Source organism: Capricornis sumatraensis, chromosome 6 (assembly GCF_032405125.1).
Source record: "Capricornis sumatraensis isolate serow.1 chromosome 6, serow.2, whole genome shotgun sequence".
Taxonomy (NCBI): domain Eukaryota; kingdom Metazoa; phylum Chordata; class Mammalia; order Artiodactyla; family Bovidae; genus Capricornis; species Capricornis sumatraensis.
The window spans coordinates 97,694,561-97,764,837 of NC_091074.1; the positions used below are offsets into that span (position 1 = coordinate 97,694,561).

Genomic DNA, 70,277 nt, shown 5'->3' on the forward strand with positions numbered 1-70,277 from the left:
GAGCGCAGAGTGCGTTATTTCTGACCTCCACCCTGAACTCCTTTCAGGACTTGTTGAAGGTCAGCAGCTTGCAGTGGTCATGATGCAATCTTTGTAGAGGCAGCTGGCAGGTGCCAGCTTCCAGTCAGCAGGGTCCCTTCATAGCCACATATTTGACCATGCTTTGGGGGCGTTTCATGGCTGTTATGTACCATGGTGCTGGGAAGGCTCATTCTCAGGTTTAACAAAGATTCCATTGACAGGTCACTCAGTGAGCTGTTAATTGGACCAGGCCTTGCGAGTAGCAGAAATCTCTGGACCATACCTGTCTTACTGGCCTCTTGGTCCAGGAAAATATTCCCTCTTGTTGCTTCTTCCTATTTCTAGAGTTACATTATTACCATTGATCTCATATGGAACTGCATATCAGCATTTTATCACAGGATCAGTCACACATTTGGTAACGTAAGAAACAATCTTCTGAAACAAGTGGCATAGAGAATAATACAGCTAGCGGTTATTAGTAAGGTCACAAGTAAGAATTATAAGTCAAGAACTTTCATTAGGTAGAGTCCAGTATACCCCAGGTCATCTGACTTTGTTTGTCAAATGACTGTAGGCTGGTGTTAATCTCCTGGTTGTACATCATGGAGCATCTGATCTTTATCCAAAGATTGGTTACTGAGATAAGCTTCAGAAACAAACTTAGAGTGTCCTTTTTAATAACTTAATTAAATTTTTTAGCAATATAACTTAACAAGGAACTATCTCAGAAGTGAGTCTTAGTAAACAATAGACCTTAGTTAACAATACTAGAAACTTAGTTTAAGAATTAACAAAACTTAATATTCATTGAAACACAATTTTTTCATTATGAGGGCATTAACCCTGTAGCCAGGGAAGGCTTTAACCCATAAAATAAAAATGAAGTTTGTCAGGGAGCCAGGAAAAGCCAACTGGCCGTTTTGGATTTCCCATAGCCCTGACTCTTTGATTTACAGCTATCATTCACCCATTTTTAATTCCCTGATTTAGGAGTAGACTGTTGCTATGTTTTAAGGACATCAGAATAGCAAAAATCTAACAGGGAGGGTTTATTTTTTTGTAGAATGAACTTTTATATGTACCATAATCTTAAGTAATACTTATTTACTTTTCCAAAGTAACAAAAGATTTTAAAAACAAATATAAATCTCTTATAGGCAAAGAAATTCATAATCTGTTATCGAAAGCTTCCTTCTAAGAAAACTTTATTCTCTTAACATAAAGTAGACTAAATTCCAGTCTGTTACCAGTGTACCAGATAATGAGCAAACAAAATTTGCTTATCACTTAATCTTAGAAAAGGCTTTTCTATAAATCTTGAAGTAGCAGTATTCTTGCAAAGGCATCAGAGTGAAACCATAGAAGGCATGTTTAAAATCTAATTAAACTGCAGTTGACAAAGTAACTTGGTCATTGTTATGACTTGTAACACTTTAACATGTCAACTAGAATTATAACTTACAAGATTTTACCAGGACATACCAGATTTTCATGAATTTCACATAATTTCTAGGATATCTATATTAGTAACATCAACCATACAGTATAACCTGAGAAGATTCATCACTCCTCTAAAAATACTTACCATGTAATTTAACATGTCAAATGAACTCAGAAAATAGTTTAATAGCTCATTGGGATATCTCAGGGGCAGTCTAGAGATTGGTGAGCATACATACCAGTGACAATTTCTAGAAAAAATTCTAAAGAACATCTCAGGATGGCGTCAAACATTATTCATTAGTAGTCCAAAATCTCTAGGTTCTCTGTAAGAGGAAGTTAGTGTTTAGTAATGAATGTTTCAGAATCTTACTTTATTTGGAAATGACCTAGCTATTCAATAAACTTCTGTCACTTAGCTTAGGACAACCCTAGAAATTCAGGTTACCAAAATCTAGAGAGACTGTTTCAGACAGTTCTAAAGTATAATTATTCTTAATAAAGTTTAAGATGATGCTGTGAAAGTGCTGCACTCAATATGCCAGCAGTGGCCACAGGACTGAAAAAGTTCTGTTTTCATTCCTATCCCAAAGAAAGGCAATGCCAAAGAATGCTCCAACTACTGCGCAATTGCAGTCATCTCACACTGTAGCAAAGTAATGCTCAAAATTCTCCAAGCCAGGCTGCAGGAGTATGTGAACCATGAACTTCCAGATGTTGAGGCTGGATTTAGGGAAGGCAGAGGAACCAGAGATTAAATTGCCAACATCTGTTGGATCATTGAAAAAACAAGAGAGTTCCAGAAAAACATCTACTCCTGCTTTATTGACTACTTTTCTTTAGGCCAGTTAAATTAGAACTCATTTACAACTTCAGGAGTATTATTTAAAAAACAAAAACAAGAAAAGACACACACTGAGACATACAAAAATCCATACAGACAGTTTTCCGCTTGAGATTTAAAATTTCTCTTTGACCCACCCCCCAACCCCACTTTTTTCTTCTTTTTTTTTTGAAGTTCTAATTTGCTCAAGGTTGAGGTCTCAGGCAAAGTGGGCTGTGTATTTCAGGGACATGGAAAGGGTTAACTCCAAGCTTTTTCCTAGGCAGGCTTTTTAACAAGCTAGTTGTTTTTTTATTGCATATGCGAAAGGAACCAGTTTTGCAGTTTCCAGTAAAAAAAATTCATTTTAACCACTTTTCTCTGGGGTCTAAAGAATATCAAGGCCAAATTGTGTCAAAAAGTCATCTTTCCTTTCTGTAGTCATAGTTTTATACCTAAATTATAGACCAAATAGTGCTCAAATTGACTCTGATATCAGGGGCAGATCAGCTGATAAAAATATTGGATCGTTCCTCTAGTGGGAAGTGAGATCTTTGTCCCATCAGAAGAATCTGAAGGGTGAAGGGAATGTGCAGGAGTAGGGGAAGCTTCACCTGAGAGAAAAGCGTAGTTAGAAGGGGATTCTTTAGAATGTTAGGAGAGTTTCTGATCCTTCAGCCTTTTGAATATAGGAGAAGGACCTGGACCAAAGGGACCCTCAGAATCCTTTCCTAGAGATCATGTGGTTATGAAAGGCTGATTAGGGTTCATCCAGGAAATCTGATGGAGAGAAACGGGGGGACAGGAGATAGGGAGGCAACAGAAAGACACACGCAGCGTGAGTCCCTCAAATCTGGATTCTGACTGAGGGCTGAATGTAAGGAAATACTGAGTCCTTTCCCTGCTTTTGACAAAGGCTAGTGTGCCATTCAGAGGCCCAGTTTGTATTGGGGCCAGGCCTTTTGCAGGGTCAACATTTTCCAGTTTCTGAGAATATAGCCAAGGGGTGAGTCTGAGAGAGGCTTCTGGGATGTATCAGAACCCACTCTTAGCCTACCTGCTGTAGAGTGGGGGTACTGAGAGTCACTGACTGATAGAAAGGTGTCCCTTTGGTCCCAGTGATCTCTCCGTGCTACTGATGGCATAAAAATGACCAACTGTCCCAACAGTCACATCTGACAGTGAGAGCTGACCTCTGAGAACCATGTGGCTAAGGCACCATGTGACCCAGGCAGAGAAAGAGATTCCTGGGAGCAACTGGGTGACTCACCATTTGGCGACTCCCTGAACTGTGGAAGGCTCTCTTGAAGGTTCAGGGCAACACCTAGGCTCCTGTAAATCAATCTGCACCGAAAGGGAAGAAGTGACAGTGACAGGGAAGAAGGCTGAGGAATCCGCCTTACAATCCTATCAGGGAGGCAGTGGCCAGGGGACAGTGGTCTCTGTTTTGCTTCAACCACTATGTGCCTGACAGGGTGCACGGAAGTTGTCTTGCTAGGGGCAGATGCGCTGGTGGCCTGATCCTTTCGGTGTCCCCCTTATCCTCACATGGGCGTCTTCATGGCACCCTAATGGCTTTTAAGTGCCTGACCTGTGCCCACACAATATTGGTTGGCCTAGTCCTCGGTTGGAAAGAAGACACAGGAGAGACCCTCACCTGTTTGGGAGGCAGCTACTGGGACACTGTAAGCAGTGGGGCCTTTGAAACACACCAGAGGGTAACCCTGGCCAGAGTTCCTCAGTTGCTTCCATAGCGCTTGCCTGTTCGCAGAGGGTCTCTATAAGAAAGGAGAAATGAGGAGGTGGGGAAAAGACCCCAAGTTCCCCGTACAGGCCACCAAAAATGTCATGGTCCGGGCGCAGGTTGGAAAAGAATTTCCAGACATGAGGCAGAAAGAGAGGAGAATATAGTTTATTAGAGTGGGAGACGCTGTTAGAACAGCGGGCCAGCTTAACGGGGAACTGACATTGAACAGGAGTCCTTAGTCCACTTTTATACCTAGGGTACAAGGAGTGAGATCAGGGTCTTGTGGGTCATTTGCTGATTGGATGAGGCTTGTATACTGGGTGGGGGAATAGCAGGGCAAATACGTTCTCCCTAGGGTAGGAGGGGAGACAGGTTATACTGTTCCATTAATAGTTACAACATGGGGGAGGGGAGGGCAATAAGGGTCTGGTTCTTCCATTCCTGCATTCCAAGACCCTCTCGGTTTTATCTGCTCTTTCGTCCTTGGGTCACCAGAGTAGGCTTGGGGCTTATGTATCATTTTAACAAAGGGCAGTCAATTTTAAAGTGACAAGACAAAAGAGAGGGGGGTTGGGCTCCTGGGGACAATGAATTGTGGGAAGATGACTAGGAAGCATATATAGGATGCTTAGTAAGGTTAATTGTGCAGACTCAGTGTCATCTCTGGTATACTTTTACAGAGAGAATTTATGTCCTGCTTTTAGGCAATTGGAGGAGGGCAGGGAACTCTTCTTGCATCTGCTGTTCTCAGTTGCCTTCAGCTCAGAAGAATCCTTATGCCCAGGTGGCCTCTTTGTCCTGTGCTCTTCACTGTCTTTACAGTAGAGGAATGAGCCTGGAGCCAGGGAAGGCAGGAGGCCTCTGGAAGCTGGAAAAGGCTTAACAGTTTTCCACTGAGCCTTCTGAAGGCATGCAGCCAGCTCTTCCATTTTAGCCCAATGAGTCCCATGTCAGATTTTTGATCAGCAGTTGCGATAACAAATTTATGCTGTTCTAAGCCACCAAGTTTTTCGTGAAACTTTACGGCAGCCATACAGAACCAATGTAGGTCCCTCAAGCAGCCATAGAAAACCCACGTAGGTCCCTTAAGACGTGGTTTTGTGCTCAAAGTATTGCAGAGAAGAAGCCAGTTCTGACTCCATGTTGGGACTGTTCGTTTGACTCGATTTTCGTTGCTTTTGTTATTACAGTCATACATAATGGCCTACCGCAGAGGACCCTGCCCCTCTGCCCGACTGTAAACTAAAGTGCCTTTGTTCAGCTCATAGATACTCTGACCATGCCCCCCTGTGAATAGCTACACCAAAAAGAAGAGATTAACACGCCCCTTCCAAAGGCTGGCCAGTCCCGTGGAGATGCTCTGAGAGACTGACGACCCTTTCACTTTGCTGCCCACTGCCTTGCCCTCTCTAGTCTGCCTTTTGACTTCACTTCCTTGTTGCTTCCTTCTCTCTGACTCTACTACAGAACCTGGTAATCCAGACCCAGACAAGATGGTTACCCTGAGACACTAGTCTGCCATCTCCGCAGCCAGCTGGCTTTCTGAATAAAGCTGTTTTCCTTGCTCCAGCACCTCGTCTCTCAGATTCACTGGCCTGTCGTGTGGTCAGCGAATGAGCTTGGACTCGGTAACGAGAGGAGTTTCGCCGTCACTTAGAGAGACAAGATAAATGAAACCGTTACCAAGCAGCAAAGAAAGTGTAAAATTTAGTGTGAAACTGCATCATGTCACCTGGCGGGCCTAAGCAGATATAGCTTGTGCAAACTCAGAGGGCCGTGGAGGGCTGAGAATGTGCCCACAGGACAGGACTCTGCTGGTACTCCTGCCGGCCTGGCATGGAACTTTGCATCACCTTCTAGACCACGGGTGCTACAGGGGTTTGGGAAGCTCAGAAGGGAGTGTCAGTCGCTGGCTTGCAAAGGATATGTGCGTGCATGCCAAGTCACTGTAGTCGTGTCCGACTCTTTGTGACGCCATGGACTGTAGCCTGCCAGGCTCCTCTGTCCATGGGATTTCCCAGACAAGAATACTGGATTGCCATGCTCTCCTCCAGATTTGGCAGGAGGGTTGCCATGCCCTCCTCCAGGGGATCTGCCTAATCCAGGGATGGAACCCACATGTCTTATGTCTCCTGCATTGGCAGGTGGGTTCTTAGCACTGAGCTACCAGGGAAGCCCTTTGCCGAGGATAGTAGGATTTAACGGAGCGAAGAGGAGGTGGTGTGTCTGGGGATTGGTAGGGTGGGAGTAGGAAGTGTGTTGGTGCTCTGCTGGACCTGAGCTGCACGGAGAGGGCAGGAGCAGTCATCTCCTGTGCCTTCCCAGGGACCTGACTAGGCGTGCGCTGTGCATGCGACACTCGTGCGTTCAGGGCCAGGTGAGCAGCCATGAGGCCTGGGCTCGTGATACACAGAGGACAGGGGACAGTGTGAAGGAGGAGTGGCTTCCCCATGCCTCGTTGCTGGCTGGGTGACTGCTGGTTTCAGGAGCCCCACAGCCTGGCTCTGGGCTAGCCACTCCCCCGACCCCGCACCCGCAAGCTCCTGGTCCCGGCCTTGCCTCTGGTGGGATTATGTCCTGTCACAGGTGTCCTGTGTGCCCTTGCCCTCAACACAGTTGAGCTTCTGCATGGCCAACTGACCTTTTAATTCAATGAACTGTCCCTCTTGGACTTTAGATCTGAGCCCCTTCTTTTGCTGTGGCTCAGGACTTGGAGCACAGCTGTTCCAGCTTATGTATTTCCACTGGGTTCAGCATCTTAGCCCCACAGTGGGGCCATGGGTTTTGAGAAGCATCTGTGCAGCTCTAGTTTAGCTTTGTGTAAGCAAGGCCAACAGATTCATTTCCTTTATGGATGTTTTTATCTTGTTCTATGACAGTTCCTGAAAGTTAGAGGCTCTGAGTGTTTCGCCAACTCCCCCTCCCTATCCTACCTATTCTTACTGGATTGGGTCTGCAGTATGTTGTACTCTGGACTTTGTGAACTTGGATTTTGGTAGAAGTGCCCTCTCTGGGTTGGAATTTGACTATCCTCTTAGCTGTTTGTATGAGAGAGGTGGGTTTAATGCAGGAACAAGCTTTTGGAAATGGTTATAATTTCCACCAGAGGTGCTGTTGACATTGTCCCTTTTCACATAAAAATTGCCTTAGAAACTTTTTCTAGACCTTGTTAGTTGCTCAGTTGTGTCCAACTCTTTGCAACCTCAGAGACTGTGTAGTCTGCCAGGTTCTTCTGTCAGTGGGATTTTCCAGGCAAAATTACTGGAGTGGGTTGCCCTTCCCTTCTCCAGAGGGTCTGCATTACCCAGGAATCGGACCCGGGGTCTCCTGCATTGTAGGCAGATCCTTTACTGTCTGAACCACCCAGCACCTTACCCTGAAGGAAATCTTTCCCAGCAAACCACGAGAACTGTGACCTCCACCTTTTAGCCAACAGTGTCTGTGTGTAATACAATTGCCAGCTCTGACCCTGGTCTCCAGGGTTCTCAGTCATCTCTTACTTTATTTCAGAACACACAGATGCACACCCCCACACCCCCACACACTACACATACCACCCACACAGACGTGTATTCCAGCTGACCGAGGGTCTCTGTCAACCTGGAGCGTGTGGCTGGGAGTTCTTGGTGGGGAGAGTGAGCCTCAGTCCACAAGGTGGCCAGAAGCTTCCTGCTGACATCCTCACTTCTTGAAATCTCCAGGAGCTTGACTGTCACCAGGACTGTGGTCCCCTGACCCTGCCTGGAACTCAGCTTCCCCAGCTGGTGGTGGGGATGGGGTAGCTATGGAGTGGGAACCAGTGGACATGGGACAGGCCTGGCCGGCTGTGCAGGCTATCAGAGCCCACTTTTCAGAAGTGTCGTTACGTCTCCTGGCCAAGGTCTGGCCCATCTTGGAGCTCAGACGGTTAGAGACGGCTCCCACGGTGATCATGCATGGCAGTGCTATGTGAGTTCTCCACCTGCAGATGTCTGTTCTGGTGGAGTGAGCCTGGAGGGAGGGCCGAGTCAGTGGGGGCAGAGGTTCTAGAAGGGCGGGGGCTCCTGGTGCTCCCGTGCTGTCTTGGGTGCTCCCAGATGCCCCCCCACCCTCACTTCTCTCCTCTTGCAGGGCCGCTGTTCTGCCTCTCCTGTCACTTTCCTGTCCTGGAGAGAAGAGGCATGGAATGATTGAGGGCTGAGTATCCCTAGATGCTGGTGTTTTCTCGTTAGTTCCAGCTCTGTACACCTTTGCGTGGCTCATGGCACCCCTGGGTGCAGTTGCAGTGCTGGGTGGTGATGGTGTCACTGGCTGGGCCACCTTGGAGGGGCGGCAGGTTGGGGGTGTCTGAGGCATATTCACTGAATATCCCTGCTGCGGAATATAATTGCACTGTATGTATGGGTATCTCACACTTGTTTCATCAGTAGATGTTTCGGGTGCTTCCCTCTTTTGGCTTGTGAATAATGCTGCCCTGAATGTGGGTGTGCAAAACCTGTTTGAGACCTCGCTTTCAGTACATTTGGGTGTATAAATGGAAGTAGAATTAAGAGATCATGGGCAATTCTGTATTTAATTTTTTGAGGACCCTCCATCCTGTTTCCTATAGCAGCTGTGCCATTTCACATTCCCACCAACAGGGCACTAGGGCTCCAGTTTCTCCACTTTCTCACCAATGCCTGTTTTCTGTTTGTTTTTGTTTTTATTGTAGCCACCCTAAGGAGTCTTTGCTTTAATTAAAGCCTCAACTTGGAAACTCACCTAATTTTCTCGTGGTTATTAAGTATCATTCTGCAACATCAAATCCAACTCTATTTTTCAGGCCCTACAAATCTCCAGAGGGCATCTCAGGGAGAGCCTTACGCAGAGGAGGGAGAGCCAGAGGCTCTTTTACTTTATTTCCTCACCACCACCCCCCACCCGCCCTTGTGTTCTATAAAAGAACCTGGCATCCAGACCCCATAAGATGGTTATCTTGAGACATTAGTCTGCCTTCTTGATCTGCCAACCTTCTGAATAAAGTCATATTCCTTGTCTCAACACCTCTCTTGGATTCACTGGCCTGTTGTGTGGTAAGCATGGCAAGCTTGGACTCGGTTAACATTCGGACCTGGCCATGGGCTGGCTGGGGACTGTGCTCCAGGACATGGTTGAAAAGGACACTCTGCTGACAGTTCTGGGAACCTTTCAGGTTGAGAAAATCAGGCTGACCTGTGTTCTGGAGCTTCACTCTTGGCAGGACCACTCCTCGCCCATGTGCTGCCTGCAGCAGCCCCGATGTGAGGCAGGAGGGTGGCACCCACAGGGGCTCTGCCCGCCTTGGCCTCCACTCTCACCCAGTTCCATGGTCTCTGTTGCATGTGGACAGGTATGATGTACTTGTGTGCACGTGTGTGTTTGGTCCTTTTGAATCTGTGTCGGTGGCCTCATGTTGCTCTTGGGGTCCCCTGTGGGTGGGCAGACAGCTTTGGCGGGAGCTCTGTGGAGGGTGTTTGCAAGCTCTTGCCTGGGAGGCTGTTCAGAGCCCCCTGGGGGTGGGTTGGGGGGACAGGCTCTGCAAGCTGCTGGAGATCTGGTAGAGATGGGACAGCACCCTGTTTCCTGAGGTTCTTCTCTCATCTGAGCAGGACTCAAGTTCCTCATCCTCACCCCAGCACCAGAGTTCCTGTGGGAATGAACTGTCCCTGGGAGACTAAGGACCTGCAGAGGTAAGGCCTGAGCTGTGAGCAGAGGCCACCTACTGTTCCTTGTAGCTGCTGGAGAATTCTCAGGGCAGGAAACAGCATGGGAGCCCTGAGGGGGCCACCCGGGTGTGCAGGGGCCTGGGCAGGGCTCCTAGGTGAAGGGGGCAGAGCTGGCTGGGGACGGGGCAGGACCTGAAGAGAGGAAGCTGGTAGCCATGGTCTCAGGGGTGACTTGGCGTGGTGTGTGTGCTCCAGGCTTCACACTTCTGCGCTTACCTGTCCTGGGGTGCACCGCTCAGTCCTCTTTCTCTTGGTTGCACATTCTTGTTACTGGAGAGGACACTGGAGGGTGTTCACTTACATATTTTAGTGTTCTACTCACTAAGGTGGTATGACTTCACCTCCTCAGGTCTGGGCTCCCAAGTGCCCCCATGGTCTCTGCCCGGCTCTCCAGGTGTGAGAAGCACTACCCAGAGCAGCATGGGGAGCTGCCTGGTTGGCACTGACCACACTCAGCTGGCCCTGCCCTCTGATTCTGTCTTGTTTGCACAGAGTCCATGGGTATCTGCATCTGGGTCCTTGGTTGACCGTTGATCAGGGCTTTCTTCCCCCTGGACCACAGTGTTACGGGAACGGGGCTGTGGGTTGGGTCTGCCTCACATGTTGGGGTGGAGGAACAGAGAACTGAGACGCTGGGGCAGCTGCGCGTGGCCTGTTCCTGGCTGTCGGGGATGGCTCTGTGCCAGCCCTTCTCCCATTATGGACTCTAACGGCTCTTCATCTCTTCAGGGGCTCTTAATGCAACCACTGAAGACCTTGGTGATCCAATGGAAGCCACCTTCAAGACTGGTGAGGGCTGTTTGATTTATAGTCTCTGAGAGCGTTGTCGCTGAGAGCTGCAGCTGACTCATCCCAGTGACTGAATGTTTTAGAGTTAAATCAGTGATTACTGAGCCACTGCAGGTGTCCAAGGCACCTGGCAGCTGCGGGCACTGCTCCCACTGTCCCTGCGTGGGCCTCACTCCCGTGCATGGGCAGAGCCAGAGGCTGCCTGTCCTTGCTTGGATTTCACAGGCTGGCTCTGGGCAACCCTAACTGCCCTCCTCCTCCTTTCCATGGATCTTCTCACTCTTTATGTTGGAATATGAATGTTTGGCTGCTGAAGGAGGCAACTGCTCACATCAGTAACACCTATCCCCAGATGTCCTTGGGTAAGCAGGTGCAACCTGGCAGGGTGACATCTTTTAGGACAGGATGTGAGAGTCACAGGCCGAGACCAGAGCAGGTCAGAGGTGTGTAGAAGTGGTGGGTTTCCTCAGACTTTAAGGACAAAACTCTTTCCCTCTCTGATCAGTTTCTTTGGGAAAAATTGTTGTAGAAAGAGCAAAATATGAAACTTGGCAAGAGTTGTTTTTCTTGCAGCTGTTGCCCCTGGCAGGATTAGGCAGCTTGACTGCAACGATCTCGTTAAAGGCTTAGTGAATGGCTCCAGGCATTCCGTGGTAAATTTTAATGTCATCTCTAATGTGAGTGGGTATCATCTATCATGCCGAGCGGTGTGACAGTAATCCACGTACTTTTAGGCCAGCTGCATCTGACAGCACAGACTCTGAGGGGCTGAGGGGTTAAGTGGCTGGCCTGGGGTCACACAGCTGGTAAGAGGACCAGAGCTCAAACCCAGGCAGCAGGGCCCAGCACCCAGACTGATTTATGTCCCTCCTGGTGGGTAAATGGATGGGGCCGACTTGATGGGGCAGCACAGGTGGGGCCTGGGGTGGTGGATGCGGTGTGACACCCAGAGATGGAGACATGAGTAACCAGGGCCAGACTGGGGACTTGAAAGTGCAGATTCTAGTCTGGCTGAGGATGGAAAGTGCTGGAAAGCCACCCCGCGGATGGCAGAACCGCACTCCTGGGGGTGCTTGGGGCCACCTTCTCCTTTGCTGTGAAGTGGCCTGGGGGCAAAAAGACTGAAAGAATCTGGAGAAACTGTTGTTGTTTGGAAATGGTATGATTGTTTTGTAAGAAAAGGACTGAAAAATGCCTTTCCTAATGCAAAAAAATTAGAAGATGCAGACTAGTCCAAAGAAGATAATAAAAGATGCCCCTGAACTGAGCACCGCCCATACCTGGCCCCCCTCCTCTGCCTACAACAGGCAGTCATGGCCAACATGCTAGGGGCCCACAATCAGGTGCTTGGCCCCAGCGAGCTCACCTGCGGAGACAGGTAATGCTGCCCTGTTGGGATCAAGGAGTGAACTCCAGCCTGTGCTTGGAGCCGTAGTGCTCACACCCTTTTGGGTGTGAGCCTTCCTGGCAATTTCTTTACGTGAATAAGCTTACATTTAAGTGCTGTTTTATTCTCTCTCTGGCATTTAATGATATATTGTGTTTATCTGTACTTGTCAACAAGCATTAACTTGATGGTTTGTGCTGCCTGCAGAGCGTGCTATAATATTTATTTATTTAGCCAGTTCCTGATGAGCGTACATTTAGATTCTGAGTTTTTACTTTCATTAAAGTGATGTGGAGATAAACACTCCTGGCCTGGCATCCTTTTGAACTTGTAGAATTGCTGAGTCCAAGGAAACCCGTGTGGCAGAGCTTGTCAGACTCCTCCAGAAAGCCAGGCCAAGCTCCGCCCTCACCAGTGAAGGATAGCTGTTGTGGATCCCCTGGCCTGGGATGATAATGATCCGTGGGCCTTGCTGCTGGCCAGGTGCCAGCTCTTGCCAGGGTTGGGATAGGGGGGTGTGGGGGAGGCTTTGCAGCCTGGCAATAGGAACCACCAGGGAAGCAGTAAATTGTTTCCCACTAGAGACTGAGGGGCTTCTAGTCCACTGACAGTGGGTTCCCTGCAGGCGTGAGGGGTGGAAGGGAAGGGGGGTTACCAAGTGTGGCTCTTCTTGGCTTTTAGAGATAGAAGAGAGATGCCCCAGGGACCTGGCAGGGTAGAGGGCTGGGAAGAAGGGGGTGGGCTGGACAAGCTGGAGCAGGTGCTTCAAGTTTCCAGCCTGCAAGTTGGGAGAGCCTTGTTACATGTGTCCTAGCCTCTGAGTAATCCCCAGCCCTGTGGCTGAAATGTTTCTAGAAACTTCTGTCACCTGTGGATGCTTTAGATGTGGTTGCCACCCAAGCCTGGAACCTGTCCTGGGCAGCCAGGCAAGACCATTTCCCCATGCAGAGCTACCCGCTGGGTGCTCCCTTCTGAGCATGGGGTGAAGCAGCAACTTTCCCAAGCTTTTGTAATGACGAAGTTTTTAATGAGGTTGTATCATCAGTTGAGTCTTCAGAATGTCCTGTCTGAGACAACTTGACATTGAACAGAAACCACATTCTTTTGAGAATAAAACTAGTGTCACTGTTCATTCACTCTGCAGACAGCAGTTTGTGTAAATTATTTCATTTCACTCTTATGCCTTTCTCTTAAGCTAGCAAGAGAAAATGGGTAGTGTGCACTCCTCCTTGGCCTAGTTAGCAGAGAGCATTTATTTGGAAAGGGCTTGCTTCCTTGACTTCCCTGGGGAAAGGCGTCACCCGGAGGCAGGAGCAAGTGAATGGCCTGGAGATACAGATGCAGGCATCCTCAGCCAAAACCATCTTTTCCAAAGTGTCTGCTGGACTCCTGACTTGGAACGAGTTGAGATTTTGATAAGAAACTAGATTTAAAAGAGCCCAGTTAGGCCCAGAGGTGTTTGCTAATGCCTTGGGGTCCACCTGGGTCAGGTGCTCCAACTTGGGGTGGGGAAATTTGCACTTTGCAGCCCTGAGGAGTGGTGAGGGGATGTGGGGAGCAGGCGTAGCATCAGACAGTGGGATTCGGACACTTGACCGCACCGGTCGACACTGATGTGGCTCCTTGGTGTTTTTATCTGCGAATATCTGATGGTGATTGCGGTTGCTGGAAAGAGGAATCCCTGTGAGATGTTGGTACATTCCTGGGGTCATAGGTGGCCTGACTCACTCCCTTATCGGCCCCACCCCCAGAAGGTTCAAGCAGTGATGATGGGGAAGTCAGTGCTTCGCTGTGCGTCTGCTTGGCTTCTCACAAGTGACGCGAGTGAGGCTGAGACTAGAGGTAACCAGAGGGGTAGGGGGTGGCTGCTGGTGGGGTGGGGGAGCTGCCTGCAGGCCTGCATCAAGTGGTCTGGTCCCTGGGAGCTGGGGCCACCCTGGCTATCGGTACCGTGGGAGGCACTGCTTACTGGGCCTACGATGGATGACTTCCACTCCCGGGTCCCTCCGTATCAATTTCCAGAGCCAGAACTTTGAGGGGCTAGAAGGGACCCTGAGGCTGAGAAGGATGCTGAGGGACTGATGGAAGGTAGGCAGGGCAGGGCCAAGCCCTTCCTAAGGGAAGCCTCATTGGCTGCTGACAGGGTCAAGGATCAGGACAAGAATTCTGCTTTTCTGGGCCCCCACAGGAAGCCCGTGGTTGGAGGTTTTCTGCTCTTCCGGGAGTACTTCCTCCCTGGGGATGGCCATCACCCCACACTTGGAGGCAGGGCTGGCATGAGTGCTGTCAGGGTCCCAGTGCAGGGGGAGCACAGTCCTGGTGGAGGGGGAGCCATCCCCGACTGAGAGCGGCCAGTGCCTCAGTTCCCGCCTGTCTGGAATGAAGGGCCAGAGTCTTGGAAACTCGGAGGACTCACAGGGTTGACATTTGCACAGCTCCGAGAGCCCTGCCTGGCATCTGGCCCAGGAGTCCCACCCTCTCCTCTGCTGCCCAGTGCCCACCTGGGCAGCTGCAGGTGTGGCTAACCCCCATAACTGTGCCCAGACTTGGCCCTCAGAAGGTGCTGACAAGCTAGCCTGAGCCCCTCGCTGTGTCCGGTGTGCAGTGACTCGGGTGTCCCCCGCAGGAACCTGATGGTGGCACTGAGTATAGAGCCCAGAGGGAAGCTGTGGCAGTGGGGGTGGCAGCGTCCTGAGCCTGTGATGGCTGGGTTCATAAGGAAGTGCCTCTGTGGGAAATGGCGCCCACACTGCCCACGGGCATCTGTCTAGACCATGTCCTCCTGTGTGGTCACAGGGAAAGCAGAAGTGCCTGGGTGAGGCTGGCCCACAGCCAGCCTTGCAGATGAGGGAAGAACCCGTTCCCAGGACCAGGGATCATGCCTCTTCTGTCTGAGGTCAGCCCACCAGACACACTCTCCCATCCCAGGGGGCAGCAGCCCACCCCAAGGGACCCAGTGGATCCGCCTGTCAGACCCTCCACGGTGAGCATTTGCCCCTTTAGAATTCCTGCTCCATGTCCTGCAGTGTGAGAAGAGTTAGGTGGACCTCCTTGGGGGCAAAGGTCATCAGGGATCCCCCCCACTGGACGAGAAAGGCCAGACCCTGCATCTCATGCTCATGAGGAGCCTAGCACCTTGACCAGGCCTTGGGTTGGTCTTAGCAGGGGGTGCCCGAGGAGGATGTTCTGTGGCGGATGGCATGGCCAGCTGGCCACATGCCAGGTCCAGTTCTGTAAGAAGCGAGGCCTCCAAGCTGTATCACCTTCCACAGAACGGGGATGTTTGATGTGTGCTCACATCCCTGCTTTCTATCAGCTGAGTAAGTCGGATGGTCAGAAAAGAGATTAGTGAAGCACGATTATTCACTTACTCAGCCCTTAAAACCACATGCATCTTACCCAAGGATTCTGAAATGTGAGAAAACTGAACCCTTTCCTCCGGCCAGCACTGTTCCAGACCCATATTTGGGGGCCCCTTCCTTCCATCCCTGCATCCTGTCTCCGCATCCTGTGTCTCTGGATGAGGATGCTCAGCCTGTGTGAGGTAGCGAGTGTGGGCAGTGCCCAGAGGCCATTCCCTGACCAGGGGCCTGGCGTAACCACAGCCTATGCTGAGGAAGGTGCCCTGCCTCTGAGCCCAGTCATTCTGGGCCAAGATGCCACCCTCCTCAGGGATGGGGTGGCAGGACCCTAGAGGGGGCGGAACTGGTGGCCTACTTTGTGTGGTTTAAGAATGTTCTAGAATATCTCTGGGGCTTCCCAGGTGGCTCAGAATCCACCAGCCAATGCAGGAGACAAGCAAATATGATCCCTGAATCAGGAAGATCCTCTTGAGGAGGAAAAGGCCTGGAGAATCCCATGGACAGAGGAGCCCGAGTGGGGTCCATGGGGTCGCAAGAGCGGACACAACTGAGCAACTAAACAACAAAATGTCTTTAAGATTTTTCAGTTAATTTTGGTTCGCATGGATTGGGAGGATAGACCTCCTGGCTAGAGACCCCTCTCTGGGCCTCTGTTCCTGCTTCATTCCTAACCTGGCCCCTAGCTGTGATCTTAGGGTGGAGGTGCCTCCTGGGGGCTGCAGGACAGAGTGAGGCAGATTAACCCCTCCACTGGAGTTTTCCACCTGGAAGGTGACAGCGTCATGGTGACACACCGGCTACCCCTCTTCCGCGTCTCACAAGTTCTGAATCATCTGGAACATGACTCAGGGCTCAGAAAGAGATGCCCCGCCCACTGTGGAATTCCATCTGCTGGAAAAACAGGGCCTTTGTGGGCCCTGGGGGCCGCTAGGCTGGGCTCTGGGCAGGTTGCAGGTTAATAGAATTGGGGTCCGGCCAGTAGTGGCTTGTGATGGTCTCTTCCCTATGTGGTGGCTGCACAGTGAAATCCTAACTGTGACTTGGACTCAACCTCACCCTGGGGATTCTAGCGGAGGTGACTCCCAGGCATCTTCCTGCCGTCTGGAGGGACACAGGCCTTTTCTAATCCGGCCATCTAGCTGGGCTCCATACCCTTCTGACCTTTCTGGTAGTTTCCAAAGCACCTCGGGGTCAGACAGACAGAGGCCCCTTGGTCCACCATTGCCTGGCTGTAGCCGGTGTGGTTTGAACGTGGTTCAAAGGCAGCAGAGTCTCAAAATAGCAAGCTTTGCCACAAGGTGCTCAGCTGAGTCCAGGGCTGAGTTGACGTTCCTGGAAGTCTCCTTGAAGGGGTGTGGAAGCTGGTGAATCAGACTCAGAGGTCTGTGCAGGCGGTGTGCGCACAAATTCCTGAGGGGAAATTGGACCTGAGATGATGGGGTGATGACTGTTCCTTTGTGTCCTGCCAGGGTGAAGTGACCTGGGCCTTCACGGAGCTTTTGCAGAAGCATGTGGGTTCCCTGACGGGTTTGCCAAGCCGGGAGGGACGGCCATGTCCAAGAAGGGGGCAGGGCTGAAAGGACAGGGCCTCGTGTTGGCTCCAGCCCTTGCCCATTCAAGTTGGATGACGGCCTATGGTCAAGCTGGCCTCACTTCATACTTCTGCTATATATTTTTAAGGAATCACTAGATATGAAGTAAAGAGAGTGGCATTTTGTGGTTTTGGACTTAAAAAAGAAATCCCCGTTTGGGCCCGGGCTTGGTGAGGCTCCCAAGCCAGTCCCTCCTGCCTTGGCAGAGACCTTCTTGTCCTCTGCAGCGGGGTTGGGTCTGGGGGCCCCGTGCAGGACAAGAGGAGTCCAGTCTCCTGGTGCAACCACAGGTGCTTCCTTCCATGTGGACACCTGGAGGGGGCCGTGACCACCTGGGGGTGTAGGATGTTGCCTTGGGCACCCCTGCATGCAGTCCTCCACCTACCCCAGATTCCAGATGAGTCTTTCTGGGAAGGTTCTGTGACATCTTCACCAAATGGTGAAGGGAAGGAACCAGTTTCTGAAGTGCTCGCTGTGGAGCTGGGATGACCCCTCGTCTCTGCCCTGAGTTCCTGGAGAAGGAAGGGTGGGAGCTGCTGGCTCCAGGGCAGAAGGGGCATCAGCTCCAGCTGGAGACACAGAGCTTCCCCAGAGCAGTTTCTGCCTTGCTGTGACACACCCGCCCCACCCCCAGTGCCGTGGACCCTCCCAGAGCCCAGGAGGTGCTGACAAGGCCTCTGGGTTCTTCAAAATTCTGGAGGGAGGGAGTCCCAGCTCTGATCGTGGCTCAGATCAGTTATTGCATTTTTTGTCTGTTTCTCCTCGGTAGCAGCAACACAAAACCTGTCTCCCCAGGGTTCGCTGGGGACTGGAGGTCACTGCCACTCCCAGAGACAGCAGGAGGCCACGTGCCTGGTGGTGTCCTGTGTCCAATGCCAAGTCTCTTGCCCCACAGGCCACTTCAGGTGGCCATTGTTTATGATCAGGCATGTGCACACTCCAGGGAGTTGCCCGTGGGGGATATGGTTCCCTGACTCACAGTGGTAAGGGTCTAATGCCCTGGGTTACTCACAGTGCACTCACAGCAAAGCGCAGTAGAAATCTTCACTGTGAGCAATGCTGGCGGAATCTGTCAGGAGTGCCTGACCACCATCTCACCTTCGCCTTTCGGTAGGATATTCATTATTCCTATTGCTTATAATTCTTCACAAGACCCAGTAATTGAATCTCAGCCAAATCCAGCCATCCATCTCTGAGGGCAGTTTTCAGGCTGCCCTGTCCCATGAGCCAAACTGTAGTGACAACTGGGATTTGGGGGGATAAGTGTGACAGAGATGCTTCCAGTGGGGTGCAGCTGGGATGTGTGGAGCAGAAAGGCAGGATCACCCTGGGGAAGGCAGGCAGTGTGGTGGCGTTTCTGCTGGTTCTCAGCCCCTGAAATCACACAGGGGGCTCCAGCCAGGATGTCTGGGGTGTGTGCTCTCTAAGCCCCGTGGGAGGGGTGTGGCCTGAGGGGGCCCTGGGTGGTGCCATGGCACATCTTGTAAACAGAGGGTAGAGGTCACTCTGGGGCAGCCAAGTCCGGTTCTGAAAGAAAGTGTGGAGCCCTTTCCAAGGTCACTGGACAAAATCTCTGAAACTGACCAAAGCCCATAGCAGCTGTTGCTCTGAGCCTCCCAGGTCCCTGACCCCTTATTAGGTAAAATACTGATGCTGTTGCCCGCCCTGGAGCATCCTAACCAATCATGTAATGCCGCCATTCCAGTAGGAATTTTCTCTGGAAAATTCCAGAGAATTTTGGGGTGGGGAGTGAGGCTATAAAAATTGGCTACTAACCTTCAAAAGGGGTTGGCTCTTCCTTGAGCCAGCCTGATGTTCTAACAGCTCTAATGAACTCTATTCTCTTCTCATTCTGCCTCATGTCTGGAAATTCTTTCCAGCCTGCGCATGGACCTCGGCAGAAAGGGCTTGATGGAGTTTGGAGTCAGAGGATGCATCCAGAGTTTAGAGCTTTTCAGGTTCATGGACCAGGGGTTGGTAGTAACAGCTGATGTCATGACAGTGTGTTTTAGAAAGAGAAGCTTTCAGTCTAGGCCGGCCAGATCACACAGTAGACCACCGTGGGGGTTGGTGTTGGCTTGAGAAACCCGCTCCCCCCCGCCCCCACACTTGTTTCTGCCACAGGGTGACTGTGTGTGGCTGGGAGGTTCTGGTGGATCTTTGCCAGCACTGAGGGGTGTCCCCACTGTATCACAACAGTGCAGTGTCCTTTTGTTTCTGTGTTAACATTGGTTCAGTGTAGCAGGCACTGTGTGTACTACAGTATGCTCCTGCAGTGTGCACGAGTGTCTCAAATCCCTCATTCATGCAGCTTCCTCAGCACAGTAGCTGAGGGCTTGGGGGTGGTTAAAGGAGTAGGTGAGGAGGTGGGGCGCTGAGGGAGTAGGGGGGTGGGGGAGTGAGGTGAGGTGCTGAGGGAGTGGGGGGGGGAGTGAGGTGGGGGGCTGAGGGAATAGTGTGGGGGTGGGGAGTGAGGTGGGGGGCTGAGGGAGTAGTGTGGGGGTGGGGAGTGAGGTGGGGGGCTGAGGGAATAGTGTGGGGGTGGGGAGTGAGGTGAGGGGCTGAGGGAGTAGGGGGGTGGGGAGTGAGGTGAGGGGCTGAGGGAGTAGGGGTTGGGGAGTGAGGTGGGGGGCTGAGGGAATAGTATAGGGGTGGGGAGTGAGGTGAGGGGCTGAGGGAGTAGGGGGGTGGGGAGTGAGGTGAGGGGCTGAGGGAGTAGGGGTTGGGGAGTGAGGTGGGGGGCTGAGGGAATAGTATAGGGGTGGGGAGTGAGGTGAGGGGCTGAGGGAGTAGGGGGGTGGGGAGTGAGGTGAGGCGCTGAGGGAGTAGGGGGGTGGGGGAGTGAGGTGGGGGGGCTGAGGGAGTAGGGGGTTGGGGAGTGAGGTGAGGGGCTGAGGGAGTAGGGGGGTGGGGAGTGAGGTGGGGGGGCTGAGGGAGTAGGGGGGTGGGGAGTGAGGTGAGGCGCTGAGGGAGTAGGGGGGTGGGGGAGTGAGGTGGGGGGGCTGAGGGAGTAGGGGGTTGGGGAGTGAGGTGAGGGGCTGAGGGAGTAGGGGGGTGGGGAGTGAGGTGGGGGGGCTGAGGGAGTAGGGGTTGGGGAGTGAGGTGGGGGGCTGAGGGAGTAGGGGGGTGGGGAGTGAGGTGAGGGGCTGAGGGAGTAGGGGGGTGGGGAGTGAGGTGAGGCGCTGAGGGAGTAGGGGGGTGGGGGAGTGAGGTGGGGGGGCTGAGGGAGTAGGGGGTTGGGGAGTGAGGTGAGGGGCTGAGGGAGTAGGGGGGTGGGGAGTGAGGTGGGGGGGCTGAGGGAGTAGGGGGGTGGGGAGTGAGGTGAGGCGCTGAGGGAGTAGGGGGGTGGGGGAGTGAGGTGGGGGGGCTGAGGGAGTAGGGGGTTGGGGAGTGAGGTGAGGGGCTGAGGGAGTAGGGGGGTGGGGAGTGAGGTGGGGGGGCTGAGGGAGTAGGGGTTGGGGAGTGAGGTGGGGGGCTGAGGGAGTAGGGGGGTGGGGAGTGAGGTGAGGGGCTGAGGGAGTAGGGGGTGGGGGAGTGAGGTGGGGGGCTGAGGGAGTAGGGGGGTGGGGAGTGAGGTGAGGGGCTGAGGGAGTAGGGGGTGGGGGAGTGAGGTGGGGGGCTGAGGGAGTAGGGGGGTGGGGAGTGAGGTGGGGGGGCTGAGGGAATAGTGTGGGGGTGGGGAGTGAGGTGAGGGGCTGAGGGAGTAGGGGGGTGGGGAGTGAGGTGGGGGGCTGAGGGAATAGTGTAGGGGTGGGGGAGTGAGGTGGGGGGGCTGAGGGAGTAGTGTAGGGGTGGGGAGTGAGGTGAGGGGCTGAGGGAATAGTGGGGGGGGAGTGAGGTGGGGGGCTGAGGGAATAGTGGGGGTGGGGCAGTGAGGTGGGGGGGCTGAGGGCTGAGGGGAGTGGAGAGGCTGAGGGAGCAGCTGAGGAGGGCGGTAGTGACTTGTTCGAGGTCACACAGCTGAGAAGTGGCAGCACCTAGACCTGAACCTGGGCAGGCTGGCCTCAGAGTCTACACTCTGGCCCCCACACTTTGCAGCCTTCCCCGTTAGGGGGAGAATAAACATGAGCTGAATTAAGGCATTTAGTTGCCTTGAAAGAAGTACAAAAAATGCTCTAGATGTTGTCTGTGTTTAATAGCATAGAAAATATGCCTTTTCAAAAATAGCTTAACTAATAGAAAACTGAGAAGTGAGTCAAGTGAATATGAGTCATGCAAATTATGTGCAGTATTTCCCAGTAGAAGGAAACAAATGTGGTGAATAAGTTCTGAGCTTGTTTTCTGCCCCACCCCCACCGGCCCCCTCTGCCATGTGTGTTAAGGGCAGAGCCTTAGGACCTTTTCCCGGTGTTCTCTCTGTGGCCCCTGACCTCTGCAGATAGACTCTGCATTCTAGAAAGAAAGCCTTCTTGCTCAAGTTTTGCTGGTTGTTAAAAATCAGTCTTTAAAAATTAAACAAAAAAATCAGTCTTTAAAAGTGCATTTTAAGTGGGAAATTGACAAACGATCTGAATATCCAGCATTATCATATTTAACTATGCAACATGCAACAGTGCTGGGGAACCCTGCCACACATAGGATGGGGCACAATTCCTGCTGGGCCTCTCCTCCTTCCTCTGCCCTCTCCTCCCACCTGGCAGCTCAACTGCCCACAGGTCCCTTGTTCTTTCTTGAGTTCCAGGTCTCTGTTCCTCTTGCTACATGACTGCCAGCCTGCCCCTCCCACTTCCCAGGGTACTTCAGCTGAGGCTGCGATCTGGGGCACTCACCTGCACCGAAATGCTTTCCTCTGTCTGAGTTTTCTTAGGATAAACAGTGCCAACAAAATGTCCAAAATGTCGGAGAGCCTGGAGATAATGTCAGGTCTGCTACTGTTCTTGAAAACTTCCATTTTGATGAAGTGGATTTAGTAAATTTCAAAAAGGGAATCATGTTTTCAATAGTTACAATAACTTGTGTTTTGAAATTGCCATAAATGTTTTCTCCAACTTTTTATTTTCCACTATCTCACATTTAATACATTTTACTTTTAATATCAGATTTAAAATATTTTAATTAGGAAAGCATGTGGTAAGAATTCAAATAGTACTGAAGAATACACATCATCAAAAATGAAATACAAAGGCAGAACTTTCCTGGTGGTCCAGTGGCTAAGACTCTGCACTCCCAGTGCAGGAGGCCTGGGTTCAACCCCTGGTCGGGGAACTAGATCCCACATGCTGCAGCTAAGACTGGGCTGCTGCTGCGAAGTTGCTTCAGTCATGTCCAACTTTGTGTGACCCCATAGACGGCAGCCCACCATCTATGGGATCCCAGGCTCCTCCGTCCTTGGGATTCTCCAGGCAGGACAAATAAATAAATATAAACCAAACAAATAAATAAAATATTTTAAAAAAATGAAATACACCCCTGCCTCAGACCAGAGTCGGTTTCTAGTCTCTCACTGCCAGCTGATCTTGATCAAATGCTGATCTAATCAAATAGTTTTGAGTAAATTATGTACACATGCACTTGGTCACGTACCTTGTGTCTCTACAAATAACATTCTATGACACTGTTGGGAACCTTAATTTTTACTGAACGAAGCATCTTGAACATCGTTTCATCTCTGTGACCTCTTTGTTTTTGAACAGCTGCACATCCAGTAGATGTGCCATAGCTCATACAGAAATCAGCTGACACACAGGTAGCACACGTGCATGTGCACGTTTATACGTACAAACACATATGCACACATGCACATAACCGATGGGCCATGGACTTCTGGGTAATTCCAGCGTTTTCCTGTCAGCAGTCTCATACTTGGGCATCTTGTACACGTGGGGGTGTGCCCAGCTGAATTCTTGGTAGAAAACTGCTGGGTCAGAGGGTCTGGACCTGGAATCTTGGCAGGGGTCACCCCGTGGCCCCGGTGCATGTGAATGTTACCCCTAGAGACGGCGTGTGAGTGGAGTGCCTAGGCGCCTCCAGGGTGGGCTTCTGGGCTGAAGTGAGGAAGTTCAGCAGATGAAGCTCGAGGCTCCTCCCCATCCACAACCAACAGAAGCTGGGGTCCTGCTCCCGGGAGAGTGTGGCTGTGGCCCCAAGCACTGAGCTCTGAATTTCCTGTGACAGGAGGAGGCTGTCAGAGCCCTGACTGAGGGGGTGTGGGGAATGTGCTTGCACATGCTGGGGGCTAAACCCTAATATTTATTGGGTTGTCCCAAAAGATCATTCAGATTTTTGCATAAAATGTTACAGAAAAAGCCAAATAAACTTTTTGGCTTACCCAGTATATCTCACAAGGTAGGTGATTGACAAGTTAGGTATAATTGGCTCTGCTTCACAGGCAGGGAGAGTCCTAGTTGACAGGTTCTCAGTGTTTCCTAGCCACTAGACACTGTGTTAAGCTCTTAATACAGGTTAGTCATGGATCTTTACAACAACCAAATGAGATAGGTACTATTATTAGGCCTACTTTCTGGATGAGGACACAGAAGCACAGAAAAGTCCAATAACCTCCCCAAGCACATACAGCTGGAAAATGGAGACGCCAGACCTCGAACGAGGCCGTTTTCACCGTAGAGTCTTATGCCTGGGATGTGCTTGTGTCTTCTCCATGCGCTAAAGAGAACACTGGGTTACTGCTGAGGCAAGGGGCCTTCAGAAGGTGAGGTCACGTTGGCAGAGTGTAGGTGAGATGCATGCCAGACAAAGACCCCCTTCACCGGGGCTCTGCGCTATTGTTATGAACAGTCATGAGACAGCTGCCTTCAGGGCATGGACACTGGGGCTCCCACACCCTCCTACAGGGTTGGAGGTGTGGTGGTGCGGGGGTGAAGGTCAAGTTTCTCCTGCCAGTGTGAGAGGGAAACACTTCTCTCCTGATTTATTTCATTCCTTTCTTCTGCAAATGGACTGTGTATTATGTGAATTAAAAGCACATATGCAGAGTCAGGGGGACTTCCTTGGTGGCTCAGCGGTAAAGAATACACCTGCAGTGCAGGAGACACAGAAGACACAGGGTCGATCCCTGGGTCGGGAAGGGGATGGCAACCCACTCCAGTATTCTTGCCCGGAGAGTCCCATGGACAGAGGAGTCTGGCCGACTGCTCCATGATGTCGCACAGTCAGACGCTGAAGTGACTGAGCAGGCACACACATGCATAGTCAGAGGAGATACATGATTAGAATGATAATAGTTAGAGAGAGAGATTCACAGACTTAGAAAATGAACTTATGGTTGCCAGGGGGAAGAGACAGGGAGTTTGGGAAGGTCATATACACGTTGCTGTATTTAAAATGGATAACCAACAAGGACCTACTGTATCATGCATGGAACCCTGCTTGGGATTATGTGACAGCCTGGATGAGAGGGAAGTTTGGGGGAGAGTGGATAAATGTGTGTGTATGGCTGAGTCCCTTTGCTGTTCACCTGAAACCACCGCAACATTGTTAATTGGCTAGACCCCAATACAAAGTAAAAAGTTTCAAGTTTGGGGAGAGAAGAAGAATGATATGGTTAGTAACTGCATATAGAGCATGTCTTTTGCCTTCTTCAGTGTGGTGATAATTAATTATAGCCTGTGGGTTTTATGTTGGGAGAGAAGAGAAAAATTGCTGTGGTAAAGGGTGCAGACAGTAGGGGCCCCACGGGGCCTCGCGGTTGACTGAGCCGTTAGTGTTTTCACTCAGGAACATGGGGGCTAAAAGCTGTTTGACAGGGGAGATAGGGAGCCTTGGCCTAAAGGCGGAAAATGAGGGTGCCCACGTCCAAGTGCATTGTGTGAGGTGATTAAGACACACACGCACAGACACACACCTACCCTCGCCTGCTTCCTTTCATCTGTTGCTCAATACTGTGAAATTAGAGTGAATATGATACGAGACTTGTCCTCCAACCACACAACAAGCAGCTCTGGGCTTCTGTTTATTGAAGTGACAAAGACTTACTGAATTTCCAAAAGAGAGTTTTTCGGTTTTATAATTCTTGGTATTGGTGTTGTTTACCTAAACCTCTTACTTATGGATGACTAACTTTCTTGTTCCCTGAAGTGTCTTCAGCGGTCCCCAGGTGGCCGCTGTGCCCCGCCTGCCCACATGATAGGAAAGCCCCGTGTGAACAGGTACATCCCACGGGTCATTGTGTTTGCCCACCGCCTGTCCATCAGTTGTGCCAGCCCCTCCCCCAGCATTTAAACAGGGGACATAGGTTCTGTGTCTTGGATGGATATAGCTTTGTCCAGGGACACTTCTGTGCTGGCTCATCTGAAGATATTTTTGCTTGTAAATCTGCCATCAGAAGCAGCTGCTGGTATAGGAAAGACCCAGACCCAGTCGTAGGCAGCACGGCACAGTGGGGTGGGGTAAATCCCAGCCATCTCTGTCTGTCACTTTGAGGTCTCATCTGCTGACATGAGCTGTTGAGCACCAGAGGGGGCCCTGGGTGGCCCTGGAAATCATGTGTCCTGAGTGGACATGTAAGAGAGGGGTACAAACTGATCTCTCTGCTGCAGACTTGATGGTCCCACTCGCCGGGGGCTGTGTGGGAGAGATGAGACAATAACCGTGTTTCCAGGGAGCATCTCCTACTTCTCAGCTGTCTTAAGAAAAATGGCAGGAATTGTATCAATCCTTAAAGCAAAAGAAAAAAATAATTCTGACCACACAAATTGCTAGGGTTTGATTCTGAGATTTAAAAAATATGTTGGATCATTTGCAATCATAGAAGGGTCAGCATCCATTTAACCAGCCTCTAAACCTTCTTTAATCCTACACGGTGACCTCTGGTTTTGAAACTCTGATTCTCTTTATCTGAATCAGTGATCTTACTGGATTTGAGAATTCCTATTTTGAGGGCTCCATCCTGCACTGGGAAGGGGTAATGTATAATATAGAGACTGGCTACACAGCTGTGGAAGTTCTGCTGTTTTGGCTTAAAAACAATGAAAACGAAAAAAAATGAATTAAATGGATCCTTTAGGAAATCATTTTCTTGTAAATATGTTCTCTGTATCTGTTTTTCCTTCATTGCCTGGTGCCTTTGGATTTCAATGAAGGTGAGTTCGAAAGAATACGTATCTGAAGTCAGTAGACAATAGATAATACTTTTTTGATTGATGGACTCTCAGCTGACAGTGACTCTGGCTATTTGAATGGCTTGTTCTGCAGGGAAGTGGTGGTGATCAGTGGCTGGGACCAGATCTGAACCTGGGTGGCTGAGAGGTTATACTTCCGTTGTTCATGGATGAGTGACTGCATACTCCCTCCCTCCTCCTGCTAGCACAGTGCACAAATGCCAAGCCGTCCTGAGTCAGAATTAGCTGTGGGGGTCCAGAAGTGAAGGCAGGAGTTTCTTTTTGGTGCCTTTCCAGAAGTAGTATTGAGTTTATGTGGATAGTTGAAGTGTTGAAATATTCTTGTTTCCCATTATTTTCAGAGCCAAGATTTCTGAAGACTTCTAGAAACGATTGGGAAGTTTCGAGAAGGCACAAGATACAGGTAAAGCCCCCTTTGTTTCTCAATCTATCTTGCAGTTTAGCCAAGTTGACACCTTATAGAAGCCCCAGTGGGAGCCAGCTGAAGGTTGGTCCTTGGTCCCTGTGAGATTTTAGGGGCAAAGACCTGGACTGGCCACTGCCCCTTGGGGCTGACTTAAGGGGAAGCCCACAGGGCAGTAGCGGCGCTGCCTCTATTTTCTTTCCTCCCCTGCCGCAGCTGTCTTTCCACCCTGTGCTCCTTCCCCTGCCCACTTTCTGAACTGCAGTCCTCTGGTCTAGGCATTGAACTGCCCCATCTTCCTTTTTGGGCGTAGAAGTGAGTCTTCCCTGGTATCTCAGTGGTAAAGAATCTGCCTGCCCTGCAGGAATGTGGGTTCCATCCCTGGGTCAAGAAGATCCCCTGGAGAAGGAAATGGCAACCACTCCAGTATTCTTGCCTAGAGAATTCCATGGACAGAGGAGCCTAGTGGGCTACAGTCCACGGGGTCGCAGAGTCAGACACAACTGAGCGCACACCCACGGGGTCATCATGGGGTCTGGAGTAAGAAGAGCACTGGCTGTGTCATCTGCCTTGAAATTGAGTCATTTTGTGATCGGTCTTAATTTTTGTTGATAAATACAGGGTCAGCCATGTACTTCTAGCTTTAGAGGACAGAGATATGCCAGTTTAATTGGTAAAAGCAAAAGGCAAGCCCTTGCCTCCCTTTCTTCCTGTTACACTACTCATGCATTGTGCATGAGCAAGTAGGGTTGTCATTTCCTCTGGCTTTTCGATACACCTGCTGCCAGGATGGTCCTTGGTATTTGCCATGCGTGGCAGTCGCAAGAACCAGTTGTGCCAGCATGGGGACCAGTTTTAATGAACACAGCTCCACTTCTAAGGACACTTTGCACTTTCTGTGTTTATTGGCTGGTTATGTACGTGTACATTTTAAATTATTTGCTCTCTTGGGCCAGAGCTCTGTAGTTTGTTAGAGCTTTTCTTTCTGTAGTTGTTAGGAATATGTGTTTGTGTTCAGTGTGTGCTCACTCATGTCTGACTTTTTGTGACCCCATCGACTGTAGCCCACCAGACTCCTCTGTTCATGGGATTTCCCAGGCAAGAATACAGGAGTGGGTTGCCATTTCCTCCTCTGGGGGATCTTCCCAACCCAGAGATCAAACCTGCATCTCCTGTGGCTCCTGCATTGTCAGGTGGGTTCTTTGCCACTGAGCTCTTTGGGAAGCCCAGTTACTAGGAATAATTGCACTTATTAGGAATTCTAGTCCCAGGCATTTATATTATAAATATTTTTTTTCCAAGTATTTTCCTATAGATTGTTGGTCTTTTGTTTGCTGAACACTTTATTTTAAAGAAAGATTTTGGGACACAGGAAAATTGAAAGTAAGAGTGGTTTCTTCTGTTCAGTACTGCATTGAGTTGTTAGAGAATTTCAATGTAAAGGCCTAAGTGGGTGGAGTCTCTTGTTACTTTTACCTTGTGGTCATAATAAGCATGAAGTATATGCAGGAAAGAGAAGTCACTTCTCATTTTTATGTAAATGCAAAGAGGTCAAAGAAATGGCAGGAATAGATTCCTGTTACTTTTACCTTGTGGTCATAAAAAACCTGCAAGAGATGAAGCCACTTCTCATTTTTATGTAAGTGCAAAAAGGGCAAAAAAAAAATGGCAAGGGTAGACACCAAGAAATGGGCTGGGTTGTGGAACATTACACACAGCTCCACAGGTTAATGTTCTGGATATAATATATTCTCACTGACTTGAATATAGTATAGAGGAGGCATAAACATTTAATATATTAAGTTTTTACAAAGCAATATAAAGTGTGGCAGAATTGCAGGCAGATTCTTTACCATCTGAGCCACGAGGGAAGCCCCACCAGCACCCCCTAACTGCAATCTTTTAGAGTAAAGTTCTCTCTGCCTCATAGGGGAATGTTTAGGTATTTTATTTAAGTTATATTTCTTTATTAGTGGAGTTAAGAACCCTTGGAGTTACTTTTGAAGGTAGGAAAGTCTTATATGATTAAGAGAAAATTAAGAATGCAAATAAATTCCATGTTAAGGCAGAACTTTTCAACAGTGTCGTTTATCTAAGTCTGCTCTCTCTGTAGGTCTAAGTGAGGACTGAAGCACCAGTGTTAGTGGCATTTCAAATATCTCCTGGTGCACATAGCATCCTTTGGTCCTTGGGGAAACAAGCCTAGGAGCATATCTTGTGCCGAGCTCCCCATGGTGTCAGCAACCCTGGAGGACACACATTCCTCCCCAGGGGCAGGCCGACCGGTAAAGTCAGGCCAGGGGAGGGGGGTTATCTTCTCTTTGCCAGTGCTAAGCTATCTGGGCTCAGAGACAGGGGCACATGCCTTGCTTGGGCTCCACACACCTTCCAAAGAGACAGTCCATGTGTGAAGTGTAGAATGGTGTTGCACAGGTGGTTGGTCCCTCCCTCCATTGGCCCCTCTGCTGTGGGATCCCTGCGGCCCTACACCCACCCTGCATATGCCCTTCTCAGCACTTGCCCATCACCACTGCTGATTGATTGCTGATTAATTGGTTGCTTTGTACATCTGTCACCCCGCCGCCGTGTCTCATTCCTGGCTCCCATGCAGCACATGTGTGGCACACACGTGCCTGGGTTGAGGTTGATGTAGGGACATCCTGACAAGCTTGTTTGCCCCTGGGAAGTGGCTGGAGGGGAAAGCCTGTGTCCTGGACACTCTTCCATTGGGGAAGGGGACTGGGGGGAGGGGGGTTCCAGCAAGACTCAGCTCCAAGACTGGGCATGGCCTCTGCAGCTAAAGTGCTGCTCCCGCAATCCATTCTAAGTTCTGGGGAAACAGAAGTTGAAACAATAAACTGTTTGTTGTGTGTGTGAACAGAGAGCTTCTGAAACCTGTTTCTGATTCCTGAAGGGGCAAGGTCATTTGGCAAGGGGGTGACATCAGCGACACAGCCAGGAGTGGGGAGGAGAGCATTGAGGGCGGGGAGGGGAGGAGGGGGCACAGCCTGGGGCTGGACTAGGGGCTGGGCTGAGGAAGGGAGCCCAGGGTAGGGGACAGCCTGATGATGAGGATGCTGGGCTCGGCACCAGCACTGGCAGGGCATGGTTTTGGGGTGGCTGTTGGGTTCTCTGCCCCTGGCTGGGGAGGGGAAGGTATGGTCAGGTGTTTGTCTTTCCGCTGTCCTGGCCACAGGGCCTGGAGAGTAAGTGGGACTTCACCTGCCCTGTTGGGCAAACCCCACAGACAAGAAGCCTGAGCAGGCTCCTCCGCAGTTGCCCACAGTGATCACCCAGACTCCCCTTCACGGGTTCCCTGGGGATGCCAGTGAGGGCACTTTGAACAGTGGTTTAGCATTCTGTAGCTGACGGAGCACTGACACTTCACATGTGGTGGCGAGTGGCGTCCTCTCTGTGACACTACAGATAGCTGATCCCAGGAAGGGAAGACAGCGTGCAGTGTGAGCAGGACAGACCTCAGACAGCACCCTTGGCCCACAGTTCCTGCCTAGTAGGACCCTAGCCTTCAGTTACTAGGCACATCTGGGAACACAGTGCTGGGACTTGTGTGCTGCACATACTGTGTAGGCGTGCGTGTATACACATGTACACACCGGCATGCACAAACAGACACATATGCACACACGTACTCATGTGCACACACCTAAAGATGTATAGATGCATGAATGAACATGAATAAATATAGGTACAAGTATGTACACAATACCCTGAGTGCAGACACGTACAGATGCACACACAGTGTGTACATGCGCATATATACTCTGATACACATGCATATGTATATGTGTGTGCACACACATACATGCACAGACATGTGTATGGTTTCCTGAAACAGCCCTTACCCTGTTTTTCTCTGTCCCAACCCCCTGACATGATTCACAGTCACTCAGGTGGAAGGCTGATGTGTGACAGGCACTGACAGGCCCCTGAGGGATGGGCTCAGAGACCCCTTGGGGTTCCATTCTCCTGACATTTAAAGTGGGGTCGTGCATTCTGCTTGAACCAGCACAATTACGTGTTAGGTAATGGGTGTGACATTGTGTTGACCTTGTCTTTCTAATGGGCTCCTGTCTCAGTGTGACACTTTGACGTGGGGGAGGCCAAATGTGCACTCCAGAGCCTCGGCTCCCAGCAGAAACACCCACGGAGGCCAGCAGGATGGGCGCTTTGTCCAGTTGTATCCATTGGAACATTAAGGCTTTGATTCTTAACGCAGCGTCCTGTCAGCAGTCTCAGGGTCAGTGTCCCTGGTTGAGTGCACCGAGGCTGCGTGTCTGTGTGCGTGTGCTCTGTGCTTTGCACTTTAAAATTATACAGAACAATGCACACTTGTTGAAAAAGAGCAAACATCAAGCCCTTTCAATATTATAAAGCAAAACATTCGGCCCCCACACTCCCTCCCCCAAGAGGAGTCAACTGTGTGTGACGTGGACCCTCCTGACCTTTGGCTGTTCGTGTGGGTTTTTTTAAAGGCCACGTGGGGACACGAGGCAGGTGGCCCTTGTTGTTCAGTCGCTCAGTCATCTCCAACTCTTTGCAACTCCACATATCCAGAAATGGCTGGGACCGAAAGGTAAAGGGAAAATGAAATGGCAGAGGCTGGATAGAAGGTCAGCCAAGTCCATGTGCTTGGGTTTAATCTAAAGGGAGAAACATTCCACATAGGGAAATGATATGCTCTGATTTACATTAAAAACATTATTCTGGCTGCTGCTTCTGTTTGGTAAATGTGTTACAAAGAGGTTGTGTCAGTTTGTAATTATATACAACTGCTGACAACAGATCTAGAAGAAAAAAACAGTAATTTAAAGAACTTAATAATTTATTATCAAGTCTAGAGGTAGGCAGGAGAAAGCAGATGTAAAGTCTTCAGTATGTTGTGCAGGTCCTCAGTTTTTCTGGATTTCTACTTGGCTGTTCTTAGCACGAGATTCTTATCTTCATGTACCTTCATGTTCACAAGGTGGCTGGCAGAGCTCCAGCCATCAAGTTTGAGTTTCAGGCAGCAAAAGGAGGAAAGGCTGAAGCCAAAAACAACAACAACAACAACAACAACAAAATAAAGCTGAGTCAGCCTCCTTTAAAAAGCTTTCCTGGAATTCCTACCTTCTCTAACTTCTGTTCACAGTTCTTTGTCCAGAACTGCCACCAGAGAAACTGGCCAAACTGCCATTCCTATGTAAAATCAAGATACTATTAGAATGAAGGGACATGGGTGCTGGGACAGGAAGCCAGCAGTCTCTACCCCAGGAAGCAACAACAGAAGCAAAAGTGAGGGGGTGGGAGGCCATGGAGAGTTCAGGGTGGGGGGATGAGCGTTGCTTTTATTGGACCAGTAGTGGTGGACACGGACCTGGGAATGAGCTCAGCGCGTGTCGAGCTGGTAGCATCATCCACGCTGACATCTGTCCCCTAGGGCCTGGGTGTCCTACAGCTGTGTAGGATTTCTGTGGGTGTATTTAGTGTTCACTGGACACTCTGGGATTCTTGAATGAGTCCCATTCGGAGCCTCTCACCTGCCCTGGGCTTCTGGACCCACCTCATACCTTACTTCCCTACTAAGGGCTGGAGAGTAGGGACCCCACCCTGGGCCCAGGCTGAGGGTGACGTGTGACCCACATGGTGGGCCCCTGTAAGACTTGGCTGCTTGTGAGGCAGCCCTCTCTGCTTCCCCTCCTAGCCTCCTCAGCCTCCTGATGTATCTGGTGTTGCGTTCAATGGGGGTTGCTCCCTTGTCACTGGGTGTCTGGGCTACATCCCTGTGGGCTTGGCCGGTAGCCCAGGGCCCATCCTGTGATAGTTGTGTTGGCACAAAGCCATGCCATCCATTCATGCATCAGCTGTGGCTGCTTTCGAGCCACTATGCCAGGCTCGAAGACCTGGGACAGAGTCTCCGGGAATCAAAAAACTGAAAATAATGCTCATCCAAGCTGCTTGTTGACAAGAGGTGCCCGCCTCCACTTAGGATGGGCCAGTCCCTGGAGGAAACAGACTCGGTGTACTCCTTGATTAATAGGTACGTTGGAATGGAGAACAGATGCTGGGTGGAGGCAGAGAGCCTGGCCAGGCAGCCTTCAGGCTGGAGGAGGAGGTGCCAGTGGTGCCTGAGCAGGGAAGCTGGGCGGGCAGATGTGGCTTGGCCCCTAGTGTATGGCCCTTGCCCAGCATCTCCCCCTGTGGCAAGTGCTCACCGTGAAGTCCCCTGTGATTCCTTCCTTGGTGAAGTGGAGCTGGGGTGGTAGTGCCCCTTGTTACACATTAAAAGTAAATGCAGTTAATAAAAGACCCCGCCTCCCCCAAAGCACTGTGGAGGGTGAGCTGTGCTCCCTGCTAGGCTTTGGGAGCCAGACAAGCACACCAGGAGTATGAGAGAGAACTACCCAGGCAAAATGAGGAAGGAGCCAGGAGCACTTCCTGGAGGCGGTGACTTAACCAGGTCAACAGGAAGCCAGAACGTCTCCCCAGACCCTCTTAAGTGGTTTGGTCTGGTCTAATATGTCCGAGGGCAGCAGGGCAGGCACTGACCTGGGGCAAGTTGAGGGAGGTCTGGGGAGGCTGAGCCAGGAGAGGACCGCTGGAGAGGGAGTGAGGGGCTGGCTGTCCCTCAGACATCCTGAAGAGTGGTCAGGAGGCTGACAGTGATTGTAGGGGCAAGGGCAAAGTTCTAGAAAGGGGGGGCCTTGGGGTGTCAGTTGGACCGGTAGATGTGGAAGTGGGCTGGCTTGGTGGGGGTGGAAGGAAGAGGAGGAGGTGAGGGTGACTGACTCATTGGGGAGGGGAGAGACAGCGGCTCCCCTGTTTTGCAGAAGGGGGTGCTCAGCATGAGGAGGGGACTGAGTGCCTGTGGACTGTGCTGGGGGTCCCTGGGGGTAGCCTGTAGAGAAGGCAGGGGTTCCACTGCACTCTGTTCCCCACGTGAGGTTGGCAAGGGTCCTGCCTCTGCTCAGGCCAGGGTTTTGCTTTAAACCTTTCCTGAGAAGCCAGGAATGAGTCCATCCTAGAGGTTCTCTGGGTTCCTGGTGGGGCCTTGGGTCAGAGGCAGACCCCGGTGTTATCGATAATTGCTCCAATTCACTGATGTCCGCAGGTTCACCTGTGGGCATATTCACCATATTCACCTCGCATATGGTGCACGGTCTGAGCAGGCAGCAGCTGGACTCAGGCAGTCACGGGGCAGGGACAGAGGGTGGGCTCCAGGAGACCTGGGGACCCCCAGCCCCAAGTTTCTCTGTTAAGCACAGGCCTGTTCTTTCCATGAGGTGGCATCAGGGTGGCCCTGTCCCTTGCAGGAGGTCAGCTGTTCCTGCACGACCTGGCCCCACGTGTGTGTATGTGGTGTGTGTGTACATGTCTGTACTTATGCACATGTGTACTTGCACAGGTGTGTGTGCTTACATGTTTCAGCCTCCACCCAGCTCTCTGGTCTTAGCTCTGGGCATCGTCCTTGATGAGTATTACAGGAACTGGGAAGCCAGTCTCCACGGGAAACTGAAACCCCGGTTCCGTTCCCTTCCTTCCCATCACTTTACCAGATGCACACGGTGCCCACACAGGGAAGAAGCTGGGCAGCCAGGCATGTGTTTGCCCTGCTGGTCGGGTCCCTGTGTCTGTCCTGCATTCCAGGCCAGTCTGAGGAGCAGAAAGCCCTGACTGTAGTGCCTTCTGGGGTGCAGTGTCTGTGTGGGGCTGTCCCCCTCCGGAGGCCCCTTACGTCTCACCACCCTGTTCCTCCGTAGAAGAGTCCGTGGCTGAGGCTGTGGCGAAAGCAGAGCCATGGGCGGGGGGTAGGGGCGGGGGCGGTGATGTTGAGAGAACAGAAAGCAGGCGTTGTTGCCACACATCCTGACTTGCATCCTTTCCTTTGCACTTTCTTCCAGAATTTCTTCAGAAGGCCGTAGAGCAGCACGCTGTTTAAGAACCTGGTGGCCTTTCACGTTTGCACTGACCTCACCCAGAGTGAGTGCTGAGAAATGCGGGGCCTCCGGGTTCGTGCCACCCACCAGCTCCGGGCTGTGCTGCAGCTCTGAGTGGCCACCACCACGACCCCTGCTGTGGGCTCCGCTGCCCGCCAGCATTTGCTGCTGAAGCCCCTGCTGAAGCCCTGACCGATGAGGATGTGTGCCCCTCCTGGGGGGCTGCTCACCGCCCTCGCCGTGGTGTTTGGGACGGCTGTGGCATTTGCTCCTGTACCTAGGATCACTTGGGAGCACAGAGGTGAGGGCAGAACGGTGGCAGGTGCTAGCAGTACCTGATGGGGATGGGCGCCTTGCTCCCTGCTCTGGTGTGGGGAAGCATGGGTGCCATTGGCTGCTGGGTCCGTATTCTTGGCCCTGTGTGTGGACAGAGGGCCGGCACTGCCACTTTGGGGAGATGCTCTGACACCTGGAGACATTCGCAGGGCTTCTTCTTGGCCCCCTGATTTGGTTTCTAAGTCAGGGGGCGCGCCTGAAGGAAGTTTATCTTCTTGGTGCCTGACGACCTTTGGTGCACACTGCCCAGGCACAAACCACACCGAATAGTGTTTGTAGTAGGCAGTATGTGAAGCTGAGCTTCAGGCGAATTGTTTCCGTTTGCTGTTTATTGGTTTCTCTGTAATTTTCTGTCCCAAGGCAGGAACTCTGCCTTGGGACCCCCCAGTCTTTCTGACTCCGTAGTCCTGAGCGAGCTGTGCTTGCAGGACTCAGCTGTCTTGTGCAGAATTCCAGGCACTGTGTGCTGGGAGAGACTCTACCCCATGCACATCTTTCTTCAACAGGGGAGAATTAGAAGAGGAGAAAGCGAGAACACCTAATCCTTCAATAAAAGCAGAACTTGGTGATACGTGGGAAGCCAAGTTTAAAATTGATGCTGGGGTGGTCAAAAAGAAGAAATAGCTCCCTAGGAAAGAGTGTCAGTACATTTACATTACTTCTGCGTAGCTAGTCCTTAAATTCCTCATATTCATAAATAGCTATTGATGCAATTACCTAATAAGTGAAAAAGTCACCTGTTACTCTGCTTTGTTAAGTTTGTGGTGGTTATCCTTAGAAAATGCTGGGTTAAATCACTGCAATAGATTTTTTTTTATAAGACTTTGAGATAAATGATTTTTTTTCTGAATAAGAAAATGCTAAATAGCTATATTCTTTATAAACCTCATCTGTGGGTGATTACATACACATAGATAAGAGTTTGATGGGAGGCAGAGGGAACCGCAGTTGTCAGCAGTTTAAGGTGTCTAGTCTGAGTTCTCCTGGGACATCTCAAGGTCATGTTCCTAGAAGGTCACACTCCTGGGAAGTCACGATCCTGGGAAGTCACACTGCCGGGTTTGGAATTCAGCTGGGCTGGAGGGAGCAAGAAGGGAAGTCATGCCACAACACTGGTCAAATGCAACAGCTACGTGGTGGCCTCACATTTGGTGGTGGCCTCGGTGGGTCTGTTGCACCCAAAAGTGCTTGAGTTCTGGCCTTGGCCCGAGCCTGGCCACCGTGGCAGCAGACCCCAGGCATGGCCCTGGTGGGTCGGCAGTGCGCTGGAGGGACTAGGTGCTCTGGATGTGTCCAGGCTCAGAAATACCTAATACGCTCTCCTCTTGCCCTGCCCTCCCCAGAGGTACAGCTGGTGCAGTTTCACGAGCCAGGCATCTTCAACTACTCGGCCCTGCTGCTGAGTGAGGACGAGGACACCTTGTTTGTGGGTGCCCGGGAAGCTGTGTTTGCCTTAAACGCTCACAACATCTCCAAGAAGCAGCATGAGGTATGGTGTGGGCTCCCTGTGCCCCTGCTGCCTTTTTCTTTCCGGCATTTTCTCCTCAAGTCCATACACTGGGCTCTTCCTGGGGTTGCAGTCCCTTTCTTGGCCATCCAGCCTCACCCCAGTGGCCGGTCCCGTGGACCGTCCTGCACGGCCAGCGAGCAGCCTCTCTGCCCACCAGGGCCAAGGGCACTGTTATCCAGAAGCTCCCCTCCTGCCCTGTGTCCACGAGCCCCATCTCAGGGTGTTTCCCCTAGCAGCCTCCATCCTCCCCAGGCTGGCAGCTAACCCGGGGATCACCTCCTTTTATCTTAGATTATTGAATGTTTTACTACAGAAAATCTCAGGCACGCGCTGGAGCAGAGGGAGTGATATGATGACCCCTGTACTCCCTCGAGGCTCCTGCAGGACAAGGGTCCACCCCCATCCTCTCATCCCTGTTCTTGTCCTCTGCTCCCTGTGGGAGCAAGTCCCAACCACATGTTCTTCATCCCCAAAAGTTTCCCAGAGCATCTCCTAAAGGGAGGGACTCCTTTTTTCCAGAATGTCATTACTGCCTTCTAATAATTAATGTCATCAAATAGTGTTCAAATTTCATGGACTCTCACATTAATGATGTTTAACTATTCAGTTTGCTTGGGTTAAAATCAGACGGTTTATGTGGCTGGGCACTCTGCCATTGAATCTCCATTTCTAGAAGCTACCCTCGGTCCACTTGCTGGGAAAGCTGCTTTCAGTCCTGTCAGGGCCCCAGTGTTGGGCTGGCTCCTGTGAGAGGCAGGACCCTCCTCCCAGGTGGGCATTCTCCTTGCTCTTGACCACTGTAGTCTAGAGCACATCAAGAATGGCAGAATGGAACATTTCGCCTCTACCTTCTCCATCTGTGTACTGGAATATTGTCTGTGAAGGGGAACTGCCCATTGCCAGCTATTCACATCTCCCAAGGCTAGTTCCCATGGAAATGGCAGGATCAGAGCTTAAAATCTTTGCCTTTCTTTACTAGTTTTCAAAATAATGAGTAAGCTCACTCCAAAGGGAGACAGTAGGTTTGGAGACTGTTTTTAGTATGACCGTGACTTGTGGATTTAAACGTTTGAAGTGTCTCAAGCCATTGCATCCAGAGCCTCACTCAGTACTCAGACTGTCCCCTTCTAACCTCTGGCAGTCTCTCCTAGGCTCCTGAGTCCTTAAACACCATGCAAATGGTTGGTGTAATTTTCTTGTTTTCTGAAATCAAGCTGGCCTACACTCATCTTAGGCATTTTCTGCCCTGACCTCTCTTATTTTCTTGTGTTTGTCTTCATCTCCAGAGGCAAGCATAGGGCTTAGTTTCTGTTTCACATAAATGAGATTGCAGCCATTATGCTGTGAAAATAAAGTGTTTAAAATTGTAAGGTGCTTAGAGCACAGGGGTGCTCACGGTCTGATTTCCTCTCAGCCCCTACCTCCCAGTGTTGGTCAAACCCCACTCTCCTCAACAACTCGGGTCAACACTGCCTTTCTGAATCTCATGCTCAGAGCACCCTGGTTCCACTAGGCACATAGATGCTCAGTCAGAGCCTTCGTTTCTCTGTTAATGCCCTGACTGTGGCCCCTCAGACTGACCGAGAAGCTTGGGCCCTGTTGACGTGAAAGAGAAGAAAAAGTGAAAGGACCCCAGGCCAAGCTTCAGTGAAACCCCCAAGAACGTGGTTAAGGGCCTATCAGAGTTCATGTTCCTGTATCCTCAGGCATTGCTTGTGGATGACAAAATTGTGTACATTTTAATTGCAAAAGAAAGTTACTGTTTGGAATGGGACTTTGTTCTGCTTTCACGCGTCCTGGTCCTGATGAGGGCCCCCATTTCTCTGAAGACATGTCACTGAGGGGTTCACGTCACTGCTGTGGAGAAGCTCCTGCTGCTGCTTCCTGACCCCCGAGTGCCTGAAGCCAGCTTCGGTTCTCTGGGGGGGAATGTATTTTGGTATCAGAGATGGACTATCACATGGGCAGATATGGCGTCTAGGGACGGTGAGGCAGGAGTGTGGGAGCCTTCGGTGAGGCAAGACTGTTGCTTCCCTGGGGGGTGAGGGGCCAAGGCACCTGCCAGCCTGACTGCCCGTCCACCTGGTGTGGAAGGAGCGGGAACCCAGGTCTCAGTGGAAAGACGTTCAACTTGAGGAAGCTGCTTGGCTCCATCTCCTTCACCTGCTGCCATCACATAAAATTTAAAGCATCGTAACCCTGCTGTTCCGCTGAGCAAGTAATATCAAGACTTTTTACTGGACTCAAAAATCACTTTTGAATGGTTGAAAACACCCACTTGATGTTTGAAAGTGCCTGCAGTTTATTTAGGGACTTCCCAACTGTCCCATGCGCTTCCGTTGCAGGGGGCAGGGGTTCCATCCCTGGTCGCTGAACTGAGATCCTACATGCTGTTGGTGTGCACCCTGCTCCCCCAGAAAAGAGAGAGAAGGCCTGCAGTTTAGGTTTTTGATGACTAATTCTCCCCACTTCCGGTCGTTTTGTTTCTGCAGTTGTTTTGCAGTGAGTAATGGTCATCTGGGAACTGCCTTCCAGGCCCCCTTTCAGGCTGCAGGGTGAGGATCACAGAACACTCTTGAAGCCCCTGTTGCTCACATGCAGCAGTGTCTGCTCTGAGCCTCGCTTTGTAATCTGAGATGTTAATGCCTCGGGGAATACCTGTGTTTCAAATACCAATGTGTGCTTTGTAAACTGTGTATTTATATACCAGTCTGTCCTTTTTATTAAAGGGGGAACATGCACTGAAATGGACTCTTTCGTTCTTCCTCACAGGCTTATTGGAAGGTTTCAGAAGATAAAAAAGCAAGATGTGCAGAGAAGGGGAAATCAAAACAGGTAATTTCTTTTGCAAGCTTCAAAGACCACCGGGGGAATGGCTTACTTGTTTTACTCTCCCCAGTGCCCCAACTCGTGCGGAGCAGCCCCCAGAGTGTTCATCGTTGCTTATCCTGCAGGTCGCCTCTCTGTTCCCAAGTGGTGAGCTTGGGGCTCTCACTGCCAGTGCCAACCATACCAGGCTTTTGAAAATTACTTTAAAGTTGATCTGAGTTTAACTGGTCCAAATGGCCTGAAACTTTGACTATAGAAAATGATGTCTGATGCTTGCTGGCTAAAGGTGTAGAATGCAGGGAAGGCTTGTGCCTCCCTTGAACAGCAGTGGTCTGGAGGGGTTGCTGTAGGATTTTTGGCAACATCTATCCATTCCTGGAGATTTGGCTCCTTCTCTAGGAGATAATAGGCACCTCAGCATGAGGCTTCCCCCATGGCTCAGTGGGTAAAGAATCTGCCTGCAGTGCAGGAGACTCTGAAGATGCAGGTTCAATCCCTTGGTTGGGAAGATTCCCCTGGAGGAGGGCATGGCAACCCACTCCTGTATTCTTGCCTGAAGAATCACATCGACAGAGGAGCTTGGTGGGCTATAGTCCATGGGGTCACAAAGAGTTGGACACATTTGAGCAACTAAGCACAGCCTGGTCCATCTGGGGAACACTGGGCTGAATGTCCATCTCCCTCCAGAATTCTGTGTGACCCCCACCTGCTGGGCCCATGTCAGAGTCTCAAAGTATAAGAGCCCTATCTTCCTTGGTCATTGGTTAAGACAGCTCAGTTATGGTCAGTTTCAGTAGTTGGTGGCTAATTTCAAAACAATTAAAGTTTAAACAAAAACAGAAATTTTGGCTAAACTTTTTTTTAGCAAAATACTAAGCCCTGTCACGAAAGTTACTAAATTGGAAATGAGGAAAAATGCAGGCATTGCAATGTAATAACAGATGTCGCAGGGAGTTATCTTAGACCTAAGTTACAGCAGGCACTTGGGTTGGGCCTACGTGGAGGTCGTACAGCGGACAAGGGTCCCTCCCAGTTCTTTCATGGAGTATGAATTACTTCCAACCAGTTTAAAAACAATCATGGCAAAAAAAGCCTTTCCTGAATGGAGATAATTTCAGATGCTACCACATATAATCCCAGTACATTTCAGCCTAAAATAGCCAGCGGGTTCCTCAGTGGCATCTGGTTTTCCTGATGGGCCTCTCTGATGTGCAGCCAGGCTGGGAGCCCCTCCTTAGTCCTGCCTCTCCCCTGAGCTGGGCGGGCTGGGCACACCCATCTCCTGAGCAGCACTGTTTCCAGTTGCATGCATTAGGGTGTCGAGGGTAGGGCCTCCCAGAGAAAAGGAAGGCAGAGGGAATTCTGCACAGCACACCCGTGCATGGGTCTGCCAACATAGCGAATGGTTTGTGTGTTCTCTGAGAGCAAATGCATTTTTTCCTGTGCTGGGTATCCACTGAGATTCAGGGTCAGCTCTCCTTGCTTCCTGGCCGGCACGTCTTTGCTGTGTGTAGATCAGTGACTGAGGCAAAGTCCATTTGGCACCTGACGGTGGCCCATGAACCCTGCAGAAATTGAAGCACACAGGCCAGCTGCACATGTAGGATTGCCCAGGTCTGGGGTCAGATCTCCGGGAGCCTGCCCCCACTGTGCCAGGCAGAGCAGGGCTGGCCTGTGGAGATAGAAAGCGTCTGAGGCCCGCGGTCGTCAGCGAGCTGTGAGGAGGTGCTGTCAGGCATGTGCTCAGGACTGGTCCCTGCTCTGGGGCGAGCAGGGTGAGCCGTTGGGATCGTGGAGGGCGTCCAGGGGAACCCGCACAGTGCTTGACCCGTGCGATTCTCTTCCCTGTAGACAGAATGCCTCAACTACATCCGTGTGCTGCAGCCACTCAGCTCCAGCGCCCTTTACGTGTGCGGGACCAACGCATTCCAGCCAGCCTGTGACCACCTGGTAAGGCATGCAGGCGCCCTGGTCAGTGGCTGAAGTGGAGTGGGGCTCGAAGCAGCGCTGAGTGGGCTCTACTCCGCAATCGAGGAGGGTTTCTCTCCTGCCACCCATGTGGGAATTGGGGCAGCTGTGGCTCCCCACGAGGCCTCCACCCCCTCAGCAGCCCCCTCTAAGCCTTCCTATCTATAGACCACTGTGACTGAGGGTCTGGATGGGGCAGGACTCATGGGGCTGCTGGCAGTAGTGTGGGGCTGGCAGTGGGGTGACCTTCTGGGGAGGCCAGTGTTGACGAGGAGAAGCACCATCATGCCCTGATCCAGCATGTTGCCTGTTTCTCCATGCCATGTTTTGCATTTTGTGAGGAAGCATGTACGACAGGGGCCCTGCTCAGGTGGAACAGTCAGGACTTTTGCTCCTGTGTGCTAGGTTCATGTGCTATAGGCTGAATGTTTGTGTCTCCCCATATCCAAATGTCAGAGCCCTAATTCTCTGATTGTGATGGTATTTGGAGATGCAGCTAGTGAGGAGGTAGTTAAGGTTAAATCATGTCATGAGGATGGGGTCCTAATCCGATGGGATGATGGCCTTTTAAGAAGAGGAAGAGGCACCAGAATCTCTCTTTCTCCCACCACACGAGGAACGGTGAGAAGGTCTGCAAGCCAGGAAGAGGTTCCTCACCAGGAACCCTCCTTGCCAGCAACACTCAGACTTGCAGCCTGAGAACCACGAGGCACGAATGTGTGTGGTTGCAGCCCCACCCCTAGTCTGAGGTCTTCATGGAGGCCCGGGCTCACTAGGACAGCACGTCTGCCACTCTGGTCTTGGGGTACCACCATCCAGTGTCGGCTGTTGGGGTGCAAGTTGTTCCCTGATCCTCTTTTCTGGAATCTGCCCCTCCAGGGAGTGACAACATGATGCCAGTGGGGTGAGCAGTTTTAGAAGCAAGACCCATCTCTCCCTCCCCCATTTCCTTCCTTGCCTCCCCCTGAGCCTCGTCAGTCACCTTCTGCTGTGGTAGGGTCCTTGGGAGAGGGACCCCTACTCTCCCGCTGCCCTCCCACCACTCCTTATCCCCTTGCTGACAACTAACTGGAAGGAGAGAGCGGACTGGGCAGCAGCGACTCACAAGAGACACTCTTTTTACTCAGATAATCTGATGAGTCATTTGGAACCACCACAGAGAGGGGAGAGGAGTGTTTTAAATGCACTTCAGATTCAAAAAGGAAGCGTGTTTTCTAGTGTTTTTCCCTGATTTAGTGAGTACCTGCCAAGTGTAAAGTATGGTAGAGTAGAAAACTTAGTTTGCTAGAACCCTAAATTCATGAAGGATTTCATGGCTAAATTCTGCTAGTCAGATGCTCAAAGTATGGAATTTAAGCTTAAATTCCACAAACATGTCAGTTGTGGAGGTGAGGGAATCATGTATTTCATTTAAACCTAGACCTGGAGACTTCAGTGGTGGTCTAGTGGATAAGAATTCGGCTTGCAATGCTGGACACTTGGGTTCAATCCCTGATTGGGGAACTAAGATCCCACATGCCTCAGAGCAACTAAGCCTGTGCTCTGCAACTGCTGAAAGCCCTGTACTCTGTAGCCTGCATGTTGCTTTGTGAAGCAATGAAGATCCCTTGTGCTGCAGCTAAGACCCAACTCAGCCAAATAAATAAATAATAAGTAAACTAAAAAAAAAACAACAACAACAACCTAGACCTATTTTTCCCCAGTGTTTTAAAAAAATTTTCAAGCCAATGGAAAAGTTGATCATGCATGTGTCCTAACTACCTAGACGGTACAGTTGGGAGCATCCATGTACGTGCACACGTGTGGATATGCTGAACTGTGACCCGTGATCCCTGAATGCTGTCACCCGAACATGATCTAACCTCCAGTCCCCATTCAGATTTGCCAGCCGTCATGCTGAAATGCAGTCAGTGAATCACACTGTCTCCCAGTTCACAGCTGCTGACCTGGGAGGTGGCAAACCTGAATATTGCTTCCACCAGCCTGCTCGAAATGTAACTACAGTTTTTCCCATGTCCCGAGCCCTTTCTTCTCTGTGACTGTGATTGTTTCCCTGGCTCTGACAGACATCGAGGCCACTAACCACCCATCACAGTCGGGATGTCCATCTTCTTAATCTCCAGGCTGTCAGGTGGAAGATGGTACCCTACTTTCATTGCTGTGTGCTTCCTAGGTTGCTGGTGGTACACACCCCCTTTCTGGTCTGCATTGCCATTGGGTTTTTTCTTCTCCAGCTTGCTACGTTTGACCATTTTCCTCCTGAGATGCTTTCTTACTCATCTGTACTAACTTCTCACATATTCAGGGATGGACATGCCTTGTCTGTCATTTTGCTCTCGTGTCCCCCACTTTGTCACTGTTGATCTGTGTCATTCTTTCAGTGGACAGACACTATCAGTCCTCTCTGTGCTGGATCTATTTTTCCCCTTTCTTGGCTCTGAGCTCTCTCGCCAGGTGCAGAGAGATGGTCCCAAGATTGAAATGCTCACCCATACTTCACTAGTGCAGCATGGTTCCATCTTTAACACTGTAGTCACCAATCCATCTGGAGTGTATCTCAGTGGGTGGGATGTGGCGGAGGTTCTGCTCTTTTTTCTGTTATCTGTTCATTGGATAGCCTGCTCCCCTGCTGCTTGAAGGCATCTTTACTGATGTTAAAAGTCTGCATGTGGCCTTCCAGTTCCTTCCAGAGCATACCCTGTGTTTGGTTTGCCCTGGCTGTTTTGCGACCCTAGAGACATCAGCATTGACCGTCTCAGTCTTACAGGGGAGTCAACTGAGGCTCCAGGACCTCGAGGTGCTCTCGAGGGTGTCAAAGGGTGCCAGGGTGATAGAAGCTGCCAAGGTGCTGGCCTCTAGACCTGGGACAGCTGGTAATAGCATATGTGCTGTCCCCTCCATCTCCCCAGAAGAGCAAGTCTGAAAATTCAGTGGTTCAACAAAGAAGCATGGTCAGGATGACTGCAGGACTTCAGACGTTTTATGATACTCTTCCTTTCTGCTCAATTATAGAACTTAACATCCTTCAAATTTCTGGGGAAGAATGAAGATGGCAAAGGAAGGTGTCCCTTTGACCCAGCACAGAGCTACACGTCAGTCATGGTCGGTGAGTCCTGCTCTTGGTGTCCGTTCCTGGCTTGGCCCCACTGGACCCAGGCAGCCCCGTTCCTCCTCCTCGGCAGTGACCCCCTCTGCTTGTGCCCATATTCGCCATCCACACAGAAGGTCCAGGAGTCTCTCTATAGAGCTCTTGGATTCGTTGTTCAGTGGGATAAATGGCCACCTGCAGTCTTCAAGCTAGATTTGGGGACAGATTATTTTGTATCTGTCGCCTGTGCAAATCACCTGGATGAGTCGGTCAGGTTGAGGGAATGCTTTTGTTCAAGGGATGTTTGTGACTGAGCTGTGGCCTGCCTTGAAATGCTCTTGCACACCCAAGGCAAGCAGGCCAGGAGCCCCCTGGGCACCCACGGTTGTGTTTGTCATTTTACGGGATGCAGGGATTGCTTGTGTTGCTTGCTGCCCCAAGCAGCTTAGCATGGAGCACAAAATCCCCCACATCCAGAAATAAAGCAGAAGACTCAGGAGACAGAAACATCACCCAGAAGCAGGGCTGCGGCGTGTCTGTTTCTTGGGCGGGCCTGTGTCAGTTTGGAAGGAGAAGTGGTGCTGGGGCATCGGTGTGTCACCAACACTAGTATTGATCCCTTTTCCTCTTTCCTCCTGGGTCACTGAAGATGGAGAGCTTTATTCCGGGACGTCATACAACTTTTTGGGAAGTGAACCTATCATCTCCCGAAATTCTACCCACAGTCCTCTGAGGACAGAGTATGCAATTCCTTGGCTTAATGGTAAGAAGCGGGCCGCAAGGTGGAAGGTGTGTTTGTGCTTGGTGTGGCGCCCTCTCCACCAGAACCCCCGCTCTGGTTCGCCCTCTGCCTCATGGGAGGGTGTCCGCGGCTCACCTTTCTGTGTCGTGGGGTTCATGTCAGGCCCAGTGAGGTGGGGGTTCTTCTGGAACCACTCGGAGCTCCATCGCCAGCATCTGGGGGCTTGTTTTCTTCTCTGCTAAGTAAGCGGGTTGTGTGCTAAGTCACATCTGGCTCTTTTCAACCCCATGGACTATAGCCCGCCAGGCTCCTCTGTCCATAGGATTCTCCAGGCCAGAATACGGGAGTAGATTGCCATGCCCTCCTCCAGGAGATCTTCCCGACCCAGGAGATCAAACCCGCATCTCTTACGTCTCCTGCATTGGTAGGCGGGTTCTTTACCACTAGTGCCACCTGTGAGCTGGTTTAACCTTGCCTTTACCCCTCCTTGAAAATGGATATGGGAGGCTCAGATTGACGACTTGGGCTTGTTAGATCAGCACGTGACCTTATACCGTTATCTCTGGAAGTCACATGTCCACATTGGATTCACAATCAGATGGCTCACAGCTACTCACAGCAGACTTTTCTCCTGGGCACTGGCCAGCCTGCCAGAGCCTTGGGGCACCTGGATCTGGTGGTCAGGAGTTTGTCTCTTATAGGGATGGGCTGTTTAAACCAGCGAATGCATATTTCCCAGTGAGTTTCTAGGGATGTTGGGGTCTGTCTCCCTGTTGCCTCCAGGCTGCCTGCCAGTTTAGAGATCCAGCCCTCAGTTCTTGGGCTGGACTGGGAGGCTGTATGTCAGAACCCCCACCTCCGGCATCTCCTTAGCCTGAGGAGGGCTAGATGGGCCCCATCATCATCCCTAGGCCCTGGAGTCTGTGTGGGGGGTGCCCGGGCCCTCAGTGTGCACGGGGCTAATCAGAGCGTCCGTCCCTGCAGAGCCCAGCTTCGTGTTTGCTGACGTGGTGCGAGAGATCCCGGAGGGCGAGGACCTTGGGGACGACAGGGTGTACTTCTTCTTCACGGAGGTGTCTGTGGAGTACGAGTTTGTCTTTAAGCTGATGATCCCCCGGATAGCGAGGGTCTGCAAGGTGAGCCCACCCCTGCTTTTCTCTTTGGTCCCTGCACTTAGGGAGCACACATCACCTGGGCTCCACACTTCCTCTGAGATGCCTGTCCCCTACTGCTTATTCATCCACACCACAGATAGCGGTATGGATGGGCTCGGCTTTGTCCTCCCTACAGGTCGCCTTGGGGACCACAGAGCACCGGCCTGTGTGTGACAGTGACTGGCTTTCTGTCCTCAGGGCTCTGTTTTTAACACATTCCTTAAATCTCTCCCAGTTTATAGGAAGTTAGTTTTCCTGCACTGTATTAACCAGAATCTACCACTGGTGGCTCAGACGGTAGAGAATCCACCTGCAGTGCGGGAGACCCAGGTTCAGTCCCTGGGTCAGGAAGATCCCCTGGAGAAGGGAATGGCAGCCACTCCGGGATTCTTGCCTGGAGAATTCCACGGACAGAGGTGTCTGACAGGCTACAGTCCCTTGGATCACAAAGAGTTGGATGTGACTGAGCGACTAACACTTCGACTTTCACGTTGTAATTAGGGGTTTTTCCATTCCAACATAAAGGTTGGGGAGTGCGTTTTCACTGTGTCCAGAATGAGTATGGACACTTCAGTTTCATGATCTTCTGTGTCTGGTTGTCAGAGTTTCAGTACTTCTGTCCAGACCCAGTCATGTTAGGAGTGTTCCATGATTGTTGCTTGTTCACTAAAAAGTGCTTTGGAGAACCTGACAGGTCCAGAGCATCTCAGCAGATAGCTCAAGAGCTGGAAGGAAGTGAAAATCTGATCTCCTTGAGGAATGCCTTTTAGGGGAGACCTCATCTACGCACACTGGCCAGAGACAGACTGGGGAGCCTGCGTGTCCACCAGCCCCTGGCTCTGCCGGTCACTCACAGATGGGTCTTGAGTCTGGAGGTGCATGTGAGCCAAAGGGCTAAAGCAGTGACCGTGCAGGAGGACAGCGGGGCGTCTGCTTCGTGACGCCGAGGGCGGGCAGAATCCAACAGTTGTTCTGTCTGCCGTTGGGTGACTGCTCGTTGAGGTGTTGTTGTGGGCTGGGTTTTGTGCTTTAATCCATGACCTGAGCTGGCACGGAAGGGGTTGCTGGAGTCACTGGTGGTCTGCAGTCGGCTTTCCTTTTTGGCCTCAGCTTCCTTTCACTGAGGCAGAGCTGCTCAGGGCTGGAGTACATCCCTCATCACCGGCTCTTGTTTGGGGGGAGCCTCCCCTCCTCTCACTGCACACGTCTTTGGGGTTCTAGGGGGACCAGGGGGGCCTGAGGACCTTACAGAAGAAGTGGACCTCCTTCCTGAAGGCCAGGCTCATCTGCTCCCGGCCAGACAGCAACCTTGTCTTCAACGTGCTGCGGGATGTCTTCGTCCTCAGGTCTCCGGACCTGAAGGAACCCGTGTTCTACGGGGTCTTCACCCCACAGCTGTGAGTGCTCCAGGCGGGCGGGGGTGGGGTGTTTTCACCTCACTCTCCTTCCCCCCGACCCACGCCCTGCCCCTCGCCTCAGGGCGGTTGTATCACCCCCTCCTCCCCAGGAACAACGTGGGGCTGTCGGCCGTGTGTGCCTACAACCTGTCCACGGCCGAGGCGGTCTTCTCCCGTGGGAAGTACATGCAGAGCGCCACAGTGGAGCAGTCCCACACCAAGTGGGTGCGCTACAACGGGGCTGTGCCCACGCCGCGGCCCGGGGCGGTGAGTGGGCGCGGGCTTCCCCCTGGGAGCGGGGAGGGCCGGGGGCACTCTCTCTGCTTCCTGGGTCCTTCTCATCAGCGTGCTGTGTCACAGTTGTTGCTGTAAACTGCCCGAACGAGAAGGTGTTCTGGCTGGCACCGGATGTTTTGTGTGATTAACATTGCACAATAGAATTAGATCTGTTTCGTTTTCTGTGTCTTGCACAGAAACATGATTTCTTGGCAGAGAGATGAGCACCATTCGTTAATATGAGTCACATGCCCTAAGAGTAGTAAATTTTATGTAGAAATCGGTGTGGGTATCTAGGCTGATGTGGCAGCATTCATGTATGATGGGCCTGGTGAGCCGGGCTGTGTACATGGTCCACGGGTGGGACCGTGATCTGGGAGAGTGGCCTGAGGCTTGGAGCTCCCTCCCAGGACCGTCCCCTTCTGTGGGTGCACCTTTGCTGACGGGTCAGTTCTTTTCCTACATGTCATTAAACAAAAGGCATTCACCTGTGGTCATGAATTTTGGTGTACACACATTAGAAGCTAGGACAGAAAAAAGAACCTTCATGCTCTCGACCTTTATGCTATTTATATTTATAACTGAACTGTTTTTAGCCATTTTTCCAGGCTTCTCTTCTGGGAGAGCTATCAAAAGAGAAATGTGTGGTTTTCAGTTTCAGACGTCTGACACAATTTTTTTCATTCATGAGTTGATGAAAATGACTTCATTGACTATGTATCATGAGACACCATAGTGTCCAGTGGAGAAAAAGACAATTGCATTTCCTACCTCCTTTATAACTGTGTCTTTAGATTCCTGGGGAAAAGTCAGCTCAGTGTTTCCGTCTTGGCAAGAAATCCACAGTGTACCCCCAAGTTCTGCACCTCGGGGAAGCCTCGGCTCTTGTGTGAGCGCGTGCTGCGTGCCTGAGTGCCCACGGTAATGGCTGATCTGTTTCCTGCAGTGCATCAACCGGGAGGCACGGGCGGCCAACTTTTCTAGCTCGCTCAACCTGCCGGACAAGACCCTGCAGTTCGTCAAAGACCACCCTCTGATGGACGACTCCGTGACCCCAATAGACAGTAGGCCCCGGCTGATCAAAGGCGACGTGAACTACACGCAGATTGTGGTGGACAGGGCCCGGGCCCTGGACGGGACCATCCACGACGTCATGTTTGTCAGCACAGGTGGGTCCCTGGGTAAGAACATGGGTACGTCCAACCAGGGCTGGCTTGGTGGCTCAGTGCTAAAAAATCCACCTGCCAACGCAGGAGACACAGGTTCGATGCCTGGGTCAGGAAGATCCCTTGGAGAAGGGAAGGGCAACCTGCTCCAGCGTTCTTGTCAGGAGACTCCCATGGACAGAGGAGCCTGGTGGGCTACAGTTTATAGGACTGCAAAGAGTCAGACACGACTTGAGCAACCAAACAACAATAAAGTCCAGCTAATCCCTGCCACACGGAGCCAGCATCTCGCCCAGGTGCCCGAGTGGTAGGAGGATTTGTTAGTGTGTGGGAGGATTTCTGAGAAGTCCCCACACCTGGGTGGCTTCAGATCTCTGTGACCATCAGAACACCTGGAGCACCAGTTAAAAACGCAGGTCCTGACCCAGATCTAGAAATTCAGGTCTGATGGGTCTGGAGTGGTGCAGAGGGAGGCCAGGTGGTGCCATGGCGGCGAGGTGTGAGCTGCAGACAGGCACGTCCTGCCTCCCTGAGTGAGCAGCTGGCTCGAGACCTGTCCTGACCTGCCGCGGGCGGCACACCTCTCCCAGTGGCCCGCAGACGCCAACACAAGTTTCCTGGAATGGAGATGGGGACCAGGCAAGGGGGCAGTAGCAGCGGGCAGGCTCTGTGGTCAGTCCTGGGTGCTGCCCAGCCGCTGGCTTCCCCTGCCTGGGGCTCCTGGTGGGCTGGCACCCCCCGAGGCCTGTGGTGCCTAAGAACCACGTCACATTTATTTGGATGACACAGTGTTGACCATTCTGATGGAGAGTATTAGACTTAACAAAGAGCTGTTTATTTTTTCAGAAAAAGCTGGGGATGACCCATGCCAGCTGGGTGTCCAGTTGTTTATTTTGCCTGTGACTCTTCCCTTTGTGGGTCTAATGCAAAAACATCATCTGTTTCTAAGCCTCCTGTTGGGGAAAGGAGTAGGAGGAGGAAGGGTGACTTTGCTGCTGTGGCCAACAGCGCCAGCACCGTCCCCTTCTCCTGGGGACTGACATGCAGCTTTGACCTTGCAGACCGGGGCGCCCTGCACAAAGCCATCAGCCTCGAGAATGACATCCACATCATTGAGGAGACTCAGCTCTTCCAGGACTTCGAGCCTATCCAGAGCCTACTGCTGTCTTCCAAGAAGGTAAGTCCCTGGGGGGCTGGCAGGGCGGCCCCACATTTCAGTGACCAGAGGGCGGGCTGGGCCAGGCAGGTCCTGTCGTCCATCTGGCCCAGATGAACCTAGCTTCAGGCTCTTACAGAAAGTTCTTCCGTGAGCTGTGGGGTACAAGGAAGGCAAAGAAAGTGAAAGTGTTAGTCACTCAGTAGGGTACAACTGTTTGCGACCCCATGGACTGTAGCCCACCAGGCTCCTCTGTCCATGGGGATTCTCCAAGCAAGAACACTAGAGTGGGTTGCCATGCCCTTCTCCAGGGGATCTGCCCGACCCAGGGGTTGAACCTGAGTCTACCACATTACAGGCAGATTCTTTGCCATCTGAGCCACTAGAGAAGGCAAACTGTGTCCTAAAAGTTGTAGAACCTCCCTGAGTTGCTGGGACTGATGTACGATGCTGTCAGGGGCTCCTTGGGCTGTGGAAACACATCCTCATGTGGGAACTTAGTGAGGTTGAGACCTCATCCTTGGTGCCATCCATGCAGCTCCCTCGTTTGCACAGAAAACAGTGCTCTGAATGATGATACGCTGTGTCTGTAAAGCCCCCTTAGACAGGGTGCTGTCTCCTCACCAGGGGCAGCACGGTTCTTCCATTAAGGGTGAGAGTGATGCTGAAGGCTTTGAAGGCCATGCCGTTATAGCTCGAGAGCAGCCGTGGACAGTCCGGAAGCAAGTGAATCCTGTTAGGCCCTAGCAAAGCCTTATGTACAGGCCCCGAGCTTTGCAGTTCACCTTTCCTTTCTTTTCTGCTTTTGCATTCTCGATTATCTGGCTGCACCAGACCTGAGTTGTGGCAGGCAGGGTGTTTGCTGTGTTATGCGTGATCTTTCGTTATGGTGCACAGGCTCCAGTTGCAGCACACGGGATCGGTAGTGGGGACATGTGGGCTTAGTTGCCCCATGGCTTGTGGGACCTGAGTTCCCTGACCAGGGATCGAACCTGCGTCCCCTGCATTGCCAGGCAGATTCTTAACCACTGGACCACAAGGAAGTGCCCGAAATTTTCATATATCACAAAATGTTAGTCTTTTGATTCTTCTTCAACCATTTGAATATGTGAAAATTGTTCTTAGTACGTGGGCTGCCTGGATGCAGCATGCGGGCTGGATCTGCCCTGCAGTTCACAGGCTGTCCTCAGCTGTGCATCCCAGTGGCCTTTGGGAAACGTGCCTCCTGGTTTACAGCTGGGGTGGACAGTGAGGAGCAGAGCGCAGGCCCGGCTTCATGTGGCCTTGTCCACATCCTGCTCCAGGTGCGTGACTGTGAGCCTGGGTGGGCCAGTCCTGTCTCTGTTTCTTCCTCTGTGCAGTGAAGTTTGGCAGCCCCTGGGAGGGTCCCGGCCCTGCCCTGTGACGCCCCCCATGCTGTGGCCTCTGGGCTGATAGACTCCGGTCAGCACCAGAAATTGGCCACCTGGCCACACGTCACATTCCCCTCTGCTGCAGGGTCCCCCATCACTCAGCCTCTCCCACCTGTACCCCATTTGTAAAGCCTGGCTTAGGGGCACCAGGCTGGCCTGTCCCTGCTTCATATGGCATCGCCCTGTTGTTGAGATTTTCCCTCTGGACCCACAGCACTCCTGAGCTTTCCTCCCTTCATGCTGGAAAGAGGTTGTTCCTCTGGCCTCCCAGAACATCCTCCCTGCCCTGGGTCCTGGTGGGAGCTACACATGGCTTGGAGGGCCCAAGCTCAGTCCTTCCTCAGCCCTGGAGCTGTGGGCAGCAGGACTGGGCCCCTGATAGGCAGGTGAGAAAGAAAAGAAGGCGACGTCTTGGTCAGGCTTGCCTTGCAAATGCTGCACGTGGGCTTTCATCCTCTCCCCTTCATCATGGGCTTGAGGAGCTGCGTCTGGTTTTCAGTCTCCTGTTGCAGAGTCCCCTCCCCTCTCGGCCCCTGCAGTGTGTGTCTTCTCCCTCCAATTCTAAAAGGGAAGGAAGACGGAATAGCCTGGTGGAGTTAGGCTCGCAGACGTAGATCTGAGCCTCTCAAGCTGGTGCTTTTGGCCACCCTTTGCCAAGCCGTCCTGTACAGTGTTTTGAAATAAGGAAACCCAGGGACCCTTCTGGGCTCTGCCATGTGGTTCAGGTGCTTCAGCCAAGCATGCTTAAAGCCTCCAAATGCTCAAATACTCATCAGAACCAAGGCCGGGCCCCCAGTGTGGACATGTGTTGAGAACAGGGCTCAGCTCTGCTCCACGAGACATCATTCCTGGACCCAGCTGGCCCTGCCATCCTGACCCAGGTCTTCAAGGTCACTGATCCCACAGGAAGGATGGGGGCAGGATCGACCACGGGAACATCTCACAGGTCAGTCCTTTGCTCACTCCCTGCGGTCAGGAATGGTCAAGTGGCCAGGGAGGGAGCCTGGCACCCTGGGGAGGGAATTGCCTTTCCCCACAGGAGCCCTCACTGCGCTGGGGCCTGGCTCATTTGCCTAGAACAGATGAAAATGCATCGTGCAATCATGGAATCCCACACCTCCTGGGCTGGTGGGCTCAGGGTGGCTTTGGAATGCTGGCTATGCTGCCGTGGCATCAGGAAGCGGCTGTTTGGGGTGAAAAGACACCTGTTCCTCCCTCCCCACTCCCCACCGGCAGGCTCTCCTGGGTCCTCATTGCAGAAAGCTAATAAGCAGGCACCGCAGGGCCGGGGGAGCGGAGGATGGCCTGGCACACAGCCTCCACCGGGGGAGGAGTTCCTTGTCACTCCCTCCTGTCCTCTCATGACCGGTACATTGTGGTAAATGCACTTCATAAATTACACCTTAGAAGCATTAAATACATTCACATTATGAAACCCTCCTCCCCATCCATCCCCAGAACTTCTTGTCTTCCAACACTAAAGCCCCATACCCGTTAACCACTAAGTCCCCTTCCTCCCATTCCCCCAGCCCCTAGCACCCACCCCCCTGCATTCCACCTCTGTGTCTTTGACTACTCTAAGAAGAACCTCGTGTCAGTGGAATCCAACAACATTCGTCCTTTTGAGGTCCTTCGCATCATGTCCTAAAGTTTCATCCGTGTTGTAGCAGCTGACAGGATCTCCTTCCTGTTTGGGGCTGAGTAGCATTCCATCCTGTGCATACCCCACATCTGCTTTGTTCACCCCCTGGTAGACACTGGGGTTGTCTCTCCCCTGCTGCATGAACAGGTCTGGTCTCGTCTCTGGTGCGTATGTGGCAGGCGTGCCCTGGGTCCAGGGGCCAGGCTAAGTGTGGCTTTTCTGGGGACATTCTGTAATGGTGAGATGCCACCTGTGCAGCAAAGGCAGGAGTCCCTCCAGCTCTGGCCGTATCCACCCACAATGACCCACCCGTGGACCCAGAGATGAGAGCCCAGTGCTGCAGCTGAAGGCACAGTCCCCTGGAGGGTGGGGGCCTGAGCATGTGCATACTCAGCACAGCTTGCAGGAGCCGGTGGTCCCTGGCTGGCTTGTTTTCTTTCCCGCAAGAGCTGAGGTGGAGCAGTCCTGCAGCCCTGCCCCAGCACTCCTGTCGAACCTGAGAAGGTCTGCTGGCAGCAGCACCCTAACTCACCTCCACACTCCCGATCCTCATGTTCCCACGACCTGCTTTCTGACTCCAGGGCCACACGTGGCCTTGGCACCTTTCCTCAGTGCCCCCTGTCTGGATGGCTCCCCATCTGCCCTCGTCTTGGTGACCTTGACACTTCTGGAGAGCACTGGTCAGCGTTTCATGGAATGCTCCTCCATTTTGGGCATACCTGGTGTTTCTCGTGTTTGGATTGGGGTTGAGCATTTTGGGGAGATGACCTCTGTCTCAGGAAGGTGGAGTCAGTGTGACCTCTTGATTTTTTTTTTTTTTGGCTGCATCCAGTTTTACTTTTAGCTTGTGGGATCTTCATTGCAGCATGCAGGATATAGTTCCCTGACCAAGGCTCAAACCCAGGAGCACTGGGAGTATGTACTCTTAGCCACTGGACCACCGTGTTATCCCCACACTGTGTCAGTGGGAGCAACCCACCACAGAGGGCCGAGCCAAGCCCCAGTTCCTGGGGGGAGGGGTTGAAGAGTTTGGGGGCCACATTTAGCCCCTGCAGTGGCTGACGCTTATTTGTGGGCAACTGTGGGCTTCCCTGGTGGCTCAGATGGTAAAGAATCCGCCCTCAATGCAGAAGACCTAGGTTTGATCCCTAGGTCAGGAAGATCCCCTGGAGAAGGGAATGGCAGTATCCTTGCCTGGAGGATTCCATGAACAAAGGAGCCTGGTGGGCTACAGTCCATGGGGTCGCAAAGAATCAGACATGACTGAGTGCCTAATGCTGAGGCTAAACAGACACCCAGTTCCCTCTTGCCCACTGACTTTGGTGTCCACCCAGGGGCCTTGCCTGCTGCAGTCACTGCCATGAGGTCTCAGGCCACTTTACTGTTCCACATTCACTGGGATGGGTCAGGCGCAGTCACGGGGGCTCAGCCCTGCCCTGTTGGGGAGCAAGGCTGAGTGGGCTGTAGGGCGGAGGGATGGAGCCAGCCTGGGACATTCCCTAGGGGAGGCTGCCCCCCCTCCCCAACCCAGGCCACCTGCCTCACTTTGCATGAGTGTCTTCACCCTCGCCAGGGCCCTTCTATAGGTTCCTGGTGAAGTTGCCCACTGGGCCAGTCATCCCAGGAAACTTTTCCTCTCCTCAGAGTCATATGATCCCAACTGTGATCTGAGATGTTGTCCTGATTCCTTCTTACGAATACAGGGTGCTCCTGGCCTCAGTGCCCAGGTCTCTGCCTACGTGGACAGGCCAGCACCGGGCCTGGCTCTCTGTCACTTGTCTTCATGGTGTGACGCCGTCGCAGGGGCACTGCCCTCTCTCAACTGTGCTCACACACAGTGGGTCTGTTACCCCTGGGCCTTCGAGGTATCACAGGCCAGGGGATCTGGGGTCACACAGGGACTTTGCACTCCAGCCAGACAGGTTACTTGAAAACGCGTTTGCGAGGACAGAGGCTGTGTCTCATCTGAGTTTCAAATACAAAGCATCGTGTAAACTTGGCAATCTTTTGACATTAAACAAAGGCCCTTCTAGAATGTCAAGGTGAGAGCGACTCACCAGCAAAGGAGAGAGAAAACGCTGAGCTTCTGAATCGTCAGCCCTGAGTCTCCTGGTGGGTTTCAGGTGGATGCCGAAGGGCAGCCTTTGTTATAGTTGAGCTCAGTGAGAAAAATCAGCCTGGCCCGATGGGCTCTGCGCCCGGTTTTCCTTCTGTGCTGCAGGCTCTGGGGCCATCGGCCTGAGAGGGAGATGTCCCAGGCCCAGTGCTGCGGAGCACGGAGGAGCCTGCTGCGCTCTCTGCTGCTCTCCCTGGCTCAGATGGTAAAGAATCTGCCTGCACTGCAGGAGACCCAGGTTCAGTCCCTGGGTCGGGAAGACCTCCTGGAGAACGGAATGGCTGCCCACTCCAGTATTCTTGCCTGGAGAATCCCATTGACAGAGGAGCCTGGAGAGCTACAGTCCATGGGTCACAAAAGAGTCAGACATGACCGAGCGACTAACACAGACACTCTGAGCGTGGCTCTCCGTTCCCTAGCTGTGTTCATTTCTCGTAAATGTAGATGCGAGAGCAGTGACTGCCTCCTCTCTTGTCTTACTCTGTTTATTAAAACTCTGTTCTCCTCCGACGTTCACTTCTGCCTCACTGGATTTACACACTGACATGTGTTGTCTCTGTGCCGGGGTTCACATGTCGGAACACGAGATGAGCTTTGGAGGCTGTGGCCTCTGGCCTAGTGAGGCTGGGAGGGCGGCCGGAAGTGCCAGGCTAGCGCATCTTGCTGCACATGGAGCTGGCAGAGGAGGTGCAGAGAAGCACTGCTGGCAAGTAAGATGAGGGTGGGCGCTCGGAAGGGGAAGGAGGGGTTTGGACCAAGGCCCAGTGTACTCTGAGTTAGTCTGTGGGCTCCCCCCAGCCCGCAAAACCACACACTGCCCATGATGTCACAAAGCCGCTATGCAGATCTGTCCAGGATCTAATGTGGCCTTGTACCACTTCCTTCTCCAGAAGCTTGGGGAGCTGCCTTGTCACCATTCCCTGTGAGCTAGAGAAGCACCTGGCCCTTGAGGGCTGCCCCCACCCATGCCCACCGCTCTCATCTGTTTCACACCCACAGGGCAGGAAGTTTGTCTATGCCGGTTCCAACTCAGGCGTGGTGCAGGCTCCTGTGGCCTTCTGCGGGAAGCACAGCACCTGCGAGGACTGCGTGCTCGCCCGGGACCCCTACTGCGCCTGGAGCCCGGCCGTGGCCGCCTGTGTCGCCCTGCACCAGACTGACGGCCCCAGCAGGTACCGTGCATGGCATGCTGGCGCCCTGCCCAGCCCCACGGCCTGACGCGTGTGCACCCTGTAACCTGTGCCCCATTGTCTTGCAGGGGACTGATTCAGGAAATGAATGGGGACGCATCCACTTGCCCTGGTAAGTTGCCCGTCCCCACCACCTCCCCTTTAGGGGTGGCTGGGTCTCTTAACCATTTCATGATGCTTTGCTGTTGTAGCATTTCGCGCGTTTTGTTTTTCTTTCTCTACTCGGAACAGAGGTCGAGTATCTCGTGGCAGACCCCCGTGATGTTTCTCTGTCCCTTATATCGCAAAATAGGATGCTGAAGCCATGCAGAGTGTATTTACTGGAAGGCACTCTCATCCCAAACCGTGACGTCCACTCTTGATAAGCCTCTTTGTGCCGCTTAGCTTGGGGCTACATCTCTTGTGGGGCTTCCCAGGTGGCTCAGTGGATAAAGAATCCACCTGCAGTGCAGGAGATGCAGGAGACATGGGTTTGATCCCCGAGTTGGGAAGATCCTCTGGAGGAGGGCATGGCAACCCACTCCAGTATTCTTGCCTGAGAATCCCATGGACAGATTGGCCTGGCAGAGGAGCCTGGGGGTCACAGAGAGTCAGGCACAACTGAGCAACTGAGCACACACGCATACACACCACTTGTGAGCCGGAGGGAGGTGCTCAGGAGAGATTAGTTCCCATTCCCCTTAGGTCATCCCACCCCTGCCAGGAGGTCAGGCATGTCCCAGCTAATCTGACAGATGTCATCAGTTAAGACAGGTTTAGGAGGAGGGGGCAAGGCCCACCGAGCTGCTAGCAGAAGTTTGATACGTTTGACCTGGCGCCGCCACCAGAAGGCACAGCTGGCTGCTCTGCAGCCTCCCTGGCCTGGGAGTTCTCCCCATCCCCCGGGGCTGCCACTGGGAGCTCATCTTTGCTTTTTGGTCACGCATGTCTTTATCTCCTTAGCTGTTCTGGAAGATTCCATGTTGCTCCACTGGGTGAAATTCTTGTGTCCTCTTGTACGTGCTGACCTATTTTTGAGAGAAGTATTGAGCGGGGTTGTTGATGCTGTGCACATTTATTTTAATGTTCCAGATAAAATTAAAGAAAGTTACCTGCAGCATTTTTTCAAGCATGGCGGCACAGCAGAACTCAAATGTTCCCAAAAGTCCAACCTGGCCCGGGTGGTATGGAAGTTCCAAAACGGCGTGCTCAAGGCCGAAAGCCCCAAGTACAGCTTGGTAGGCAGAAAGAACCTGCTCATCTTCAACCTGTCAGAAGGAGACAGCGGGGTGTATCAGTGCCTGTCAGAGGAGAGGGTCAAGAACAAGACGATCTCGCAGGTGGTGGCCAAGCATGTTCTGGAGGTCAAGACGGTCCCACGAACCACAGTGGCCTCTACCTCGCCGGCCGCACGGACAGAAGGCAGTCGGATCACCCCCAGAGTGTCAGTGGGGCCCACCCCAGTCTCGTTTCCCCAGACCCCAGCCGTGCGGCTCACCACGCCGGGTGCTGTCCCCCCACCGTCCAGCCCCGTGGCACCCACCAGTACGTCCTGCGAACCAAAGATCGTCATCAACACGGTCCCGCAAGTCCACTCGGAGAAGACATTGTATCTCAAGTCCAGCGACAACCGCCTCCTCATGTTTCTCTTCCTCTTCTTCTTCGCCCTCTTCCTCTGCCTCGTCTCCTACAACTGCTATAAGGGCTACCTGCCCGGACAGTGCTTGAAATTCCGCTCGGCCATGCTCCTCGGGAAGAAGAAGCCCACGTCGGACTTCTCAGACTTTGAGCAGAGCGTGAAGGAGACGCTGGTGGAGCAGGGCAGCTTCTCCCAGCAGAATGGGGGACAGCCGAAGCCAGCCCTGGACACCGGCTACGAGACAGAGCAGGACACGATGGCCAGCCGGCTGCCCACTGACCGGGAGGACTCGCAGAAGATCGACGAGCTCCCGGTCAGGGACCGGCCGTTCGACGTCAAGTGTGAGCTGAAGTTCGCCGACTCGGATGCGGACGGGGACTGAGGCTCCGGCTGCCCACAGGGCCTTTGTGTTGCCAGTTCAGTGCCCCGTCCAGTGCTGCGTAGGTAGCCGTCGTCAGCAAATCTCAGCCTTCTGTGTCTTTTCTCTTGGGTCGCGCTTGTGACTTGGTTTCTCTTTGTCCTTTTGGAAAACCGCGAGCATCGAGTCTGGCCTCCCTGGTCGGTGGCGTGTTTGTGGAGTCATGCCCGCAGGCTCACCCATGGCCGCTCTGCGGCGGAAAGATGGCCAGACTGCCACTGGTCTGAGAAGAAGGGCCCTGAACGTCCCCTCCTCGTAGCAGCCACTGAAAGATAATTTAATTCCAGATTGGAAATGACATTTTAGTTTATCAGATTGGTAACTTATCACCTGTTGTCCAGGTTGGCACGGACCTTTCCTTCCACGTCATTACTTCTTAGGATTTTGCTTTAATTATGTTGGCGTGTTGGGTCATTTTATTTTTTTAATTACTAAAGCAGATGTTTTAATATTTGGAAGATGGACATCTTCTGTATTTTGTTGTATATTAGGATAAAGGTATGGCTTACGTTGTTGCTTAAGATTCTCAGGGATAAACTTACTTTTGCTAAATGCATTCTTTTCCGCTTTTAGAAATGTAGACAAAATCATCTCTTGATCACACTTCTTTTTTTAATTATTCTTAAAATTTTGTTTCTTGAGGGAAGCATCGTTTTTAGAGATTTTTCTTTCTGTACCATTTTACTCTTGTCTTAACTCTTTCAAGGAGAAGGCTATGGGGGACCATTCCACGACACTGGGCAGAGTTTGGAGGGAGGGACGGGCCTCAGGGTGCTATGGATGGAGCTGGGCTAGCCCAGAGCTGAGGGGACAAGCGTGTTACAATCTAATGCCCATGGCCACTGGTAGAAACCTCTTGTTCAGGCAGAATGTTCTCCAGGATGTTTTGGTCATCTCAACATCTCCTTTTCCATTTTGCTTCCATCTCATGCTCTCTGCCTGCCCAGACTCTCTGTTTGGCCTAACTGAGCTGTCCACAACTGGAAAAGAGCTGGGTGGCCAGGGGGGCAGCCAGGCCAGTGACCACAGCCCCCCAGCCCCTACATGCTGCTGCCGCAGACCTGCCAAGCCTGGCGCCATCTGTCAAGGTGCAAGTGGGCCGCACAGTCCTCCCATCACCGACGTCACACTCCACCTCCTGCTTTTCAGACGCCCACAAGAGGAGGCTTTCTTTCCGTGGCAAAGAGCAATAAACTCTGAGCGTGTGTGCCTGTGTGGCCGATGTCATCTTCCAGCATGATAGGATTTGACCGTTCTGGTGTAAACATTTGTGTTTTATAAGATTTACTTTGTTTTTATTTTTCTACTTTGAATTGTATACATTTGGAAAGTAACCAAATAAACAGAAGCTTATACCCTTGGTGCGGGCACGTGGTTCTCTGTGGCTCCTCGGCCGCCTCCCCGCATGGCCTGGGCCCCTTTTCTCTCCTGTGCTTCATTCTCCTTCCCTGGCATGCGGCGCACTCCTGATGATTTCTCCTCAGAGCCCTCTCTCTTTTCTGTCCTCTTGTCTCGCAGCCTCATCTCCTCTGCCCTTCCCTCCTCCGGGGTCCTCTTCCCTGTCCTGTCTGGGCCCCGACTCATCTTCCTCTCCCCGAAGCCCCTGGCCGGCCTCGGGCCCAGGGCCTGACAGCCACCTGCAGGTCACCTTGCTGCCGCCCTTCCTCAGCGACCAGGCCCAGCACGTGCATGCTCTGGGGATCTTCCATCTCTTCTGCCAGGCCACAGGTGAGCGGGGCACCTGTCCAGGTGGGGATAGGGGGGACTTCCTCCAGGAGCACTGCCTTCCTTACTGCACCCCTCTGGTAATCTCCAGCAGTACTTAACTGTGACCCCGGAGCTGTTCCTGTGGACAGTAGGGCTCAACCAGCATTTTCCGTGAAGGGCCAAACTCTCGGGCTTCGCAGGCTGTGGTTTCGGTTGTGGCTACTCGGCTCTTCTTTTGTAACCTGAAAGCTGCCGATGGGTGGGCATGGCCACGCACCCAAATTTATTTACAAACTCGAGCTGCAGCTTGCCGGTTACTGGTATATAAGGTTACTTCTGTGTTGGCTAACAGTTTGGGCTTAATAGGTATGCCATCTAGAGATTTAAAAAATGAACTTTAGAGCCTCCAGAATGGGAATTGTTTTAACAGTTTGCTTCGAGATGTTTAAACGCAGAAAAGGTGTCAAGTCTAGTGTGCCCTCAGCCATAGGCAGTGTTGGCTGGGTGCTGGACAACACCGAGATAGGGCGTCAGCCATGCCTCCATGCCGAGTGTGTCCCATGGGGGCTCTGGGCAGTGCTTGGTGGCCAGGTCTCCCCGCTGCCATCTTCTAACTCATTAGTAGCTACAGAGAAAACACACAGTGTACTCCAGGCCTGCTCAAGAATAAACTTAGGAGGAAAAGCAAGTCTCTTTTTTTCTGTTTTTCACTGTTTGGAGAATTTAAGCAAGCTGTGGGACGTGTTAAGCTGCTGCCCACTTCCCTGTGGTTGCTCACAAGCCTTCAAGCAGCCATGTCCTCTGTGACCCTGCACTTGTAGCCGCTGCGGGCTCTGCGTGGGCCCTAGGCGGTAGACAAGGAAGTTATCCATGAAAGAGATGTTTGCAAACAGACCTGCGAGGGGTGGGCCGTGTGGCCCCCAGGTCACCTGGGTGCTGCTCTCAGCCCTGACTCCTCGGGCAGGCGCTGGGGAACTGCTTCAGCCCTCCCTGGCCCGGCCTGCGGTGGCAGCATCCTCCACAGCCACGCTGGGGAACCTCCTCGGCGGTGGGAAGGTGGGGACACTTGGTGCTGGTGTCTCCAGGCTCCCTGCTGACAGACACAGGCGTCGGGATCCCCTCAGACGGCCTGTGAGGGCCCACCCCTCGATGGAGCAGTTTTGCTGTCTCCACTCGGGGGCCTCCCCTTCCTGAGGGCAACCCGCTGGTGAGGGGCGGAGTGGACAAGAGCGCCTCTCCTCTGTCTGAGGCCGTGCTTGGGCCCTGTCCCTAGGCTTTTCCTGCTGCAGGTGGCTGGGTTGGGTACCTCCCATGATACATCCAGATCTAGGCGGGTGTTGCCCTTTTCTCCTAAATCTAGCCCACAAGCCCACGCTGGTTCCCTGTATAGTGCGGGTGTTCAAGCGCATGGTGTTTAAAATGGCAGCAGCCCTGGACAGCTCCTCCCCCAAGTGGTGGCAGGCACCGGAGCTCAAGCAGCCGGTGCAGGCTCTGCACAGGTGTCGGCTCCTGCCTCCACCTGCGGGCGCCTCCCTATCCAGGCTGCTCCCACCTGGCCTTGGCCTGGGTATCACTGCGGAGCTGGGCTTACCAAACCGTCCCACGGTGGCTGGAGCGCTGGCCCAGCCTAGGCCAGGTCAGCGTCTCACAGTGGGCACAGCCTTACAGCTGAGGGGCTGTGAGGGGCTTCTCCGCTCACTGTCTTCTCTGCCTCTCCAGGTTATGTTGGTGGAATGTGTGTGTGCTTGGGCGTCTGTATGTTGATATATGTATGTGTACGTAGGTACGTGGGTGTGCTTTGTGTGCTGACATATCTCTGTGTGCACACGTGTGCCTGTATGTGTTCTTGCATGAACATGTATGCAGACACCCGTGTATGCGTATGTGTTTCTATTTGGTGCAGAGCACTCTGCACAGCTGTGCCTTGTGGCCATGCTTCTATTCAAAGGCCTTGAGGCTTGAGTATGGGGAAGATGAATTCTGGGTTTGGGGGTGGTTCTCCTACCTGCTGGCTGTCTTCTGTTTGAAAGTTAGGAGTTAGGAAAATACCGATAAATGGAGAAAAGCGGTTCTGAGCTGGAGAAATCACAAAGGCATGTAGTCGTGTTCTGCTTTTCTGAAAAAATCCATGCTCTTGTGGCAAAATTAGAACAGATAAGCAAAGAGATCTGCCACTATGTGCGTGTGAGCACATTTCATTTTGCCTGTAAATAGACATTAAGATATGGGACATCTCAGAGGTGTGGCAAGTTCAGATTCAGACCCATTGCAATAAAGCAACTATTGTAATAAAGTGAGTTGCATGGATTTTTTTCCTTTTCCAGTACATTTAAAAAGTTACATTTACACTATACTATAGTCTATGGCAAAACCAATACAATATTGTAAAGTAAAAAACACACACACACACACACACACACAATAAAGCAAAGTGCAATTAAAAGAAAAAAGAATGGAATAAGCATTATGTACCTTAATTTAAAAATGCTAATGGTCATCTGAGCCTTCAGCAAGCTGAGGCACTTACATCAAAGATCCCCAGTCATAGTCACCATACAATTATTATATTAATGATAATGAAAAAGTTTAAAGTGAAGTGAGAATTACCAAAGTGTGATACACAGACAGAAAGTAAGCAAATGCTGTTGGAAAAAATGGCACCAATCAACTTGCTCAATGCAAGGTTGCCTCACATTTTTGATTTGTAAAAAACATAATCTCTGCAAAGTGTGATATAGCAAAGCAGAGTCAAACGAGGCAAGCTTGTGCAGATCACAGCGATTGGTGATGTGTCCGTTTGCATGTCTGTGCAAATCATGCGCTCGCACATGCACGTATATACACACAAAGGTTTTGCTGTCATTCAGTCGCTCAGTTATGTCCGACTCTTTGCCTCCCCGTGGACTGTAGCCCACCAGACTTCTCTGTCCATGGGATTCTCGTGGACTCTGGAGAGCTTCCTGGGTGACTCGGTGGTAAACAATCTGCCTGCTAATGCAGGAGACAATGGATTTGATCCCTGGGTCAGGAAGATCCTCTGGAGGAGGGCATGGCCACCCACTCCAGTATCTTGCCTGGAGAATCCCCATAGACAGAGGAGACTGGCGGGCTACAGTCCCTAGCGTCCCAAAGAGTCCCAAAGACAGGCCTGAGTGACAGCGCAGGGGAATCCGGAGTGAGAGTCCGTGGTGCGTACTCAGAACCTCTGGGTGCTCAGAGACCAGAACAGCACCCCTACGGGGGACCTGACCATCCAGTAGCTTGCAGGACGCGGGGTGAATATGGGGGGTAGCTGGCCCCAGAGTCAGAGTTGAGCACAGGGTGGGGGATGCCTGGAGCTGCACAGGACATGGCCCGATGATTTGGGGTGATCTTACACCCCTCTCCAGCTGGGGGCTCTCAGGCCCTTCACCTCTAGGATGGGTCAGCTTCCCTCCAGAAGGGGCCACTGCTCAGAAGAGTTCTGGTTTTGTCACACAGTGGAATATACTGGAGAAGGAAATGGCAACCCACTCCAGTATTTTTGCTGGGAAAACCCCATGGACGGAGGAGCCTGGCGGGTTACAGTCCATGGGGTCGCAAAGAGTTGGACACAATTGAGCAACTAAAACATACCTAGAATCAACTGTGCCTAGCGGTTTCCTTGGACAGGGTGGAGCCAACAGTCCCACAGACCTGAAGTAGGGGCTGGGACCCGAGACTGCTGGCGGCCCCAGCCCACAGTGGCTATGAGGGATGGGCCCAGCACCCCAAATTTCCTGGTAGCAGGCCCCGGGGAGACAGGGCAGGCGGGTTTGGCTTGCTGCCTCAGGTCCCCACTGACATCATGTGTTGGCCCTGCTGACCGGTTTTAACTTTTCCTTTCCCTCTCTCTTTAATCTCTTCTGCATTCAGAATGAGTTGGATAGTTTTTTAAAAAGAATAAGTGGAACGTAAGTACTGTAACATTTTTAATACTTGACATGGTTAAATCCCCATTTAGAGAACATTTAACAGTGCTTCATGTAAAGGTGCATGTGGGAGTGATTTTCATGTTGTTTGTGCCCCAATGACTGTGGGTCTAAGGAGAATTTGGCTCCTGAGAGGTCCTGGCCTGTATGGTTCAGGGTGACGAATTGTCCCCAGCTCAGGCCACCTGGGTTCTTTGTCTCAGCATCGGTCAGGAGAACCTATCTGAGGTTCCTGTGACCCACGTTTTGGGCCCCCGTCCTAGTGACTCAGTGCATGTCACCACTGGGCAGGGCGAGGAGATGAGAACTGACCTCACTGTCTGTTCTGAGAAGTCTGAATTTTTGATCAGTCATGGCTTGTGAGTATCAGCTTTTAGAGTTAGACTGCACGAAGTTGCCCACCAGCAGCGGAATGACTAAATGAAGCATGGTGTCACCAAGTGCCTTCAGTTAAAGGGAGGCAGGCACCCAGCAGATGTCACAGACACGGGTGTGTGTACCTGTACGTGTGGGTCTGCATATATGTATAGGTATGCATATCTGAAAATAAGAGTAGAGAGTTACCTGCGGGTAGGGTACAAAATGTTCTGTATACAAAAATGTATATCGTACCAAATTATGGTTTCCTGGTTGGCTCAGTGGTTAAGAAGCCGCGTGCCAATACAAGAGACGCAGGTTTGATCCCTGGGTCAGGAAGATCTCCTGGAGAAGGACACGGCAACCCACTCCAGTATTCTTGACCTGGAGAATCCCATGGACAGAGTAGCCTGGTGGGCTACAGTCCACGGGGTCGCAAAGGGTCAGACACGATTGAGCACACATACAATGGTGATAGAACAAAACACCAACAACCCCACACAGAAAACAAGTGAACGGACCCCACGGTCTGCATGGGACCTGTACAGCAGGGAGTTGCCGTGTGAATCTCTTCTGAACACCTTTCAGAACTCCCTCCAGAGCCTGTGGCTCGTGTCTTTCTTCCACATAGCACTCTTGTTTTATTGTAGAAGCAATATTTGCTTGTTGTAGTGAATTTGAAACTTCAGGAAAGTATAAAGAGCAGAATCAAATCACATCTTTGAGGATCCTGAACGTGGTGGGTCAAAGGTGAATAGGCCCCAGGGGGTCACATGGGGACCTGACTCACTAGGAGTCCATCAAAGGTAATTTAATTTTCTCTCTCCCCTTGTAAAAAGCCCAGCATGTGACAAAGAAACGTCTCAGCCAACCGCCTGCACCAGCCGCCAGCGTGCACACACGCTCCCACTCACAAGCACACCCAGATGCCTGTTGTTTTCATGCAGTTTTTTTAATCCTTCGGCTCTATCATTGGTTTTTCCTGCTTGGTGAACTCCAGCCACAGATAGATGTAGTCCTGGTACTCCTGACCATCCTGTGTGAAATGTTTTATTATGTCCTTCCCAGGTTGGTGGGCATCTCAGATGGAATTGAGCTCTTGAAAGCTGATTCTCAGGCAGGACTGTGATCAGGCTGGGCTGCTCTGGTCCAGGTCAGACTCTGACCTGCCCACCTGCCCGCCCAGGGTGGTACAATCAACATGGAATAGCAGGCATTTGTCAGGGAGCTAGGTCCCTGGGCAAGGCGGCCAGAAGAGCCCCCTGGTCTGCATGGTTGGGGTGCTCGGCTGGCACAGGCAGTGGGGGGGAATGGCCTCAGCACGGCCCCCTGCTCTGTTACTGGGAGCAGCAGGAAGAGGGCGTAGGTTTCCCCCAGGGCCTGCCTCCCTCTCCTGCCCGGCTCTGAACCCCTCAGGTACCTGGGGCAGGCAGCAGCTGCTGCTGTCTAACACCTGGACTGTCCTGTGCTGTCGCAGCTCAGCTCAGCCACAGGGTCTGCACATACCCCAGGAAGGGGCCTAGGTGCTGACTGGGTGTTTCAGTCGGAACTTGTCCTGCCTTTGGCCCACGTTAGAGTGGAAGCCGGTGTCTTATCAGATGCTGGGGAGATGCCCTGGCTTGCTTGTTCTTTAGTAGGGACAAGAGGTGGGCCTGACTCAGCACAGCCCTTGGGGCCCAGGGTGAAGCCTGAAACCCTGGGCTCACCCAGCCGCACGTTATACAGAGGAACGGGGACCCCATCCAGGAGGTGCCATGCTGAGTGAGGCTGATTCCAGCCTTGGGGCCAGAGCCCAGTTTTGCCCCAGGGTCTCCACACACTGGTCTCCAAGGCCCACACCCCCCGGCCTCTCTGTAATGAGCATGGGATCTGGGGGTGATGGTGCATGGAACCCTGGCATGCTTCAGAAAGGGGGCTTTGGCCTGGGCCCTTCTCCACCTACAGTCCATTTTCCTCCAAGTCCTTATTCTGTAAGACAGGCTGTCAGCCCTTCTCAGCACCCCAGTGCTCCTAGGAGCTCCTGGTGACAGTCCCACCCCTGGTCATGGTGGCCCAGCCAGGCCCCAAGGGGCAGGCAGCTCTGACCTCCCGATGCCCCAGGGAGAGGGAGCAGGCTTGCAGGGGCAGAGCTTTAGGCCAAAGATGGGGGCAGCAGGGCCAGGTGGGCACATGAGTTTCCCAGGCCCAGACCCTCTGTGCGGAATACACACCCTCTCCAGAGCACAGCTGCCAGGCATGTCACGGGGGTGCACTGTGTGCGTGTCCTGGGGACATGGCCGTGCAAGGGCACCCGAGCAAGGTCAAGGAGCAGGGAGCTACAGGGCACGAGGTGGTGAAGTGTTTGTGCCCCTTTGCTCCCTGGGGACCACAGTGGGGAACCACCTGCAGGGAAAGGACAGATTTAGGAGAAAGCTGTCCTGTCACTTTGGGACAAGCTGGGACAAGACCCCTCATCTGGGAAGCCCCCACCCCCTGCCTCCCATATCATAGTTCCCATGACCCCTAGTGGGGGCCCCAGGGGTGAAGACGGTCTGTGTATCCCCAGGTCCTGCGGATGTTCACTTCCTCTGGGAGAAGAATGGGCGCGAGCTGGAGGTGTGTGTGCCAACACAGACCCATACACTGCCCGATGGCAGGGCCCTCGTGCTCAGCTGGCTGCGAGACGCCCTCCGGGAGAGTGCCGAGTACCGCTGCTCTGTGCTCTCCTGGGCCGGGAACAAGACCTCCAGGGTGCGGGTCACTGTGACCAGGCTTGGTAAGTGAGCTTCACTCTTTACCCTTGTCCCTTGAGCAGCAAGCAGGCTTGCATGGGGACATTTCAATCTGGGGATTACCTATTGGCTTTCATGAAGACAGAAAGTTACTTTTTCACTGTCGTATCTCCCAACTGCATACCTGTGTATGCCCACCTGCGCACACACACACACCTGGGCCCATAAGCACACATGCACACATGCTGGCTGCCAATCCCGTCCTCCCAATGTTAGACTTACATTATAAGGATGCCCAACTCTGTATGGCCAGATAACAACTCTGTAATGACGTCCCCTTCTGTACTTCTGTTTCCCACATAACCAACCACGGTGCCGATCCCTGTTTTCTTGGTTTATTGTTGTTTTTCTTGTTCAGTGGCTAAGTCGTGTCTGACTCTTTATGACTCCATGGACCACAGCATGCTAGGCTCCCTGCTCCTTCAGTATTTCTGAAGTTTGCTCAGATTCATGTCCAGTGAGTCAGTGATCTAAAACATCTCACCTTCTGCTGCCCTTTCTCCTTTTGCCTTCAGTCTTTTCCAGCATCAGGGTCTTTTCCAATGACTCAGCTCCTCTCATCAGGTGGCGAAAGTATTGGAGCTTTAACCTCAGCATCAGTCCTTCCAATGAGTATTCAGGACTGATTTCCTTTAGGATTAACTGGTTTGATCTCCTTGCTGTCCAAAGACTCTCATGAGTCTTCTCCAGCACCGCAGTTCAAAAGCATCAATTCTTTGCTCAGCTTTATGGTCCAACTCTCACATCCATATATGACTACTGGAAAAACCATAGCTTTAACTATACAGACCTTTGTCAGCAAGGGAAGGTTCTGCTTTATAATATGCGATCTAGATTTGTCATAGCTTTTCTTCCAAGGAGTGTCTTTTAATTTCATGGCTGCAGCCGTCATCCATTGGTTTTGGAACCCCAAGAAAATAAAACCTGTCACTGCTTCTGCTTTTTCCCCGTCTATTTGCCAGAAATGATGGGACCAGATACCACGATCTTAAGTTTTTTAAATATTGAGTTTTAAGCCAGATTTTTCACTCTCCTCTTTCACCTTCAAGAAGCTCTTTAGTTTCTCTTCTCTTTCTGCCCTTAGAGTGGTATCATCTGCATATCTGAGGTAATTGATACTTCTCCTGGCAATCTTGATTCCAGCTTGTGATTCATGCAGCCCAGCATTTCGTGTGATGTACTCTGCAAAGTGTCCGATTCTTTGTGACCCCATGGACTGTAGCCCCGCAGGCTCCTCTGTTCATGGGATTTTCCAGGCAAGAATACTGGAGTGGGATGCCACTTCCTTCTTCAGGGGATCTTCCTGACCCAGGGATCAAACTCGGGTCTCCTGCATTGCAGGCAGACTCTTTTACTGTCTGAGCCACCAGGGAATCCCAAATGAAAGTGAAAGTCACTCAATCCTGTCCAACTCTGCGACCCCATGGACTATGTAGTCCATGAATTCTTCAGGCCAGAATAGGGGAATGGGTAGCTTTTCCCCTTCTCCAGCAGATCTTCCCAACCTAGGAATCAAACTGGGGTCTCCTGCATTGCAGGCGGATTCTTTACCAACTGAGCATTCAGGGTATTCTGCAAAGAAGTTAAACAAGCAAGGTGACAACACAGCCTTGACATACTCCTTTCCTGGTTTTGAACCAGCCCATTTTCCTTGGTTGTTGTTTTGCTTGGTTCATACTTGTCATTACAGCCACCCAGACTCTGCAGTTAAATCCCCGATTAGCACAGACACACTGGGTACCCCTACTGTCAGCTCCCCAGACCCTCTGCACCAGGAGCCGTGTGCCTCCTGGGAACCAGCCCTTCCTGCTGAGGCTGGAGATTCCGTTCCCCTGGTATTGGGTCTCATGACCTGTTTCTGGTGTTCCTTTGACTTTCTCCGTTTTTCTCTATAAAGTGTTTCTTCTGGCACACTCAGTGTGTCTGGGGGAAGACAGCATTTTGACAGCCTATGTCTTTTCTCCATCTTCACTTACCAGCGGGGTGGACAATTCTGATGTGAAAATCATTCCCTAGTGTGATGCTGGCTCTGTCTTCTGCTCCTGAGGGTCTCCCTGTGACCACCGTCTTTCTGAGCACTGTATCAATCAGTGCCTGGCTAGACCCCTTACACTTGGTAGCCTCTGCCCTTCAACTATCAGAAGTATTCAGCACTTACTTTTCTCATTTCCTGTCTCCATGAAACTGTTCTCCTACATTCTGGGCTACTTGGCCTGGCTCTCTGTCCATCTTCTCTATCCTGTCACCTCTACTTGTTAGCTTTTCTCAACTTTATCTTTCCCACCTGTTGGTGAATTTTTGCCCCACTGTCACACTTTCACTACTCAGTTTTCATTTTTTGTCATGACTGCATTCTCTTCTCGTCTCATGGATGTAGTATCTTCTCCCCTTTCCAAGGTTATTGAGAGGATTTTCCAGTTCTTTCCCCTCTCAGCTGTTCCTTTTTGATGGTTCTGTTTCCCTCCAAAGTCTTGGGACCCTTGATAGTCATCTACCCAAGGTGTGGCCTTTGGATGGGCAGCATCTGTCTACCTGGGAGCTCCTTAGAAATGCAGAGCCCCTCCCAAGTCCCGGGGGGCATCTCAAGTTCTCCAGGCTGTTCCTACGTGCACTAGGGAGTTGGTCTGCCCTGCACCCCTCCACTGTCACATGGAGGGGCTCCAGCTAAGTCTACATGGCTCAGGTTGGATTATCTGTGAGGACAGGGGTTGGCAAGAGGCTGGGGCCTCATCATTTAGTCTGTAAGCCCAGCATTTGGTCTGCCTTCAGAGCAGGTACTGCCTAGGCCCCTGGTCCTGAGCTCTCCAAGACCACCAGTCTTCAGGAGCAGACGGAGGGCAGCACCCTGGCTGTGGAGAGTGGTTAGGGCCTGGGGGCTGTGCAAGAGTGCACAGCCTGTAAGCGACCTGCGAGCCTACCGTCTCAGCTCCCAAGGTCCCGACCGCCTCCCCACTGCTGCCGGCCTTGGACCCTGCAAGCTTGCGTCTGCTGGTTCTACCGAGGCTGTTTCCACTGGTCCCTCTATTTCTCAACTCCCAGCTTTTCAGCTTCCTCTCCTGTTCATCCATTTTCAAGATGGAGTTTATATGTAAATATCCATATTTTAAAAGGTCCTTTGTCCTTTGAGTGGGAATTACCAGGGAAAAGGAAATGACAGATACTCACTCCCACCT

At 52.0% G+C, this 70,277-nt stretch overlaps 1 protein-coding gene across 1 annotated transcript; it reads left to right on the forward strand.

Annotated features, from left to right (window-relative positions):
* The first annotated feature begins 34,486 nt into the window (after positions 1 to 34,486).
* SEMA4D (semaphorin 4D) lies at positions 34,487 to 59,564 on the forward strand. The gene is made up of 14 exons (XM_068973960.1): positions 34,487 to 34,602; positions 35,981 to 36,126; positions 38,920 to 38,982; positions 40,828 to 40,926; positions 43,957 to 44,050; positions 44,682 to 44,795; positions 45,759 to 45,910; positions 47,150 to 47,325; positions 47,436 to 47,592; positions 48,548 to 48,770; positions 49,829 to 49,944; positions 56,093 to 56,265; positions 56,352 to 56,395; positions 57,355 to 59,564. Exons 1-14 carry the CDS (start codon positions 34,497 to 34,499, stop codon positions 58,281 to 58,283), a joined length of 2,592 nt encoding a protein of 863 aa, XP_068830061.1. The 5' UTR covers positions 34,487 to 34,496; the 3' UTR covers positions 58,284 to 59,564.
* Positions 59,565 to 70,277: the final 10,713 nt, after the last annotated feature.

Bases quoted from the DNA above. Each gene is read 5' to 3' on its own strand.
- SEMA4D (XM_068973960.1), top strand. From the start codon at position 34,497: ATGAGGATGTGTGCCCCTCCTGGGGGGCTGCTCACCGCCCTCGCCGTG. The intron at 47,326-47,435 runs GTGAGTGCTCCA...CCTCCTCCCCAG, and splicing joins GGGGTCTTCACCCCACAGCT to GAACAACGTGGGGCTGTCGG. The intron at 56,396-57,354 runs GTAAGTTGCCCG...TTAATGTTCCAG, and splicing joins GGACGCATCCACTTGCCCTG to ATAAAATTAAAGAAAGTTAC.